Source organism: Sphaeramia orbicularis, chromosome 18 (assembly GCF_902148855.1).
Source record: "Sphaeramia orbicularis chromosome 18, fSphaOr1.1, whole genome shotgun sequence".
NCBI lineage: Eukaryota > Metazoa > Chordata > Actinopteri > Kurtiformes > Apogonidae > Sphaeramia > Sphaeramia orbicularis.
This window is the reverse complement of record NC_043974.1, coordinates 37,916,652-37,988,740: the sequence shown is the minus strand read 5'-3', so window position 1 is coordinate 37,988,740 and position 72,089 is coordinate 37,916,652. Positions and strand designations below refer to the sequence as shown.

Here is a 72,089-nt window from a genome sequence, read left to right as displayed (position 1 = left end):
TTCATTTATTTTTTAAAGCATTTAAACACTTTTACTTAATTAGTCAAGTCTTAAAAAACACTTTGAACATACTTAGCGTTTTGACTAATCAACTAATTGATTATTCATGTACATCCCTATGACATATCATACTTGTACTTTGCATTTTTGCCAACAAATGTCTATGTAAACACGCCATGATCCATGCAGAATGAAACAGCCTCAGCATCAAAAGGTTCACAGCTACCTCACTGTTAAAACATTTATAGTGTAATATTCAGTTGTTTTTATTTGCTTAGATGGTTAACATTAACTAGCTTAGTTATCAAATAAAACTATAGCTTTTATTTAAGGAGATTTTATGTTCAACATCCACTGTGTTCTCTAGTCTACAGACGCAGATGAACCTGCAGCTTTGCTTCATTAACAACAGTGAAAGTGAGGAAGAGGAGGAGAAGGAGGCAGCAGTGAGTAAGAAGGAGAGCTCCAACACACAGGTAAATACTGTTACACTAGTCTTTAAACACTGTCATATCTGAAGGTTAGATCCACTACTAAGTCTGATTCAGTTCACAACACCTGCTTTCTCTGAGTCACCGTTTTATTCCACGATGCCCCACGTGGACACTTACTACTGAAACTGAAGCTGAACGAAGCTGGCTGTGTTGTGTTTGTGGTTTTATGATGAATGCTATATAAAACCAAAGGCTCTCAGTAATCAGCTAATGTTGATTCATTTGAATGTGTGCAGGTGACTGCTCACGCTCAGAAGAATCCTCAGCCTTCTGCAAAATCAGAGAAACCCAAAGCACCCCGAGGCTTCAGGAACACTCTGAGGAGCCTCCGAGACCGGCTGAGGACAGACCACAAACCACTGGTGAGATACACATCCCAGATGATCATAATAATAGTAATAATAAAAATAATAATAATAATAACACTGGTCTACAATTTTTTAGAAATGATTTGCTTCAGACATTAAATGTGCTAAATGTTACGTATTTTAATAAGATTAATTGGAAAATAAATGACAAAAGTGCCGGTTTGTTGATGTTTTCAAGGTATATGATAAGTGTGTTATTACACATATATTGGTTTATGTACATTTATATAATAGTTTTATAAATCTTCCACTGAATAGAACCTGTAAAGTGAATGTACTCTAATGTGCAGACAGTGTTTTGAAGTAGATCTTGTAGCTCTGAGACAAATATTCCTTTTGAGTCAAACCCATTCTCTCGTTAATTCTTGAATTTCACATTTTGACCCAAGGCTGTATCTTGGAAAGTTCAGCCAACCAGCATTTTTGACTTGATTTTTCTTTATCAGTAACTCTCATGTGGTAAAATTTCTTTACTTTTATTCTGGAAGCATTTTCCTTGTAGACCAGTGTATTAATAATATGATAATGACGATGATAATGATAATAATATTTGTAGTAACAAATTAAAAAAAGGCGTTTAAAATATGTGACCCAGAAAGATTCAAGTGCAACATGAGCTGAAGAAGAGGCTGAAGCAAGCAAAGAAGGATATTGAGTTTGCCTCTTCTCTCCTCTGCTTTCCTCCACATTAAACACAGGTGTATGGACAAAAGTATTGGGACATGCTGAATTCAGGTGTTTCTTTTCTAACAGGGGTCTGGGATACAAAACAATAATGACAAATGTCATAATATAGTTTTATATTGTAATAAATATCATTTCATTGGTTAGTTTTGTTTAAATTATTATCTTTGCTTCCAAAATGCCAAATTACTTAATTTCTCTAAACATTTATTGAGTTGTTTGTTTTTTTTTTATCTATGACTATATTTTTTTGTGTTCTACCTCTAAATTTCTAAAATATTTTTTGTGCTCCGACTGTAAATCCTAATTTTTTACCACAACTTCACATACACTTACTATTTTATTTCCCTTTAAACTTTAAGGAAATATGGATGTTTATAAAGTATATGGACAAAAGTATTGGGACACATCATGACTACAGCTGTAAGATGTCCTGTTCAAGATGTTTTGAGATGATAATAATAATGTCATTCTCAACAAATGACAGTGAGATTTCAATACTGTGTAATATCTCTATGAAGTGTGCAAAACCATGCTGATTTTCTGTCTCCTATTTTTTCCTGTTTCCTGCTCTCAGACTGCGACTCGTGCTGATGCTGTCATCCAAAGAAGACATTTGGAGCGCAGTGATTTACAGAGTTTCACTGTCAAAGATCTCAATAAACTCTGCACATCTCACAGACAAGCCATACAAGGTACCTGAACACCGATACATACAGCAGTAATTCCCACTGCAACATAAGTTCACTACATTTCTAAATGTAGGGTTTGTACAGGTGCTTGAAATCCTTGAAAATGCTTGAATTTCAATGTTGTGTTTACAGGGTCTGAAAAGTGCTTGGATTTTAGTTTAAGTGCTTGAAAGTGCTTGCAATTATAACCCTGTGATGTGATTTAATTTTTTTTTTTTTAATATTAACCTTGCCGGGTTGGATTGCAAGCCAAAGATGCTTACAGAGAGGTGATACGTTTTGAAAAATAAAACTTTATGTCAAAAAAGAAAATTAGTGGGTGTTCTTAGGTTGACTGCAGGTACATTTTTATCTTAATCTTTGTCTCAGTGCGAGTGTGTCTGAAGAACACCAAGTGGCTTTCCTGTTTTTTGGGGTTTTTTTTTTGATAAAGCTTTGTGTTCTCCTTTAATTTCTAAACTTTTTGCTATTATCAACCATAATTTTAGATATCTATAGCCTAATACAATGTACATCATTGTGATTAGAGGTAGACCGATATATCGGGCCAGAATATTGATTTTTTTTCAATATCGGTCATCAGCCGTAATTTGTTTTTTTTGAAAGACGATATTTGATCAGTAATAAAAATGTTATAAGATATTTGATCAGGCACCTGTATGGGCAGCACTTGAAGTTCAATAATTGTTAAAAGAGTACTATGTGTACACGTAGTAGAGGTAGGGAGGGAGATCTTGGAAAAGTGGTTCAAGTAAGTTACATTTTGAGGGGGGGGACAAATGACAGTTGAGTTTGATAGACATATCACCATTCAATCATTTCAGTGGGCCGGTTAAAATGACTGGATGGTCATTTTTCAGTCCTGTCCGTTCCACAGGTGACTACATTTATTTATTTTTGTGTTAGAGCATTTAATTAATTGGTTTCAATCAGGATGTGAAGGGGATTTTAAGCAATATGGTAAAAACATCTCTTACCCCGCCTTTAATAATTTCATTTATGTTGCTGCATAAAAGTCTTCATTATCTGAGTGTTTCAATTGTATTTTACAGTCAATGTGCTTTTTAAAAAAAAAAAAAATCGGCCTTAAATATCTTCCTCAAAAATCAGCTGTAGATATCAGCCTTAGAAAAACCCATGTCGGTCGACCTCTAATTGTGAAAAAAAGTGAAAAAAGTAATCATGAGTGTATGTATTCTTATGTATTTAACCCCAGCAATAAGGTGATGTGCTGGAAAAATTGGAAAATGACCCTTAAAAGTGCTTGAAAAGGGCTTGAACCCAGGTTCTTTTGTTGGAAGCTCCAAGAATAAGTCCGGATTCATCCTGGTCTCATTTTTATAAATTTAATTTGATTTGATCTGATCACAAACAAAGCATTACTTGGTACTAAGGATCCACACCAAGGAGGAAATGGATCCAGACATTCTAATGCACATCACTTTTATAATCCTTGTAAACTGATCTTCAAACTATGGGCTGACCCCTTGTGTAAATGACCAAACTTGACTCTACTGAAGGAAACAAGTGGACTTTTTAAACATTCATCACCCGACGACCATGTCAAGTTTTTTTTCTGTTCATCTTGTGTTTGTGTCAGACCTGAGTTCAGAGCTGGTGGGCCGTCTCCAGGTTCGGGACCAGCTGAGAACGGAGCAGGATGCCATGCTGTTGGAGGTCCAGGATCTGACGTCCCTGTGACCCAGTCTATCCCCATAGGTCCTGCTGTCAGGATTCTTCCAACCACCACACAGACATTTTGGCACCAATGCTGTGAACATAAATGGATATCAGACGATGCCAGAAACATCTCAGAGTGGCCATTCACTGTGAAGAGGGTCCTCCCTCAAAGGACCCCCTATTGCACCGTATTGTTCATGTCGTTTCTGTTTTATGTTTGAAAGTATTTTTGTATGGCACTACGAGTGTAGCAGCAACGAGCGATCAAAGTTATCGTGCAGCAGGTGTTTGATTTTGGGGATCTGTAAAGTGAAAATGAGATGCTCTGCTGATTTTTTTTCTTTTTTTGGGGGGGATAATGTATCTGTTTACTTCAGTGAGTTCAACTTTGCTGAATGATCACAAAATATTCAAAGTTTTGCTCTTAGTCCAAAAAAGACCGAATTCCTAATATTCCTTCCTAATTTCCCTGTTCACACACAACTACACAGTCCCAAATTAAAAATTTTTTTCAACATTTGATCACAATCTATTGATATCCTCCACGATATCACGAATCTGAAAAGGAATAATCAATACATCTGCACTTAAGTTTATTTAGGGATGAGAATGATGGTAGATGTGGTCTTCCTGATGGATCATAGCAAGCAGTGTCAGATGTGGAGTGGATCTACATTTATGCATACTGGTGGGGGTCCTTTACATGTTATTATCAGCCTTTCGATGCACTCTATCATGACCCGGGTGAGTGCAGATCGGTGAAAGTAAGGCATGACACTGTTGAAGTGTTTGGCGCAGGTACAGTGGTAGATGTTGAAACAATAGGCTTAGATACTGAGGTCTTAAATACGATCTCTGAACCACTGAGCACTGCTGCAGAAGGACACTGCCCAGGATACCATAAGGGAATGCAGCTTTGTAGGGGTGGACATCAGCCCTTTTTCCGCTGTAGTAACTTTTCCAGGAACTTTGGAAAAACCTCAGCACATTTCCACCAGAATCGTCAGTGTAAAAAAAACTGTCCCTCAACCCCAAATTTCCTTGACAAAAACTGTCAGCAAAAGAGCACACTGCTAAAATCAAAATCTTACCAAGTCTGTTTTTCTCATTTCTAGACAAAATATCTCATCACACTTACAATAAGACATAATCACCTAAAGAGTAACTTTTCAGTGAGATATAAGAACTTATTTTTAGACACTTATTTCCAGATTTTTTTGTTTAATTCAAGCAAAAAAAATCTGGAATTAAGTAAGATTTTTAAGATCTATTGTCTAAAAATAGTTGGCGATTTTTTTTTTTTTTTTTGCTTGAATTAAGCAAAAAAATCTCCCAATTGAAGAAGTGAAAATTGTCTCGGTTCTTGAAATTAGGTTTTCAAGATCTATTGTCTAAAAATAAATTCTTATATTTCACTTAAAAGTTACTCTTTAGGTGATTATGTCTTATTTTAAGTGGGATGAGATATTTTGAGTAGAAATGAGAAAAATACATTTGGTAAGATTTAGATTTTTTTTTCCAGTGCATATTCTGCAAACGCACCCAAAAAAGCCTGGACCTTGTCAAACGTATATTCCAAAGAGCTTCATTGGAATACATTTACAAGTGTGGTGCAATTGCAAAACTCACAGATTACCAGGAATTAACCCAGGTAGGCAAATACCTGGGAATCAGGTGGAAAAGGGGCTTTTGCTTAGATTTGATTCTCACCTCGTTTCTGAACTGGAGGTTGAAGGTGATGTTGGAAGCCGTGAAGCGTTGAGGGCATCCGGTAGTAATGGATCTGCTTGTAGTCTGTGATGCAGTTAATGCTCTTCCACGTCCACTGGGCTCATTTGAGGAGACGTTGCCCTGTATTTTTTGAGAATTTGGTGTCTTTATGACCCTTCCATTGGTTCAGGCTTGGTCGTGTGTTCTCAGTACGGACCAAACAGTATTCAACCAGGGTTTCTGGTCAGGTTGGACAGTGATGTTTCAGTAGTTGTTACATCCTCCACACATTGGTTGATGTAACCTATGTCCACTTTTCCCCCATATATTCCTCTTAACATCGGTTCTCAACGACAGGGTCAGCTTCAGCAGGCCATACAGATGTGGTTTACTGTGCAGTAAGTGATAAGTAATACTCCTCAGTGACCATTTCCTTTTAAGACAAGGTTCAAGGTTTGAGTTGCATTTTAGTGACATTAAGGGCAAAAATTCAAGTTCTTGGTTATGGACTGAAAATATATTAGTTTAGGGTCAAATTTTCTCAGGAATCTGAATCTGAAATCATTTATGCAAAATCTCTGGTTAAATTGGCTTCATCATTGATAGAACAAGTCAAAATCTAACAAATTAGAGGGCAGTTTCAAAAACGAATATGAAAATTTGGTTGTAAAAAAAAACTTGATCTCATTTTAGGGCCTAAATGGGTAAATGGGCCTAAATAATATAAACTAATTGTAGCCCATGTAGGTGGGCATAAGTGATTAAATTTTGGAGGCTAGATATTGAAAATTTGTATTGTATTTTTTTCACAAACTAAAAATTGATGGGGGTAGGGTTAGTAAAAGTAATGATTTTTCTTATCTAATATCAGAATATACTTAATTGCTGGGTAATGCTTTATTCACAACAGAAAAATAAAGAGAATGGTGTATAATACATACAGATTTATGACAATATCAACTCTACATAAAGAATTATAAGTCAAATTCTTACTTGGAAACCAAAAAATCCAAACAAAATTGTCACAGGACGTCTTCTGAGGAACTGGCTGATATGACGTCATTGACTTTGAACTGAAATCACTGAAACTGATCCTCATTCGAAAGGCCAGACCATAAGCTCTTCTAAGGTTCAAAGTAAGCAAGTTCAATGAAAATTTATTACAAGCAGCAACAGGATTAATATGGGTTTTCAAATTATTTGTCACTGAAAAAGGGTAATTTTTGACCACTTTTCAGCAAACATCGTTTAAAAAGTCACACAAGGACAAGTGATGCACATTTTTTGATGTTATATTCTGAAACTACACAATTTTTCCAATAAATTCAACACAAGACACTGCATGACAGGTATACATTTATTCCACAATATTTTTTTTCACAATAATGATACTCCAAGTTTCAACCTTGTCTTAAGAAAACCTTGCTTCCACAGATGTTGTCCTCATGGTACTATGTAGCTGCTTACCACTAGTAGAGCGTACTGCTGACATGGTCCACGTTGATTTAGGACTCAGACGTGACCCCTGTAATCTCCACTTGGTGGCACTAATGTGGTCAATCAGCAAAGGGCGGGATAAATGTACATATATATTACAAATGGAGGGATGCTTTAATATGTTTTTAAACAAACTCAGTGCGTTTTACAACCTATTAAAATATCCACTTTTAAAGGGACTCTTTATGAAGCTGCTAATTCTGCCATTTGAACAATCTTAATGGTTTTGTACTTTGTTGTAAGGTTAATGTCTCTAATGCTAGAATACACATCAGTGTCGTTGTCATGCATGCCTGGTTGGTGAAATTTTTAACATTTTTTTAAATTAAGTGTATTTTTGTGTTGTAATTAAGTCTTGTTTAATCAATGTGTCTTTTTCTACAGTGTTGGCACAATATATGCCACTATACTTTTGACCTGAACAGACTCAAAGCTCAGTAAAAAGTTATGTAAAACATGCCAAACTTGAACAGTGAAAGTATCAGTGGTATTCTTTATAATACTATTACTTACTGATGGCACTGAGTGAAACCCCACAGTACGCCGTTGCATATGCTAGTTTAATTCTCGGACTGCAATTCTTTGAAAATAGCCTAATTTGTTGAGTGTTCAAAGTAAACATTTAAATACATGAAAAAGATGGGAAGAAGTTTCAATTTAATTATCAGTCATTTATTACCTATCCTTAATATTGTACAGTATTCTCAGCTTGAAATATCTGGGATCTTTGATGGAACAAAAGCAGTTGCAAATGTCACATTGGAAGATGGACAGAGTAGTTTCAGATTTTTTTTTTTTTTTTTTTGTGGCATTAGTGTATACAAACACAAATTACATATATTTTCACTGTCAAAACACTGTCCCTGAAGGGTTCTTCACAAAATTCCTTTAACTTGAAGACACTGAAAGTTTCCTCAGTTTGGTCATTTTTTAGGATTCTCCTCTGCATTTCAAATTGATGAAGCCATTATACGAGCTTTTTTTTGTTTTGTTTTTTTTTTTGAAATTTCTAATGAGATGAACAGACCAGAGTAGCAAATAGAATGCTGTTCTTCTAGTTTATACAGGAAAACAAATTAGTATAATATTATGTTTTACTCTGCTAACTGGTGACCCACTAAAAAAACAGTTTGCCTAGCTATAAGATTGAAAAAGCCAGTAATAGACATATAGAGCTAAATGTCATTAGCATAGCAGAGGAAGTGGAGATGACGGCAATGGATAATGTTGACAGAAGGAGCAGGAGAGGGCCGAGCACTTAAACCTGCGGGACGCCTTAGATAGTCTTTTTATTTATTTCTATTTTCTACAGTGGTTTAATTTGAACTTATTACATGTAAAGAGGATCCTGCAGTTAACTGGGATAGACTGTGTTGTTAAGTGCCTTACTGTTGAACACTAAGGAAGGATCAGTACTAAAACCTGGGACTAAACTGGCCAAATTAAAGACTATAATCCTTAATAAGATCAGACATCATTTGTTTTCTTAACGGTAAAGAAAAATAGGTCCCCTGTGTATTAACGCAACATAAAGTTGTTTAGCACATTTTTTACCAACTTATTTCTGACAAGATAGATGGATGTACTTTATTTAACCCAAACTGGGAAATTACAGTGTAGCAGCAGTATGACACTCATTCAGTAACAAAATAAAATGTTCTGTGATGCGTTTTTCTTATTCTTAATCCAGATGAGAGAGGGGCAGGTCAGTTCCTAATCACATACTGCAGCTCCTAGAAACAGAATGTCCACTAAGTACTACATGACACGTCATTCAAAAACAGAAAGCAACAAGTCCAAGTGAAAATCTGCAAATTACAGGTGAAGAAATGAACAGTTGGATGTTTATTTTGTAGGTCACCTGTTCTGTTTATGTTAAGTTCTGCTATGCTAGTGGCCTGCAGCCCAAATACGAATACTAAATGGTTTAAAGTGGCTGGTAGCAGCTGATTGTTTCACTGAGTTGGTTCATATATTTGTTGTAAAATGATTAAAGCATCATCTGATGTGTCAACACACTGATAATCCTGTATTCAGTTTTACACAGACATACAGTTGTGGAAAAAGTTATTAGACCACCCTTGTTTTCTTCAATTTTTTGTTCATTTTAATGCCTGGTACAACTAAAGGTACATTTGTTTGGACAAATATAACGATAACAACAAAAATAGCTCATAGTAGTTTAATTTCAGAGCTGATATCTATCCATTTAACATGGTTTTCTTGATAATAACCAAAATCACTTCAGTTCTTATATCAGTATCTATGGCATTGTACTGACAAAAACAGTGCTTTTAGGCATTCCATGTTTTCTTTTCTGTCGGTTTTAGTCACATGATACACACAGGAGTTAGTACTGGATTGCATAGCCATTGTTTTTGATGACTTTTGATGGTCTAATAATTTTTTTCTGCAACTGTAGAAAGATCAGCAAAAGAATGTTTACTTTTGCACTGACACATTACTATGATAAAACCTGAATTGATGTACTCTTGTTCATTAATACTAAAGCATATTGATTATATATTAATTGTATTGGCCCAAGTTATAAATGAGAAATTAAAGCAAGTAATCCTCTTCACTATTTTTACTGTAATCCTACATTCACTGGATCAATAAGCAATATTGATTTAAAAAAAAAAAAAGTATCAATAAAATCCCTAGTGAGAAGTTGTGAACATGAATTAAACCTATTTTTCAGGAGCTAAAGATGGATTAGACTGAATAATCATGTTTCCCTCAGTTCTGTTAAGTACTGAATAGGTACTCATGGAAAAAGAATATCTGGATACAGACACCTAGGTTTAATTGAATTGAAATGAATTGGAAAAAGGATTCATTTGGGTTGAGGTGGCTTTAATCCTCTATCCTCTCCTCTCCTCATGTCTTAGTTTTTCCCTCTATAGATGTGAGTGGCTCAGACCTGAGACAACAGCCATTGAGCAAAATGACACAGGATTGTGTCGAAGTCATCACTTTAAATAAATGTCAATTAAATGTGGCGCAGCTGCATCATATGTCTACTATGTAGTTAGAGCGTACCCTTGTGTTTTATGGTCTCTGTCACATGAAAAGAACAGTGGTTGTGAGAATATATTTACTTTTAACTTAATTGACACTGGCATAATTTGACGAAAATGTAGGGTATTAGATATACATTTTCATTTTTTGTTTTACACCTTTGATTGCATAATTGATAATCTCAAATAACTGATACAGCATTTGAATAATAATTATTCTCATTTGTAGGGTCCTGTCATGTTTTAGCTTATAAATGATATAAATTTTACTTTTTTGGGGATTTTTTTTTGGAAAAAGTTTCACCCCACATTTGAATAAGAAGATACAGCTTGGGAGGAGCCCAGTTTATTATCTTAGCTTTCTAATAAGTAACTTTGAGGTCCATATTTAGATCTTTAGATAGAGTTTTCCTTTGTTAATTTTATTTTTGGACAAATTCCAGGCTTTGGTGTCTTCCACATCTATGTTTGATTGACAGGTCTCAATGGCAGCTCATTCAACTATCAATAAGAACTTTGGTAGATTTGGTTGATTTTATATTAAAAATTTGTATAGTTTTGAATTGTAATTATAATTTGCGGCACTATGGCTTCACTGTAGTAGTGGTTCCAAGGTTCTGCTAAAAAAAGACTAGAAAATTACTATGTGATGAAATACTTGATGAAGTTGACTCTTTGACCAGTAAGCTAGCACTTAGCATTAGCTCATTAGCTTCTTATTTCTACCCCTTTGACCAAATATGTCCAAATACAGCTCCAGAAAGTCAACATGGTAATGGTCAAATCACAAACTACTGTCCTTAAAATGGAAATTCAGAAACTAGTGACTGATTTCATGCCAATAACACTGTCACTGTTTAACACGAACAAGGAATTTCAGCTATTTGATATGTAAACACTGTAATAGTGTTAGCTAGCATAATTAGCAAGCTAGCTGACATACTATATAATGTAATATCAATGTATGCTAGCATTAGCTAATGTTGCTAAATTGCACGACAGACTTGGTTTTATAATTCATTGCCAGTACATTCATGAAAGAACCTTCTGTTCTTGTTAGCTTTGTCCTGTTACCAGTATTTCAATGTAAAACAATGTCCTAGATGTGAGCTAAGTGCTGGTAATGGTATCTTGAGTTCTATATATTTTTTGTTATATAAACTCCTACAGCACCAGCAATAATATTTTTTCTCAAATGCCAAATCTCTCCAGTTTTTAAAATAACTTCTAATAACTTCATAAAATTTCCCCTCAGCCTTAACAGATAAACTGTGGTTAGTTCATTAGCTAATGTTAGCTGGTCTAACCCAAACCGCTGATGTTTGGAAAATGTAATTAATCTCATATTTAACCCTTTCATGCACGAATTATGAGAACCTTCATCAAAAATTTTTTTACCTGAGTGTTTTTATTCCTCTTTAGGCATGAAAAAAACAATGTGATTGAAAAATTTCTTCTGAAAAATAAATAAATAAATAAAAATAAAACAAAAATTAAAAAAAAAAAAAAAAAAAAAAAAACATAAAAAATAATAATGACAAAAAAAATTCTTATGAACCTATTTTTCATGAAGTTGCAAAAATGTCCACTCAGCTGGACACCACACGTTTAATTTTTGAGACATGTATTTACTGATTGTGTGAAAACTATGGGGAGGGCTTGTGATTCTGAGGGTTTATGCTCAGGAGAGATCTACATAATATTACCAGTTCATGTCAGAAAAGATATGTAGTGTCTTAAAACTTTAATATAGATATGTGTTAAAAAAAACAAAAAAAAAACAACAACAACAACGAAAAGAACAACAAAATCCATGAATATACAAGAGAACAGCTGTAGAATAGCTGTCCACTGTAGTGACCAGTATACATGAAAGGGTTAATAAGAATTAAAAATGAAGGTAAGGTTATATGCAATACAAATGTTATACATGCCTCTTTATATCCACAGTGTATCCACAATGATGACATAACTGTCATCTTTTGTCACACTAAATAAAAAAACAGTCCTTAAATTAAATCAAATATCTCAGTGAAACTGGAACATTGACATGATGGTTCAATTTTCTGTGTTACTGAATTTAAAAAAAGAAAAGAGAAAGAGAGGTTTAAATGCATTAAAAGATTTCTAGATACATATGCATCATCACTATTTATAATATTGCAGTCATTTAAAGGGTCAAAATCATGTGGCATCACTATTTGTCTATAACTGCAGATCTAGATTTTTTGTTTTAAATCACTATTAATCCATTCACATGTCTATCATGTATACATTTATTTAATGCACGGAAGTATTATTTATTTATTTATTTTTAGCTTTTTTTTCCCGAACAATTTTATGTGATTTAGTGGAAAAATGAGTCTGTTACTTACATTTATATTACAAAGATGACTAAATTTTCACATTTACCATAACTCAAAAGCAATGTGAATGCACTTTAGATTACTACATTAATAAGAAGTTTGTTAAGGAAATTAACTGAATTTAAGATACAACGCACCATGTGTCATTTTTTTAAGACTACAGCATTTACATGAATGAAAAGTCACTGAAATTCAATGTAAAGCATTATGAACATATATGTACACAACATGTTAAAGTATAGTATGGTTAGAGATATTCTTGGCATGTTGAGAATCTGTATACATGCTTTTCTCAGATTGGTCCTTATGGTGATCAGCCTCACTTACAAAACATCCAACTCAGCTAAACAAGTGAGGACACACACACACACGCACATGCACACACACACACACACACACACACACACACACACACACACACACACACACACACACACACACAGAGAGAAAGGTAAAGCCGGGAAGAGGAATAGGATGACACACAGAGACACAGAGGGAGGGACTGGATTACCATAGAAACTGGTAGGATTGTTGAGAGAAGCACCAGAAAATGGTGAAAACTGAAGTGGGCAAACTTGTCAAGGTCACTGATCGATCAATCTGCCAAAAAACTGGACTATAACTCACGACAATCGTCATCTGGTGGATTTTAAAATAACCATAAACCATCTTTATTTTTCTTAAAACTGCTGATATATAATTTAACCGCAGTTTAAGCTTTTCGTATTTTCTTGTGATTATTCCGATGGGGGACAGACTGAACATGAGCCATATGGAGAAGAAGTCACCTGTGACACAGGTAAGCTCTTTGGCTAGCAGCAGATTGCAGTGATGCAGGTATTTATGAGTTACATGCAGTTCCATTTACATGTACACTATTCCCCTAATGCATTTCTGGAGACTAAGTAGTGGTTATATTTAGCCTAGAGCATTTCTCAGAACAGTTAAATGGTCAGTTTAGAAACATCTGGGCAAGATTTTAGCAGAAACAGTGATATTTAAAAATAAGAAAGACTGTTAAAGACCATTTCTCATAAGCACTGGATATGAAAACATTTGATATTCCTTCAACCAAACCAGAAAAGAAACATGTAAAATATGCACTAGTGTTTCAAAATTATGACATTTATGTTGGTCATAGAAACTCAAATAAGTAAGATGTTAATTTGAGAAATAATATTTGGTCAAACCTGACTGGAGTATCATTCTGTATATCATTTTGGCAAATAACACATTGACCACACTTCAAAAATCTAAATAAAATAAAAGTCAAGTCAGTGTCAAAACATGTCAAAATCTAACTTGCACTAATTGCACTCAGAGCAATTCTAGTGTTTAAAATTTGATTATTTGTTTTATATATATATATATATATATATATATATATATATATATATATATATATATATATATATATATATTTTTTTTTTTTTTTTTTTTAAAGAATCCATTATTTAAATCTGTGAAAACCTCCTTGATATAACTCATTGTATGGTGGACTGTAGTTTGGAAGCCTGTGTTCAAATTACATATAACCTGATTTATGACATTGTGTTCTTTTTTTATTTTGGGTCACTGTGACCTGCTCAAATAATGACAGGAATTTGTCCAGATTCAAGGCAACCTGGGATGACCAATTTGGGCTAAAATTTGTACTGTGTCTGTTTGGCCTCATTGAGCACCAAGTCATGCATGAATCTTTGTAACATACTGAGGTAACAGGGCAAATGTTTCATACCTGTGATGGTGGTTAAAGCACGGTAGTAATTACACATTTAAAGACTTAAAACTATTTTAAAAATGCTAGGTATGCATGATTGGCAAGTCCACATATGTTTGGTTTTTTTTTTTTTTTTACAGCAGTAGCCCATATAAGTGATGAAATTACTGTTTATATACCTCATCAAAAAGTTCATTCACTGAACACTAATGCTCATATTACATTTCCACTAGTCCCCTTTTCATACTTTACACTCGTGTTTAGCTAATGCATGTCACCATATTGACAAGGTTACAGGACACGGGCCCTTTTTACCGTCTTATTTGTGTTTTGCTGTTAATGTGTCATGTTACTAGTTGACACATTACCCTTATTTACTGAAACTCTGTGGTGAAGTGGTGGTATAAGCTACCAATGGCTCACTGAACACTTGCACAAACACACTCTGCTGCACCTGTCTGTGTGCTAATCCTAATATGGAGGGCTACAGCTGACAGCAATGCTTTCAACTGAGAGCCGCTGCTGCCACGGCCTCACCTGAGTGATTATTGTTAGGTTGATAAGTGTTGACTCTGACGGCGCTGTAGCTCTATAGAACAAATACGATTTCCGGATTAGATGGTGTTCAATGCCAATAGAAGTTAATGTATAGAGTCATTTAAAAATAAAAGATGATATATGCATAACTCTGCATATAATATTGACTTAAAAATATGGGGCCTTCATGGAGACACATTGGGTAACTGTGGTTACTTATTGCTGAGTTAATGGGGTGAAAACAGACTGAATCAGCAGCATACCCTTGTACACAGGAAGGCAAACAAGCTCCAAGACTCAGCAGCATGCAACAGGAGGTCAAACAGATTGTGCAATGGCCACAGTCAACAGTCAGACGAGGGGTCCGGCACTACCATGTCAGCCCCCTCCTCAAATATGCACCAAGAGAAGGAATGAAAGTCTTAAAAGGAGTTACATGAAGACTGAGAGTTTACAGCAACAGGAGCCCATTTATGTCTGATGGATGACCTTGTATTTGAATCTTATCTCATCTCATCTTATCTTATCTTATCTTATCTTATCTTATCTTATCTTATCTTATCTTATCTTATCTTATCTTATCTTATCTATTGTTACGGTTCAGACACATTTATTTCTTAGGTAATTAACCCATAAAGACACAGTGCTACTTCTGTGACAGTTCCCAAATCATTTTTTTTCTCCATATTTAACCTTTCATAATATCATCCTCTGCATTTTGCCTTCTTTTCTGTGAATATCAGCTATTTTCCCATATTTAATTCACTGATCATGTAGATCACAGGTGTCAAACATGCGGCCCGAGGGCCAAATCCGGCCCGCCTAAGGGTCCAGTCCAGCCCTTTAGATGAGTGTGTGAAATGCAAAAATTACACTAAGATTTAACAATCATTTTAGTTCAGGTTCCACAGTCAGACCAATATGATCTAAAGGGGGTCGGATCAGTAAAATACTACGGTAATAGCCTATAAATACTCACAACTTCAAATTTTTCTCTTTGTAAATGTAAATATTTTCATGTATTTACACTAAAACTACGTATAATTTCGCAAAAACTGTGAATGACCTGAACAAATATGAACAACCTGAAATGTCTTAAGAGAAGTAAGTGCAATTTTAACAAGATTATGTCTGTAAATAATAAACTGAAGCATAATATTGTTAAAATTGCACATATTTATTCAGTTTGTTTATCTTATTCACATTGTGTTAAAGGATAGTTTGAAGATGTAAACATTTTCATAATGTAATCTTACTTTTTTCACACTAACACATAGAGGAAAGTTTAAAGTTGAGATTATTTATATATTATTATGTTATTATTTTACTGGTTTGGCCCACTTCAGGTCAAATTTAGCTGAATGTGGCCCCTGAACTATAATGAGTTTGACACCCTTGATGTAGATGTTCGTTAAAGCTCAGACTAAAGTTAAGGGTTATCATATCAGATACAGAAAAGATGCAAGAAAAAGTGACTTTTTCAGCAAAGAGTAACTGAATGTAAAAGCAAGTGGCTCCATCCGCTGTCATTGATCCAACTCCATGGGTTTTACTAGTGAATTAAGGTTGTAGAAGATGATGGTGTTTCCAGGTTCACTATGGAGATTCTGAACGTCCAAATTTGTCATATCTGATCACCATAAAAAGATGACAAACTGCATTTTACCCGAATTATTTACATGTATTGATATTAATAGGATTAGTGGTTCAGAAGTTATTAAACATTTTAGATCGGTACATAATTTTGGTTGGTAGTGGCTGTTTGGGTTTCAACACTTCAGAACCACATTCCCCAAACCAATGTGTGACAGAGGTTTTATCCACATTTTATTTACAGTTTATTATTCACAGTACATTCTACTGAGTTTCAATACTGAAGCCATTCACTCAGTTGTGGCCCGACTAGCATGGATGACAAATATTCAAGCCCCTTTGATATTTTGTGTGCAGAAACTGTTCATATTCATTGCTTTTTATTGATGAACAGATAACCTTCTAACCAGTTTTTCTCCTTCTCTCTAGGTCAACCCATGGAACTATCGGAAATGTACCTAAAGAACTCTGGCCAACATAACATTTAATGCTAAAGAGTACAAGGATGACAGAAGTGAGGCCTGGTGGTATCTCAAACATACATGCCACAGCCTTGTTCTGCTTCTTGCTCACCTGAAAAGAACTGAATACCTCACAATGGCGCCCAGCGGAGAAGCTCCTCCCAATATAAGTGTCTCCGTACTCCATGACTTCTTTAATGTCTCTTTACCCTCTTCATTTCCTTCCACCAACCCTCCACCTTCGTCGTGTAGCATTGACGAGTCCTATAAGTACATCTTTCTCCCCATCTGTTACTCCTTCACGTTCATCTTTAGTATCTCTCTCAATTCAGTGGTGCTCTATCGCTCCTTCCGTCGGACCAAGCGTTGGAATGCATCTCTGATCTACATGGTTAACCTGGCTTCCACAGACTTCATGTACGGCTTGTCGCTGCCGTTTCTTGTAGCTAGCTACATAATGCGTGATCGTTGGGTCTTTGGAGACTTCATGTGTCGCCTGGTCCGTTTTCTCTTCTACTTCAATCTATACTGCTCTATCTTCTTCCTCACCTGCATTTCTGTCCACAGGTACCTTGGTATCTGCCACCCAATGAAAATCATTACTCTGGAAACCAAGAAAGCAGTCAAGTGTACCTGTGTCCTTGTTTGGACTGTTGTGTTCGCTTTGACTTGCCCAATCTTCCGGTTTGCACAAACTGGTCATGTGACCAGATTGGCGGGGCTTGGTGGCAATGCAAGTAGTGTTAATGCTACAGTGACATATGGTAATGTCAGCCATCATGGCTCTGCAAGAGTCATTGAAGAATTCCAGAACTGTTGGGACGATGCCATAGATAAGGAGTTTTCTGATTACGTTCCCTATGGTATCATACTCCATTTGCTGGGTTTTTTTATACCATTTTCCATAATCGCTTGGTGCTACTCTCATGTGGTACTGACCATATTTAGAACCCTGCATTCTCAGCCTCCATCGTGCAGAGGTCAAAGAGAGAGAAGACACGAGGGTGTGGACGAAGGGAAGGTAAACACTATTGGAATAATAGGAAGAGAAAGAAGAGGAAGCAATGGACAAATGAGAGGATCTCGGCGAAATGAAGGGATGTCCATTTTTCTGGGTGCCCACTCCCCATATGCCAATCGCAGACGCAAATCTATTAAGACCATAGTCACCATCACCCTACTCTTCGCTCTGTGTTTTTTCCCATTCCATGTTACAAGAACCATCTTCCTCCTACTGAAAGTAACCAAGGGAGTCCCCTGCCATACAATGACCATGGTCTCCATGTGTTATAAAATAACTCGGCCTTTGGCATCATTCAATGCATGGCTCAACGCCCTCCTTTACTTCTTAACTAAAGACAAGGGGGGACCTCACTGTTGCCAAGCAGTGAATACAACCAGCCATGGAGGACTTTTGATGCCACTGAGGATGATGGGAAAAGCAGAGGATGCAGAGGATGGAAGGATGGAGGATGAAATTGAGAATAAGAATATAGCTTTTCACAATGGTCCATCATATATAAACAGAGCAAAAGTCACGTATATAGTTGAATGAATGTTTTCTTCATAATAGATGTGAAAGTACATTTTACATGCATGTAAATTTTTTCTTTTGCTGGAAAATACAATGTAATGGTTCAGTGTGTGCATTTAGGGGGATGTAGGAACATCTTGCAAAAATTTAATGTAATATTGTTTTTGGATTAGTATATAATTTTAATAATCATATTAATAGTAATCATTGTGTTTTTATTACTTGGGAATGGGCCAGATCTCAAACTAATTGAGCATGTGTAGGATGATTACATTTTCATCACCTGCCTAATATTGCTTAGGTCTTCCTTTTGCCACCAAGACAATATGACTTGAACTCCACAAGACATCCTAAGATGTGCAGCGATATCTGGCACCAATATATTGGAAGCAGAACCTTTATGTCCCTTATATTCCTGAATGAATCAGATTTTGTCCAGTATATTCCACAGATGTTCAAGTGGACTGAGATCTGGTGGGCCTTCCTCAGAACACTTTTTGAAGGGGACTAACCACTGCAGACCAGTAACATCCAACAGGACCTGCAGTTTTGGAGACACTCTGAAATAGTTGTGTATCATCACAATTTGGCATGGTCAAAGGAGTTCATACCCTAACACTAGCCATATTACTCCTTGTAACCCATTAAATTTAACTTTCTACTGTTTACTTATTGCCTAATACAACCCCAATTCTAAAAAAGTTTAGATGTAGTACAAAATGTAAATAAAACAGAATGCAATGATTTGCAAATGTAAAAAAACCAAAAAAACAAAACACATTTTAATGACAATATAACATAGATAACATTAAAAAGAAAAGTTTTAAACAACAGGAAATGTACCATTTTATTTAAAACAAACTGATGGCACCTACATGTCTCCAAAAATTTGAGAGAGGCACAATAAAATGCTGGAAAAAGAAATGAAACTAAAGTGAAATTTTCCTGCTAATTAGAATAACAGGCAACAGATCATGATTGGGTACAAAAAGAACATCTTAAGGACAATCTCTCAGAAGTAAAGTTAGACCAAAAAAAAGGTGAAACTTTGCATATCTCATTAATGGGAACACTTATTAAAGAAGATTCACAAAAGAATCTAAGTAATAATTTGGGAGCATAACATTGTATCGGTGTGCTGATGCTAGCCATGGAAGTGATCAGAACACCTTTATTCACTGATTTGGAGAGCTGTCCCAATACTTTTGGCTATATCAGGAAGGGCAAAGGTAGGGTTCACCCTGGACTTGTCACCAGCTCATCACAGCACCATTCGTTCATTTTGAATGATCAGTTTAAATTTTCTCATTTAACATGCCTAATTGCTCATCAGGTACACAACCTAAGCCGCTAATGGAATACAGTCCTGGAAAAAATTATTAGACCACTCTTGTTTTCTTCAATTTCTTGTTCATTTTAATGCCTGGTACAACTAAAGGTACATTTGTTTAGACAAATATAATGATGATAACAACAAAAATAGCTCATAAGAGTTTAATTTCAGAGCTGATATCTTGTCATTTCCATGGTTTTCTTGATAATAACCAAAATCACTTCAGTTCTTACAGCAATATCTATGGCATTGTACTGACAAAAACAGTGCTTTTAGGCATTCCATGTTTTCTTTTCTGTCTGTTTTAGTCACGTGATAAACACAGGAGTTAGTACTTGATTGCATAACCATTGTTTTTTATGACTTTTGATTGTCTAATAATTTTTTTCTGTATTAATTCAGATTTCCCACTTGATCAATGGAAGTGTCAGCCTTCTCTCAGTGTAATGAAAAAAACAATACTGGAAACATTAATTCTGTTCTCAAAACAAACACATTTGAAAGAGATCATTTATAGTCTATAAAGGAAAAAAAAAAACATTTAGAATTGTGTAGAATGACTACATAGTCACACTCACAAAGATGTTCCCAGAGAGGCTGACCTGCACATTAAAATTTTACATTTAAAAGTACCACTGATAATTTTAGCACTTGCAAAGCATTTTAAGATTAGTAAGTGTCAATATATGTATATTTTACCATAGCTGAAACACTCAAATAACAGATTTCCTGTAGATAATCTTGTCAGTAGTACTACAATAAAACGCAGAATTTAGTTACTAACACAGGCCAAAACAAACATAAAAAATCATACGTAATTCAGTATCTGTGTTAAATTAACCAGGTGTAAGTCAAGGCTGACATGTTATTTTCTTCCAGGAAAGTCACATGATAGAGACACGATAAATAAGGGGCTGTCAAAATTTTCATTCTAACTTGCTAATACTAGGCTAAATGTGCTAAATATCTTACAATGCAACGCAGTACTAAGGACAACAACGTAGCAAATGTAACTTTCCTGTGAGATGAGACAGGTATTATTATAGAATGTAAATGAGAAGTGGACTGAGAATCACCTGTATGAATCCAGGAGTTTGGTTTTTATTGAGAGTATAAAATGGAAATATTCAGCAAGTGTTTCCATAAGTAAATCATTTGATAGTCTTGATACAGTTGTGTTGTCTTTCATGATTTTTTTTATGTTTTGTTTTAATGAATAAACAAATATTGCAGACAACAAAACCGTCTATTAGCCATAAAACGTTTTTAAGGGAACAATAATTTAAAGATGGACCTCCCAGAACACTTATTAGAGGGTCCAAGTAGAGAGACTAGAACAACTCCTGCAAAAATAAAAAAAACTTTGTTGAATCATTTATTTGTTCGGTATGTCATGAATGGGATTCTAGGCACAGTGAGAGCATGAAAGTTGTGACTGATAAATCTCAATGGCAGAGACTTTTTTTCCATCAATTCTAACTACAATACAATGAATCTACAAACTGCAACAGGATCAGTGGCTTACAAAAGGTTAATTTTGCCATCCAAAAACATATTGGAGAGGACATAAGCCCATATTGCTCAAACGTGCTGCTGCTGCATTTGGTTATAAACTTGGAAACCATCAGCTTCAACCATTTTTTCAGATTAAGAAGCTACAATTTGTTTGTTGGGGTGTATGATGAACATAATGAAGCAAAAGTTCACATGGTTTTCATCTATCTGTGTTTAGTCAAACAGTGCTAGAGAGTAGCAGTGGTTTTTGGTTACATGTTAAAAAATAGGGGGTTCATGTTTTCCAAGGCTGCACTCTTTAATCCACCTTAACCACATCTGCCACTTGGACATTAGTTAATATTTTGACAGACAAGGTAATGCACTGAAAAACACTTTCATTATTATGTTGATAAAAAATGAGTTGGATAACGTTATTGTCTGCATTATATGTTTGCTGTCACAAATTAGTTATGTATAAATGTATTGCTTATCAAATGGTCAAACAGTACATGAGGCTTGCACCAGTCTTACCCTTTGCAACATCCAAAACTCATGAGACATATTGTTTTTTCCCCTCTTCAGTCATGTTAAAAACATAATAAAAATATTACATTTGCAAGAATTTGAAATCTGATATGTTTTTTTTTTGTTTTTAATACAAAATATTGAAATGCTTAATGACCTCTCATATACCACCAGAGGAGAGGTCAAAGGTCAGGTCAGACAAACACCAATGGTAAAAAATATCCTTGGACCATGAAAACACGTTATAATCTGTAAATGAGGGATTACACACCCAAAAATATGCACAAGGTTCAGCAGAAGGATGTGATGTTAATATAGATTAACGATGAATGATATTTAATCATGATTAATCAAAATTAATTCACAGCAACCCTGTGATTACTCTGATAAAAATGTTAATTGTTTGACAGCACTAGTTAGAAGACAGTTGTGTATTTAGGTTTCTAGTGACTTGTGAGTCACAAATTATGACCAATTTAAGATGAGCTTCACTGAGTCCACTGTCAGCCTTTATAGAAAGTGCAGATGTTGAACTGAGAAGTCATTTGTGTTGAAAGGCCAAGTAAAACCAGACTTGATCCACAATTAAAACATAGTTTTTGGCAGTAGTATCATCATGTTTGGTGTACATTCGGTGCAGGAAGAGACGGTAAAACAGGGCATCTAAGGGAAGTACTTGCAAGCAGAAAGTGCATCACTTTCCAGAAGTGCAGACAGTGCTTACATGAAAAGAAAACACTGCTCTCCTACTGGTGAGAACCTGCATTACATCGACTTATCAAAAAAGTAAATGCCACATCATGTGTGATTTGGTTGCTGTGCAATGAGGAAAAGTTGTGGAAATGATGCAAAAGAGGCAGAAATATCATTAGTAAACTTCTTAATCTTTAGTTTTTTGCACTCACTAAGAGTGTTTTCACAAAAGAATAAACTTGAACTAACTATGCACCAAATGTATAAACATGTTTGAAATTAGGAAACACAATTCTTGTGAAACACAAAACACTATTTTTGACATTAGACACCTCATTCAAAAATGAAAACTCATGCAACCATTGAGAATACACTTATATTAAAAATACAAAATATACCTCACCTTGGCAGCTCTCATATATGTGAAAACTTCTATATTTGTTGAACAGGTGTTGCTCTAAATCTTAGACCTCAGGTAAGATCAGCTCTTTCTGAGAACTTTGGAAACATGGATGAAGTGAGAAGAAGAAAAGACAAGAACAAAGGTGAACAGAAAATAAAACGTGAATTTTTTGAAAAAAATCAGGATGATAATCATTCTACTGTCGAGCAAAGGATGACACTGATGAGGATGTGGATGAGCTCCCTAACAGAAGGTGGATGTTGGAAGTATCCTTTCCTCCTTTACGACCTCATTTTATTTTATTTTATTTTATTTTTTTAACCATTCCAATGTAATTTCATACTAATGCACTATATTTTTCCAAAAATATTATAGTTAAAATACTGTATTAATTTCTGCTTCTTACTGCTGTTATTCAAGTTTTCTTTGTGTTTTGTCATTGCTGCAAAACCTTACTTTTTTTTTTTCTTTTAACAGTTCTGAAGTTGTTCATTGAAAAGGGAGTAGATTTACTCTACTGGTAAAATGTTTCACAGATACAAGGAGACAAATAAAGTTATAAAGACAACATAGCATTATAGAATCTTTCTACTGTTGAGCAAGGGATGACACTGATCAGGATGTGGATGAGCTCCTTAACAGAAGGTGGATGTTTGACGTATCCTTTCCTCCTTTACAACCCCCCCCCCCCCCCCCCCTTTTTTTTTCTTTTTTACCATTCCAATGTAATTTCACTTTAAAGCACTATATTTTTTCCACAATGTTAAAGTTAAAATACTATATTCCTTTCTGCTAATTACTGCTGTTATTCAAGTTTTCTTTGTGTTTTGTCATTGCTGCAAAACCTTACTTTTTTTTTTTTTTTAATAGTTCTGAAGTCATTCATTGAAAACAGAGTGGATTTACTATACTGGTACAATGTTTCACAGATACAAGGAGACATATAAAGTATTAAAGACAACACTGTATTATAGAAAGAATGTCTAATACATTATGTGGGTAACTGCAGGTTTGTTCCTATGAGGGAGTTAGTTCTTCACTTGTCAAAAGCACGCACGCACGCACGCACGCACATACACACACACCCCTGCAGGGGGAGACACTGCCCTCCTCCCCCCCCCCCCTCCCCCTCCTCTCTGGCCGGTTAGAAATTCAAAACACAACCGCCTTGTGCGATTTCCCGACGTGCACCGCGGCCTAGGAAAGTCTGTGACGGTTATTTTAATTTAACATATAAAATAAATAAAAATCACAGAAGCAATATTATACAAAACTAACAACGGGTCTCGATTGTGCTGGTCCACAGGCACATTTTGCTACCCGTGAAATATTGTTGCGTGTCCGTTTGGATTTCTATTTATTTTTTGTGTGTGTGTGTGTCAGCTGCGTGGGGAGCAGAGGAGCAGAGCGGTTGGCGCCACTTTCAAATCCACCTCTGACACAGAATGAGAGTCCGGCTTCAAACACATTTACACACACCACTTAATTTATTTTTTCATAATTACTATGACACAGGAAATATTTGAAGCATTTTTAACCTTTGGACTACTTTTTACGTCGGAAGGTAAGACATTCCGTCATTCAAACTTCTGTTAAGGTGATGACAGTCACTCTTAAGTTGTTTTATTTACTGTATTTATATTGCGCAGCTCACTTTTTTTTTTTAGTTTTTTAACTTTATTTGAGGGAATTGTTCTGAATCTGGGTGTATTTGGTGTTACTTTATTGTACAGCCGTTGTTCACCCTCCCGCTTAGAAGGCGACAGACGGATCACTGCGCAGACAAAGGCTGTTTGATAGGACCCGGTTTTCACTACTCTTCACTTCAGCTACTGCTTTAGCGGTTTCTACACTGACACAGGTCGGTCGGGGGGTTAAAAAAAAACGTCCTTTCGCTACATAGCCTAACGTTAAAGTCGCAGCGATAGTTTCATGTTTCTGTACAAAAGACTTAACTGATTAAGTTAAGCAAGCGGACACTCCCCCAATCACTGCCCCCTCCCCGCTTAGAAGACCCTAGCCCACTGCGATGCATACCGATTAAAAAAAACAAAAACAAAACACACACATCTGATGTGTTAAAACCAGTCAGCGACTATTACCAGCACGGCATCACGGTTCCTAATGAGTCTAACTTGTAAAACCTAAAAAAAAGTTGCTAACAAATTTGAAGTAAAAGCACTAACGTATATGTTTCTGTCAAGTAAAGCCCCTGACTCAGCAGTTTTGCAGAGCTCGCGCTTGTCTGTCAACTGTCTTACGTAGCTGGCTCGCGCTGTTATGAAGAAGAAGAATCCTCGAGCCTAGTTTCAAGTAGTTATTAAATCACACGAGAATATACCGTTAATGGCACGCGCCCGCTTCTAACTCGGTACCGACACCAGATACTAAACAGGTCCAAAAAAAAAAAAAAAAAAAAAAAAGAATTAACCACCCCAGTATCGATAAGCTTAACAGTTTTCATAGCGGTACTGGGAAAACAAATAGAACATAAATTTCTTATATTTAGCAGCAGGCTAACAGTCATGCTAACTTTTCTCGTTGTCCCACTAAGACTCATATGTGATAGATTTTCAGTCCAGATGACAGATGTGGGTTCGGGTCTCTGAGGGGCAGGTCTTCTCTGTCTGTTACACCCTGAAGCTCCGAGCAGCTCAAACACACAGCTACATATTGGAGACAGCGGCCGATGTTCACCGACAACTGCACGGAAAAAGCGGACACTTTACTAGTGGACACGGAGCAGCAAGTCTTTTACGTATTTGTGCGGAAAAACGAGTGATCCGTTAAAAAACAATAAAAATAGGGAAAATCTGTCAAGTACAGGCGGAGAAATGCACATCTTTACTGTTAAGTACATAATGCCAGTTGATCTGCCCTGTGATTATGTATAAAAGTTTGCTAGCATACATTTCATGTTAGTATGCTATCACTCAGTATATACGTATTAGATGTGCATTATTACCCCCCCCCCCCCCCCCCCAAGGGCAGGGAAGGGGTATTGATTTTGATAAAGTTTGTTTATTTGTTAACACCTCAGCAGCAAAACTAGTGGTTGAATTCATACCAAATTGGGTTTATAGATTGCCAGTGACCCAGAATAGATGTGAATACATGTTGGGGAAAGTAGGTCTAAGTTCAAATTTTTTATGAATTAAAAAAAAAAAAAAAATCCCCCATTTACTTATATTGGCCAAAATTTACCCATGCTGTCTATAGCCCCTTCTACACAACACTTCTGTTATGGGAATATTTTGCCTTTATTCCAGAACGATATCTGTGTAAATGAAATGGTGGATCATTTGGTCCCACTTCTGTCATGAACTTGTAACGCCTCCGGAGGTAGAAACAGAACTGCGATAAAGGTAGAATCATGATTCCGGAACGCTATGTAAAAGGAACACCTCTTGTTCCGCAACCAAGGTGTTACGTGTAAATAATGTATTGTATGTGCGACTATCGCGTGTGGGGGTTTAAAAATGATCACGAGCTGTGTACAGTAAACAAGCATATCAAAGATGTCGAACTGGGGAGACGACGAGATCCGTGAGCTGTTGTCACTTGGGGCGGAAGACTCTGTCCATGCTAGCATTTGTGGAGCGGTGAAAGATGGGCTGACTCTGGAGAGGTTAGCAACACCGCTATGCTCAGGGTATTTTCGACGCCCAAGTTATACATCACACTATACGCTGCACTGCGTCACTGCCCCTTTGATTCCGGAATGCAGGTCCGCTGTGTAAAAGTCCAGCCTGTTTCACCTTTGTTATTCCTTTGGTTTTAGCTGTGGAAATCAGTCACTCAAAAGGTGGGATCACCATCTTGCCTTTTTTTCTGGGATCTCTGTGTAAAAGTGGCTTATGTTTATGCTGACATCAGCACGCACATAGACATGATGACATCAGCTGGATCAATGCCAAAATAAGCTACAATACCTGCGAGGGGTGGAGTTTGTTGTGCCTGGCACCATTTGTTAAGTTTATCAAGGCATAAATGTAATTAAGGCGATTTCTAAAACTAAAAAAAAAAGGGTCAAAAATGGTGCAACAACTGCTCAAATAAATCTAAATCATCTGTGCTTGGTCACCACAAACATTTTTTTTAGGTAATAAAGCATACAGTGTTCAAACGGTTAAAAGTGAAAAAGAAAGAGCAAATTATGAAACAAAAAGCAAATAAGGTGACTAACTATAATTTAGCACAAACACTGTCAGTATCAATGCTGTAAGTGTATACATTTCTAACTGGTAAATGTCTAACCATGTACATTTGAGTAATTCATATAGGCCATATCTTCATCGATATGTTCAATAGGAACAATATTTTTCAGTAAACTAATATATTTGGTTGAGCAGATGAATGCATTACAACTGTTCCATCTCCACCTCCTTTTCCTCAGTGATCCAGTTTAGAGTAAAATGAAGTGTCAAATATAACCATCAGTTATAACAGTGTGTACATATTCATACAGTGTCCTGAACAGGATTAAATACCCATGATGGTGTATATAGTATTTAAACTCTGAATTTTCAATTATGAAGTTGGTTTTCTCAAGTTTTTCCCATGTCTTGTGAGATTAAGATTATCTCACTTTATTAACTCGTTTAGTAATGCAGTAATACAGTAAATACAGTTGATCTATTACAAATACCCACCACACTTCATAGGTGCCAAATTTGGTGTCTTCAGACATTTTACTTGAATGGAATTAGTCTATAAAATCTTATTAGCTAGAAAAGATGAAGTTAGTGCATGTGTGTTGATTGTTAATTAACTAAGCGATGTAGGCCTTTTATTATTGTTATATATACTTATAGTTCTAAATCAGCTAACAATTAAAAAAAAAATCAAATTCTTTGAAAACAAAATATCCTATGAAAATACATGCTCTCAATCTGCAACATTACAGTGCTGAGAGTGAAATTTAGCCATTAAATTTTCCAGATTCCATTATCAGCAGTGTGTTCTCCAAACACTGTTCACACAGCAAAACTTGCCATCCTAAATATGACATTTCCGTCTAAAATAACAGTGTTTTTGTATCTTAAATGTGTTGCTATGATGCAAACAGTTAACCCACAGCTGCTTAAAGTCATACAGAAATAACTTAGAAAAGGAAAAGACGCACAGGAAATGTTTTAGCTCTTATTCTCAGCCTATACTTTAAGAGGGAAAATGCGTGCTGGATTCTGCTGACTGTTAAAAGCTGTCAAAAATATATTAAAAAATTAAATTAAATTAAATTAAATTAAAAAATGCCCTTTGGAGGTTTTCATAATCCGAGGTGGCACTGTCAAATATCTGGTGTGGTTAAAGAATTCATCAGTCAACAAATCCTCACGAAATGATTAGTTTTAGCTTCAGTGCAGTGTTCACTGTGTGAATAGCTGTGTAATTATAATTGCACATTTTTCAAATCATACTCTATCTTGTTTTGTTACCTGTTATATCAGAGGAACCTCTTTTCTTTGTCGTACAACAAAATTAGCAGCTTTTCAGCAATATTAGTCTTTAATGGTTTTCCTTTTAAACAGACCAGAACTTTCTCCTCAGCATAGCTGAAAAGACTGACTCTTGCAACGATGATTTGATTAATCCAATAGTCATCAAGTATTACATTAATTGCTATTTGGTACGTGATTAATCAATTTGAGCATTTTTAAAAAATATATATATATAATTTTCTGATTAAAGCTTTTAAACATGAATATGTCCTGTTTTTATTTTCTGTCTTTTTTGCTTTGTGACAGTAAACTATCTTTGGCTTCAGGATGAAAGAAGACAATTTGAGGACATCATGTTAAGCTTAGTAAATCACTAATCAACATTTTACGTAATTTTCCCCCATTATAGACAAAGCAATTAATGGATTAATTAACAACAATGAATATAATCGGTAGTTGCAGCCCTAAAAGAGATTGTGTGATTGGTAAAATACTTTTGATTAGCAACAAACAAGTTCAATAATCAGATCTTGTAACTGAAATTACTTTTTACACACAGGTTGTTTCTAATAAACTGAGATATTGTAAACTGCTTGAGGTGACCTGGCTTGTGCTTAGTGGTAAACAGCTGGAGAATGCTTTGTAAAATTAAAAAAAAAAAAAATTCAGTCAGAACTTCAACAATACAAGCAGAACACTGGTCATTAATGTAGGCTTTTCCTGCCCATTTTAGTGCTTTGTCATAGCACTCCTGACATTTTAGGATATTCTTAACTTTTTGGGGTGTTATTTATCATCTAGTAGTATGCTATAATAATGGTAAGAAATAGAGGTAAATCAATAGTTGATTTTAACCACATAAATGCTGAAATCAACATCTCAAGTGAAGTAATTAATTCTTAGACACAAACAAGTTGATAAAAAAATTCATAAATATGGATCATTGAACAGGTGCTCTGTGTATGAGGATGAGTAAAATACAGAGACTGAATTAATGAGACTGAGTTAATCATAACTGAGAAATCAATCAAAGTTTTTGAAATACTAGGTATAATTTTTTCATTTTATAATTTTTATCTTTTGATTATTTTCCCTCAAGCAAAGTAATTCTACTTTAGAGGCCTGATACTAGCTATTGACAGGTACTGGAGTTCTGTGATACCAATGACATGTAAAATGTCCTGTGTTGTAGCAAGTAATATGATGTTGTGTATTTATAACTGAAACAAATGTGAAGTTTTCTGGGGTTGTTAACATCCCCTGCATTATATGCCTTAGCATGGTTGTCTCTAGGTTTCTGTGGGGGGCTTAGGAGCTGTGGTTGTAGTCAGAAGACCTGTGTAAAGAATATAAAATAGAAGCCACTATATTTTCTTATGCAAATTCAACTTCTGTGTTTGAGCTGGAAATAATACACATTTCAAACTTAGTAGTCTGAGTATTTTTTTTTTTTTTTGATGATCAAGCAGGGAGACTCAAATCAACATCACAGTCACAATATTGCCAACAGTAATTGCAATATGACTTTTTTACCAAATCATGCTAATATTTGAGTATTATCATAACTACACAGGTTTTACATTTTCACATTACATTAGCTAGAAAAAAAAGCTAATTGAAACAGATATGCTCAGGGCAAGTACAATGTCCTGAAGAAATCCTTCATAATTTTGTGAGCCATAAAAAATAATAATAAAAAAATACCAGAGATAATGCCCTGATAGTCATTCTAAATACTTATGGAAATACTGTAATAGTTCTGTGAAAACGAAGGGATAGTTTCAATGCATAGTTAGCAGTCAAAAAATATTTTAAACTAAATGTTCTTGATGGGGGAGCCCCAAATTTCTTTCCTCACTGCAACCTACTGCACACTCAGGGAAAACCCTGCATTCGTATTTTGTGCGTTCCATGACTTTTTTCCTGTGTGTGTGTACGCGCATGCACACAGAGTAGCAGTGGGGTGGGCTGAGTCTGAGTCCTGGTAAAGCTGTGTAGTTTGAGAGCAGCACTTTCAGCAGTCTGAGGTCCAGCCTCCTTCCCGTTCACCACCATCTCATGAGCAAATTTCATGACAAAAGGCAGGAAACAACACTAAAGTCAGTCATCAGTGTGCACTCAACAGTATATTTGTGCATTAATGCCAGTCCACCTGGTTTCTGTTTAGCCCTTTCTTCCTGTGTGTCCGGGCGGAACTGTTAGCATGTCACGCTCACTTTCCTCACCTCTTAACTGTGGTTTATGGTTTTTGTCTTGTCACTTGTAGCCCTGACTTCTCAAAGTCTGCGTATGAAAGAACTTCCTCTCTCAGCCACACTTTCTTCATTTTATTTGCCTCCCTCACTCCCTCCTCCCTGCACTCGTTTTCTTTCAGTCAGACAGCCGAGCAGCTTGGCAGGCTTACAAGCCCGGCGCTCGGCACAGGCGCAGCAGCCCCCTCGCCTTTTACAAATTAATTTTTTACACCTAAACGGTAGCTCGCAGAGACCTGTCCTTCTACACCTGTCTCATTTACACCTGCAGGAACACCCTGATTTTTTTTCAGATTTTTTGGTGTCCCCGAAAATGACGATTTGTATTGTAGAAAGTGATGGCTGGGGAAAAAGGCTGCAGCCCTGTAGGTTTTTATACCTACTGAGCCTCCTCAGTGTGTCAGTGTGCGTAGCTGGGGCTCCAGCGAGGCAGCAGAAGGAGGAGGACACACACACTCATATAGGCTAGGAGGTGAAGATGTGGAGGGCCAGCAAGGAAAGGATGAGGGGGGACATTCAATTTTTTGGAAGGGGCCAATTTTTGGGACTGGGACCAGACCCCCCACCCCCTTCCCACCCCCAACACCAGATCCCCCCTTCTTACTAGGAACAGAAGCAGGAGCAACCAGAAACCCCTCATAGGCCTTTTTTCTGCTCTCTCCCTGTCACTGTAGTAGACTGGGTGTACTCCCATTGATTTGTGTGGAGGTGTGGGTTTTAGTGGTATTTTTAGTGCTGGCATTTTTTATTTGATATCGCAGTGATCCTGTCGCCTTAATCCGTGTGTGTTTGTGTTTTGTCTTTCTTTTACAGTGTTAGTTATCTCTGTGGTTGGTTAGTTTTCTGCCTTTTGGTGAGAGCATCCACTCTGAATGACAGGAGAGAAGGGGAGGCTCTGGTTAGTTAGTTAGTTAGTTAGCAGTCAGGGCAAGTTAGTCATTTATTCACATGGTTTATGATGTGAGCAGCAGCCGGTAAGTGACTGTTTCTTTTTCTTTCTGTGAAACTAAAATGGCCTCTGTTACTGTGTGAAGTGAGCAGCAGGCCACAGAGAACTCTGCCTTGCCTCTCTCTCTCTCTGTCTCTCTCTCTCTCTTCCTTCCAGTTGGCTACTTCTTTCTTTCTCTTTTCTCGCTCTCCCCTCTCCTCCTGCTCTCTTCTGTTTTTTTTTGTTTGTTTGTTTGTTTTTTAATCTAATGAGGCTGGAATGACCTCTTGTTTCAAATCCTGTCATGTTCTGCACAGCTCTTTGTGACTGATTGTGTGCTTATAAGGCTTTATCCGAACACTTTACACCTCATCAGGTTCTTTATAACATTTCCTCTTTAAAGTAATGGTTAATGTTTGATTTGTTTCTAAAAAATGGCACGTATGATTTGGTACTATTTTTGTAAGACACTTGGTAATGTATATGGACATGTTTACCCCCTCCACTCTTCTGTCCTCCTCAAGTTAAAATGTTAAAGTACACTTGGACGGGTGTGGTGCTCACAGGTCACGAGTCCCTCCCTTCTCTAAAGTCAACTGTGCTTTAGCTCATTAAACACTAACTTACATTTCATAGAGCATTTAGGGCAGAATGGAAGCAGCCACAAATGTTTTCATGCTTGAAAATGTTCATATTGATCATTAATTAATTATCACAGTGAATGCCAAATCATTATCTATTTGCCATTTTAAGGAAGATTTTTGGTCCTGAGTGAAAGTCAAAGAAACCAGATGGTTATCTGTGGTTTAAACTGTTCTTTATGGTCAGAACGTGGCTAATACTTGCCAAGCGGTAAATATTTTAGAGGTCCAGTTGTAGAACATTCAAATAAATAATGACATAATATTTTTTGAACATGAAAACATGGTTATGTCACTGTAAGGGAAACAACGAAAACATAATTAAATGCAACAAACCCTGAAATTTTTTTTTTTTTTTTTTTTTTATCTCAATAATGATAATTACTGACAAATGAGAAATCTATGTTATGTGTGTAATTATTGCTACTTTCTTATTGCCCTGGCCTGTCCAACTTGCACTATATACAATTTGTTATTTGATAGTGAATTCCTTTGCAGAAACTGAAAATAACTATTTTATTGTCTTACATTTCTCCAGTTCCACCCTCTTCAGTGGAAGGATTGTTGCTTTTATTTCTTTTTATATCCATTTTTATATCCCACTTAATTCACCCTGAGCTCTCTGAAACTTTGAACAAAGCTGTACAAAATTAAAATAAACATTTGTGGCTGTAAACTAAATGGTAGCTAAACCAAGTTAAAGCTTTTGTGTTTAGTGCTGAAACTAGGAATTAAATTAATGGGCCATTACACACAGGAAATAATTATTGTAATTTTTTTTTGTACTTAAATGATTATAGAGGTGGAGCTCCTTCTGGAATTTTCAATACTGGTAGCTTGTTTCATTATCAGTCAATAAATGCAACCAATTTTGTATTTTAACAAAAAGAAAATCACATTACACATTATGGTACAAGTCTTTATATTTATTTTTCAGCTTATGTACAATTTTAGATACTTTTACCATTCTAAGCTGTTTTACAACCTTAAAAATAAATCTGTTTACCATAACAGTAAGCTGTCTGTTAATAAAATGTTTTCAACAGAAGGTAAATAACATTACATACTACAATACAAATTTTTATTCTGTAATGTAAGAACATTTTTCAGCTTATTGTTCATAAACTCAAAGGACTATCTAACATAAGAAATAAAAAAAAAAAACTATTTGTTACTGCTTAAAGTTGTACATTATTTTTTTTTAATTAAAGCCATGCTGAATGCACTGACACTGATGAGATTTACTCTTTAGGTGTTGAAATTTGGGTTCAAATGACATTTTCAATACTCAATAGTACCTATCTGACTCAGACACTACCATAATTGTTCATAACCCAGCCTTAGGACATTCCTTGTTTGATCTGTAAAAGAAAATTGACCATAAAACTGCAACCCACCGTAGAGATGTGACTCTTAATTTTTCAAATAACTCTAAAAGCTGTTTACTTTAATACAAAAAAAGAAAATCTTCATAAATGACATGCGAGATGTAGGAAATTGTTTAAAAACTTGTTGAAATAATTACCAAATTCTTGCTTGTTTGTTTGAGCTGAAAACCTCTTTGTTGCAGTTGCTGCTGTAGTTTGGAGCAATTTTCCTGTTGTCATTTATCAGTAAGCACTGCTGGATACCTCAGCTGTGGGGGCTTTGGTTCTGTTCTTTAGTTCTGTGATATTAAAAATGTAGATCTGCTTTTGTAATATTTTTAAAAATGTACTAACACTACAAAAATGACATATATCTACATGTATATAGGAATGCAGCCTGTCACCCTGACAATTAAATTTTTTTTAAAGGACCTGCCAGCTCTTCAACTCAGTCAGTTGCCCACAAAATATTAATAACTTTGTGTGACTACAACTCCCCTGATGCATTTCAGTAACAAACATCCAATCCCAGTATGAAGTCACCAGTTTCAGATGACACCAAAGATCGTTCATGCTCAGGATACTGCAGCACCCATGTTACCATGATATGAAAGAGCTTTCTTCCTGTTTTTAAGAAGGTGCAGTCAGAAGGGTTGAGGACATTATGGTCTGATAAAATAAGGCTTAGAAGGTCAAAATAATAATGCACTTATATTTTGTGTTTTATTGGTAATTAATATTATCACAATTATCATTTGTTCAAATGCCTCCTTTAGACTAGTTGTGGGTCACCAGATCCTATCAGAATGTGTTGCTGAGGCAGAGACAGGCCTCAAAGATGTGATATCTGTGAATGTTCAGAAGTGATGTGGCTTGTAAAAACTACATCAGGTGTTTACTCTGAAGACTAAACAATTGATGCTGACACCATTGGTACAGCTGTCATTAACTACCTGTTCACGGGTCACTATGTTGCTGATCCAATATTACAGAGTCATTTTCTGAGCAGGCTAGTGTCTAGTCTGGAAAGAAGTTTTTACTAACAATACAGTTGTAGAATAAATATATTTAACACAGACTTGAAATTATTGCATATCATGCTGAACCTAACCTTACATGAACCTCAGAGGTGTAATTGGGGTTGGCGATTGTACCAAACATTTGAGTAATTTGGGTCAAAGGCCATTTTAGGCAGCACCTATAATGAATGAAAAATTTACATTGGGTTAATGTTCTTTTTAAGCTTTCTGGAACTATGTTTCTGCTCTAACTTTTCCAACTTTTTGTACAGATATGCTAATTAGGAATGTACAAAATAATAAGACTTACAAATCTCTCAACCACACCACCTAGAACCCCTAGGACACCCAGAAATTTTGGGAAAACCACAAATTATACTATTTCAATACCAATTTTCCATTTTAAGAAATAAGTGGTGCCTGGCACAACAAACCCTACCCCTTGCAAGTATTGTAGCTTGTTTTGGCATCGATCCAGCTGATGTCATCATGTGTATGCATGTGCTGATGTCAGCATATCAATTGTCTCTATATATGTGCCATGTCTGAAGTAAATCGAAACAAAATTGATGTTTTTATAGACATGAAATTTTGGCCATAATAAGTAAATGGGGAAAAAAAGATTTAAAAAATTCATAAAAAATGTTAATTTTGACCTACTTTTCCCAAAATGTAATGACATCTATTCTGGGTCACTGGCAATCTATAAACCCAGTTTGGTATGAATTCAACTAAAAGTTTTGCTGCTGGAGTGTTAGCAATCAAAGAAATAAAGAAACAAACCGAACCAAAAACAATACCCCTTGACTTCCCTGTGGGGGCCAGGATAATAATTACATTAGGCCTACATGGAATGGGGGAAATCTTTTATTTTTCAGCTTAGCAACATTTTTACACACATAGAGCAGTAATCCTGACAGTATAAATGTGTTTTCCACAATTTGCATCAGTTTTCAGTTTAAACTACTTTTCCAGTTTGGTTTTACCGTTTCTTCACTCAAAGCACTTGTACAGCATACAAAATATAACTCGATTTACCTTGACTTTAAATTATCTTTTAAAATGTCAGCATGTGAAAATGTAATAAAGCCATGGATATTAAAATCTGAAATTTGGTACTGGACAGTAACAGATTTTTACAATACTAAATGGTGCCCATCCCTTGCTGTAACAATTAGTGACTTCTAGACCACTTACTTGTTTGGGTGGAAACAAAGAGATGAAAGTGGATGTATGCATCTAATCTCAAAGTAAGATTTGAAAATAAACGTCTCTGAAAACAGACATCATGTAAGACCGCAACGTTAGAACTGCTCCAAACTCTCATTATTATCACATTATCCTCTTGTAAAAAAGACCAAACTCCGGTCTGAGGGGTTTGCTGATTCTATCTTTTTTGGGAACCACCTATAGGGCTTTTGGTCAAAAGAGGAATCTGCAGAACATTTTAGATCACAATTTTATTAATACAGAAAATGGGATGGACACACTGAGGGTTTAATTGCACTTGTTTTGCTATACTTTAAGCAAGTTTTCTGTTGCATTTTGAACTAAAACAGTTGTTTCTGTTTTTGATTATCTTCCATATAACAGACTGAGCTCCATGTCAGAGACAGCAGTCACACCAGCAGCTGGAGGAACAAGGTGAAGGGAATACCATTTGGGCATGTGAGGGGTCACTAAACTGAACCAACAGAGCATGAAATATCTCACAATTTTTGGCATAAAGTCCAGATTATTACCTAAAGGGCATATCATCTACACATGACCTGAGCCCCCCCACACCCACTCCCCTATCCCTCCTGTGTTTGATGTGGAACCTGTGCAGGTATGATGCTAATGAACCCACACAAATACACTGTCAATGTCATCTGCTTCTTCTTGACTTATTCGCATTGGCTCTGATGTGAACAGATGAATTCACTGTCAGCTGAGATGAACTAATTAACTGCCTAACTCACTGTCCAGGGTTTCTGCAGGTCATTAAAAAGCATTAAAAGTTTTAAAAAATTTTGTGAAAATTAAGGCCTTAAATAGCATTAAAAAGCATTAATTTTGATGTCCAGACGTATTTGAAAATTAAATACACTTGATAGAAAAAAAGCATTTTTATGCATGATTTATTTTGATTATATAAACATTTAATAATTTTGATCAGAAGTATAGTGTGATGACTGACAGGCGGAACCCTTTAATTGTCTATTGTTTATGGCCGATACATGAAGTCACAGCACCAGATGCTTGGAATGCAACGTGCTGTGAGCGTGCTCATGCCGTGGCGAAAGACTGGAGGGAATATTAGCAAATGTCGGAAAAATGGGAAAATGCAAGTTTCTGCAGAAGTGATTGGAGGAGGAACTATTCAGAACCTGGTTAAAACCTGTCAATGGTAAACTGTCATAAAACTATATATAAAACTGTATCTGCAGTTGGACGTGGGCATTAAATTTGTTTAAAGTGGCATTAAAAAGTATTAAATCAGATTTGCTGATACCTGCAGAAACCCTGCTGTCTACCTGTGACATAAACATGTTTTGTTCTTGACTATTTGAACATGGACTTATTATATTATATAATAATATGTCATTGTATAGTGTTATTTCCAACTGTTATGTACAAGCCACCTGTTTGTCTTTAAGAAGTTTTGAAATAGAACTGTTCACAATATTTCTAGACAGAACATGTTTTACTTGCACACAAAGAAACCCTCAAAAGCAAAAGTTTTACATCACAATAATGACAATTAATGTGATATTAAATTATACTGTGATAATCATTAAATGTGGCCATTTTATGTTACCATGACATGATATGATAGTATATGACAGTTATCATTATTGTTGAAATGCCCATGTCTAAAACTTAATCTCAAATTTGGTTAGTGTAAAACGCAATTTCAAAATCATCCCTAACCAGATGAAACTTTGAGCTACTGGATAATCAGAGGAAAGTAGCATAAAGTGTGTCTCTGTGTGATGTGTTTGGATGTCCAGTGTGTGTTCGATGCAGCCTGAGGAGGTACATGTAATGGAGACCAGTGTGTCCGAGGCGCGCTCTAGCAGCACATCATGTTTTGCAGATTTGTGCTGAATCACTCCAAATCATTATGTGCTGCCACCGTGAGCCCCGGGACTCCCAGCAACACACACCAGGCTGTGGGCCCTGTTCCAGGAAACAGGGTTAGTGCAAACTCTTGAGATTGTTAACCCTGAAATGAAGTAAACTCAGAGTTTTCAGTTCCACAAAGCAATTTCAGGTTAACTCAGTCAGTTACTGTGGCAACCTATTCTGTGAACCTAACTGTTTTCTGCAAAAAACTTAAGTTGTTGTGAGTCCCCTCCTTCCTGCTGTTTGAAGGAGGTTTGAAGTCCAAAGCATGGATACATCAGTCATCCACACATTCATTAGAGTTTAATAAAGATCACCTTATTTAGAGATCAGAAAAGTGTCCAGTGTTCGCTCTTGTGTTTAGAAGCAGATGTGTTCTCAGACAGCAGTGTAGCCACAGGCAGATGCTGACTTCCTAGACGTCACTCTGGAGTGATACTGACGGTACTGAAACAAAAATACTGTTGAGATCAGAGGGTAGGCAATTACCAAATTATAGACATTGTCTCAAAAAATTTAAGTTAAATAAATATTCAAGTATTATTTAGTGCTGCAGAGATTAATTTGAGTTGCCATATCTACCATTACATTCACACATTAGACTTGAAAAACTTAAACTCTGAATAAAATTAGTTCATTTTTCATTCTTTTTGGTCTTTTTTTTTGTTTAGATGAGCAATAAGTACATATACATAAATGCACCAATATCTAACTATTACTAAGAATTTGACAGGTGTAAACAGTGTATTCCATTTGGATATTCAGGCCCTCCTCCAAATGGAGCATTTTTTGATTCAGACATGTGGGATATACTGATATTATTGTCTGTAAAACAATTTTGAGGATTCTTTGGACCTTTATATTGTGCATTCAGAATATCAAAGGGTGCTTCTATGAAACTGGGTTCATTTTGGTATCTGGCACTTTTCCAGCTTTTAGACCCAATAATAAAAGAGAAATTTAGACATATCCCCCCCCCAGGATGTACCCAATGATAACCTCAGATAAATGCAAAAAAATATACTCTCGCTCTGAGCCATCCTAAAATTAATTAATTTTTACTAAAATATTGGGGCCAAAAATAAGACCAAAATTGGGACATGAAAAGCTATCTAGGTGTCAGTGCATTTGATCTGGAAAACATGGCTGGAAATGGTCTTATATAGCACTATACATAAAGATGTGTTAAATTTGTCGATCCTAGTGGTTTTTGTAATCCAGACATGCAGGTTTTTCATGAGTCAGCAGTCTCATTCCAGGTTTTGCATGTAACCTATCGTGTCCACTTGCGTGACATGCAGAACCTGCCCATTTAAATGTGTATAAATCGCAAGTGATTTTGCAACAGCAGTTATTTTTAGCTTACCGGCCGACAGGCTGTAAGCTATTGTCATCATGCGGTGTCCGGCGGCGCCTGTCATCTGTTGTCGTCTGTTGTCATTTGTCGTCTGTTCCAAAAATTTCAATCGTCTTCTTCTCCGAAACTACAATTCCGATTCACTTCATACTTGGTATACAGCTTCTTTATGATGATGTCAACGAAAATTAGTGAAATTATTTGGATCCGGATCTGATTCTGGATTTGGTGCGACTTTCAAAAATTTCCCCATTATAAAAGATGGGAAGTGGGTCAATGCAATAACTCAGTAAATATAAATGATATCCAGTGTAAATTTCTACAGTACAGCCCTGATGGGGAGATGACCAAAAAATAATGGTCACATGCTGATCAGGATCTTCTTCTGGATCCGGGAACTTACGGAAAATTTAACATGGGCTCTTATGGGGAAAAAATTTCTATCGTCTTCTTCTCCGAAACTCGAGTTCTGATTGACTTCAAACTTGGTATACAGCTTCTGTATGATGGTGTCAGCACAAGGTATTGAAATTATTTTGATCCGGATCTGATTCTGGATTTGGTGCGACTTTCAAAAATGTTCCCAATATAAGAGATAGGAAGTGGACTGATCCAATAAATCAGTGAGTATCAATGATATCAAGTTGGAATTTGAATTTTTTACAGATCTGATTGGAATATGACCAGAACATGGGCTATTTCTGTAATGTAATAAATACACAGAACTGGGTGATAATAAATGGCATCTGGTTACATTTCCCAAAGCTTTTAATTTGGCCGGTAAGCTACAGGGCCATTGGTCCTATTTTTGTGAAACACTCTGCCTTGCATAATTAGTTCAATTCCCAAAATGTACCTGTGAGAGAATAAAAAGATATTAAAAAAAATAGTCGCGTGAAATTTCCATGTCCTTCTTATGTGTTACATGTGGATTTTTGTATTTAAAAAAAAAATTAAAAAAAATATAAAAATGTGTTTTATCTGAAAAATAGTTTCTCTTTTATCTCAGTAAATATTTATTTTTAAAATACACCCAAAGTGCTTCCAAACTTGCTTCATAACATTAGTCTACTTCTGGTTTGAATTATTAGCCCCCATGTCCTGTTTTTAGGGACCAGTTTCATCGAAGCACCCAAATCTAAAACAATAATTGTTTTACTGCAAGAAGTTTACAGTCAGTTTGAGTAAAGACAGAGATCCTTCCTGGTGCAGATGGATACTCCAAAGAAATACATTAACAGGTTTCTGGGTATGAGCATATGTTGAAAAGCTGTCATTTTCAAGATGGTCTTTGAAGGAACAAAAAAGGGAGGCCGAGTTCAGACGATCTCCAGCAGAAACTTTAAAAAACAAAACACTATTTATAAGCAGTTTTTACAGCTGCATATAAACAGGAATATTTGAGGAATATTCATTGTCATTGGCCATGTAAACAACTTGTTTGGGATATTGTCTTTTTCCGAATTAGAGAAAAAAACAGAATATTTGTGTGTATGTGAACATTCAGACAGGTGTCAGCCTGTCAGGACAGTTCACATGTAGGGAAACAGTCAAATAGTACACTGAATCTGTTTCAGTAAACTAGTAAAAAAAATGCTATGTTTATGAAGTATTATGGACATATATCAATGAATCATCAACCTCCTGATGTGCAGAGTTGCTCTAACAGAAAATTAACTTGGTTGTTGGTTGTGGATCAGTGGATTTTTACTTGTTTTTCTCCAAAAAAACAAATCAAAATTCATGGATTCCAGATGAACATTATTCAGTGTGTAATGGCAGCCCTGCAGGACATTGGTCAGTTTCAATCAAGTCATGGTTCCAGGATGTTCTCTGGAGTCTCGGAGGATTACAGTTTACATGAGGCTTTGTCTGTTCTGAAGTTGCATAGTTTTCAAAATCTGATTTAAACATATTAAGTAAATCATAACACACTTACTTCAGTGACCTCTGTGCATTCATACAGTCACGGAAAAAAAGTATTAGACCACTCTTGTTTTCTTCAATTTCTTATTCATTTTAATGCCTGGTACAACTAAAGGTACATTTGTTTGGACAAATATAATGATAACAACAAAAATAGCTCGTAAGCATTTAATTTCAGAGCTGATATCTATCCATTTTCCATGGTTTTCTTGATAATAACCAAAATCACTTCAGTTCTTACATTCATATCTATGGCACTGTACTGTCAAAAACAGTGCTTTTATTTATTTATTTTAGGCATTCCATGTTTTCTTTTCTGTCTGTTTTAGTCACATGATACACACAGGAGTTAGTACTTGATTGCATAACTATGGTTTTCGATGACTTTTGATTGTCTAATAATTTTTTTCGCAACTGTACATGCATAGATCCACATATCAATGTAACCAAGAGGGCTGTTAAATATATTCATTAAATATATCCACAGCAAAGTTTAGAATCATTCATCTCTTACTGACTTAGATTGAGTCTTTTAAAGTGTCTTTTACATGTGAGGAAGACAAATCAGTGCTTTTAGTCATGATAAATAATAATCCAAAATGACTGACTACCAAACCACAGGGACATGATGACTGGCAGGTATTAAGATAGATTTACAGTATATGGACAAAAGTATTGGGACACATTGAATTCAGGTGTTTCTTTTCCAACGGGTCTGGGATGCAAAACAATAAGGAAAAATGTTGCAATATAGTTTTATATTTGGATGAGTATTACATTGGGTAGTTTTATTTAAATTGTTATCTTTGCTTTCAAAATGCCTCAGAGATGATTTTCACTAAGTTTCTCTCATCACTGATTTTTTTTTTTTTAATTCATGACTATGATTTTAAATGGTCTACCTTTAAATTTCTAAAATATTTTTCATGCTCTGACTGTAAATAAGAATTTTCTACCACATCTAACCATCTACTTTCTTCACATCTCCCATGAAACTTTAAGGAAATATTGATTTTTACATCTCAAATCAACATGAACAGGACATCTTACGTGCTGTAGCCATGTGTCCCAATACTTTTGTCCATATGGAGTATATTGTCATTATCCCCATAAACATTAATCTGTTCCACTGTATCTGTGCTGCTGTAACTGCCTCAGGTTTGGAGAAGGTGTCACAGAGCTTTAAATATATGTGTCTGTAAATATGATAAGAATAAGGTGCTGACACTCAAATACAAAAAGCTGAATATTTCTGTCATTTGGTGTTTGTTGCATTTTTTTTTTCTTTTAGCAGGTAGATGTGTGGAGTCTGTCCTCACATGGATCTTCTGAAAACACTGAAGTCTGCTCACGTCAGTCATCAATACACCTAACCCCAAACCTTCACATCTTTACATTATCCTTATTAGATACAGAAATATATTGTGTTTATTCATCCAATTTGTATTTATTAAATGGCTTTTGAAAATAAAAAAAGCTGAACTTAAAATAACCTCATAACTATGTAATTTAGGGTCTTATGTGTGTAATGATATTAAAAAAAACCCATATTATTGTAAACAATTTCCAGTCTCTTGTCCCACTCAGTGGAAGTAGTTACCGTTTAGCTTTATTTAGTAAATAACATTAGCCTATATCATTATGCTGAACTAACAGCTCGATTATAAATAAGGTTATCTAACTTTCAGATTTTGTTACCATAGTGACAGTGAGGCCAACATTGTAACTGTTTTTGAAGCAGGTTTTTTAATAGAAATGATTGTATACTTTCATTCAGAGTTATGTTGATGTTTGATGAGTTCCTCCTCTTTGATATGACATATGCATTTTTTCCATTTCAAGCCAAATGTCCAGAGGTTTTGATAAATTCAAAAAATTCCCAGCAGAAGTGTGTCTGGCTGTAGCAGCACATCATTACTGGTATTTCTCCTCTTGGTGTTGCCGGTATGATATGTGCTGCTCCTGTCAGATATATAATCCTCTTCATCAGCTTCATCTTCCTTCAAATAATAAATTTGTAACATATTTGGCTTTGTAGCAGAACATTTTATCAATAAAAACTAGAAAATTGAAAGCTAAAATGTTGGTTATTTGTTTTTATATGTGTTTTAATTACTGTTCTATACAGATGCTTGTTGCACTATATCCAGTTTTTTATTTGACATAACATAAAGTAGAAATAATTACATCTTCAAAAATTTTGGTTTGATTTTTTTTTTTGTTGTTGTTGTTGGGGGGGGGTACAAACTGGCATCTGACATAATGGCATCAAGACCCACAATCATGATAATAGTATTTTGGTAGCAGTTTATTATAGATTCCTGTGTAGTTTTTTCCACTTCTAGATGGTGTCTTTTTATGTGTACAGGACATTTTACATCCTTTTCTGAGATATTTAAAATTAGAATGTTTCAACAAGTTTGCAAAATGTATCATTAAGCCATAATGATAAATAAATAAATAAATAAATAAATAAAATATATACACACCAAGTGAATATGGATGATTTGCATATGCTCTTGAATAACATTAAATAAGCAAATGAATACCAAGGTCTGTCTTTTTATCTGAACACACTTTTGTGTTGAACATAATCTAGAAATGTGTACTCAGTTAACATAGTTTAATTTAACACTGATGACTTTACCAAAACATTTTAGATTAATTTTATTATGCTCTAACCCTTTCTGAAAAGACAAGTGTTATTACATCCAACATGTTTTACATCCATGATTTGATGTGTGCATATGTATTTAATGGTTAATTTACACCTTTCCTAAAATATTGTGTTAAAATTATTAAGTTGTAGTGTTAAATGTTAACAAGTAGAGTTGTGGTCAAATAACTGTAGTCTAAAATATGATCTGCTGTCCTTCCTGATTACCACTGACCCTGGACTTTTCTGTTGGTCAGTAATGATATACTATCGAATGAACACAGCAGTATGTCATTATGCATTTAATAACTATTCATCTTTCAAATTGAGCATATTAGAGGATAATGGTCCGTGTGAATATTGTTTATGCTGCTTGATGCGAGTTCTGTAAGTTTGTGAACTCTTTCAGGGGAATGGAAAACCATTCTTCAAGAAGTTACTTCCTTATATGGTGATTTGGTTCAACACATTGGTGTGAAACCTTATGTAGGTGATGGGCTGGGTTCAGATGCACTGACTGTCGTGTTTTACAGTTAAATGTAATAAATGCAAAAAACGTGGGCATCCCTTGGAAGGTAGCATAATTTGGTAATTTGTTTTTAATTGAAAAGATGTGCACACAGCTTATGTAGACTATTCAATATATTACCATCAAGATTAATGCATAGCTACTTTTATTAAATAAATTGAGCAGCAAACTAAAATAAACACACTATTGTGGAATGTGCAAAAGTTGGTGTCAGAGCTTTTAAATACTCTTGACTCTTCAAACCTTGTGTGAACACTCCGCAAACATGAGTTCCTGTAAGTGGCTGCGTAACACTCTGCCTACACTGTTGATGCCCACATGTAGGTAAGGGTAGAGAGTAAAGCAGTTTCAGCTTGCAGTTTCCACAGTGCAACATATAGTTAAGAGATGGCAATTGAGTGAAACTGGAGGTCAAGATGAAATCTGGAACAAGAAATCTCTTAAAGAATTGCTTGTAAACTGGTCAGAATGGGACATGAAAACTCCCATTTGAAAAAAAAAATCTCAAAAAGATTTAACAAATTCAGTAGTAGTGATGCACCATCCCACTGTGCAGCAATACTTGAACAAACGAGTGGACATGGAAGTGTCTAGAAGAGAAAACCTAATAAAATCCAAACATCTACACAAGTCTGATGTGTTTTGAGAGCAATTTCTATGGACGGATGAAGTCAAAACAGAACTTTTTAGCCACAATCAGCAAAGGTATGTTTGGAGAAAAATAAACAGAACTTCAGGGTGGATCGACCATGAGTTGGGTTCTGTTGCAGAAAGGCCCACAGGAAACACTGAAATGGATTCCACTTCATTCCTGAACATTCTGGAAGCAGACATCCCACCAAAAATTTTAACTTATAAGGAAGGGGAATATATGTAATGTACCCAAATTTTGCACATAAAATTGTCACTATCGAGTACTTTTTTAATCATTATTTTGGTCCAATTCATGAAATAAAAAGTAACTACACATTAATGCTGCTCGTTATAGAAACTGTTGATGTCGTTTCAATTAAAATCAGTACATTTTTCCATACAGCTGTATTTGGCAACCTTTAGAGCTGTGGGCGAGTTGTTAAACCCCAGCTTCATGCCAAGCTATAATAACCATATTCTTGATTCCTCGCAAGTTATTACTATTACAGCTGATGTTCAACCACTATGCCTTATTTGGCCGATAATGTGCTTTATGATGACTCCATCTGACTGTTCAGTTAGTGTACTCACAGATCAGTGGTTTCTAAAGTGGAGTATTATTGCCACACTGAGCAGAAATTTGATATGAGTAAAAAAAAAAAAAAATTTAACTGTTTTAAAAGAAGAATAAAATGACAATATTTTATACATGAACAAAATAAGTTGCAAGGAAAATATAGGACATAGAAATCTGTTTGAGAATTTCAGAAATAGTGTATTATGACATAATGTAAAGTTTGTTCAACAGCAAAACTATCAAATACAAATTGCTGCTGCTGGACTGGAAAGTCTTGTGAAAATACATGTACTCTTGCAAATATTATGACTTAATTGTCAAACTATTACAGCTTAATCTTTGTAAAAATTACAAGTACATTCCTCAATTACTATTACTTTATTTTGGAAATATCTAATTGTTTTCCCCAGTGTGGTCCTAATACTCAAATACAGTCACAGAAAAAATTATTAGACCATCATAAGTCATTAAAAACAATGGTTATACAATCCAATACTAACTCCTGTGTGTATCATGTGACTAAAACAGACAGAAAAGAAAACATGGAATGTTTAAAAGCACTGTTTTTGTCAGTACAATGCCATAGATATTGATGTAAGAACTGAAGTGTTTTTGGTTATTATCAAGAAAACCATGGAAAATGGATAGATATCAGCTCTGAAATTAAACTCTTATGAGCTATTTTTGTTGTTATATTTGTCCAATCAAATGTACCTTTAGTTGCATCAGGCATTAAAATGAACAAGAAATTGAAGAAAACAAGAGTGGTCTAATATTTTTTTCTGTGACTGTATGCTTTGTTAGCCTGATTTTCTCATTACTTAACACTTAAAAACATCTATAATAATACAACCACAAAAACATGTTCACCTTAGAATACATTTTGAACTTATTAGCCTAAATATTACAAATAGAGCTGCTTGTACATGTGGAAAGAAGGAATTTAGACAATTCACAATGAAAATAGACTGTAAACAGTCACTCAGACGTAACCTCAAACATCCTTTCACTACTTCAAAATGATCTTCTAAACTATGATCTTTGCTCACAGCCGCTGAAATCATCTGCTTGGAATGAACATACACTACTAAAAAAAAGCTGAAGTGACTGTTGAAAAATCTCATAGTTCCACTCTTCCATCTCCTATGCCGCACTGGCTTTGTTTTCCTGGTTTCTCAGTTAAAAAAAAAAAGGCACAAAACACACAAACATTGATTCTTGGAGCAGTTTCTTCATTAGCTTTGGAACTTTATGGTCTTTACTACCAAGCACATGTCAGTGTCCACCAGTGCCACCGTGGGTCTTATTTTGTGTGGTTTTGTCTCTAGTGTATGAAATCCTGTGGTTGTGGAAGTCAACGGGAAAGCAGAGGAAGGTCACCAGGGTTCATGATGAGACTGGAGTCCAGGTTCAGGTTATCTGTGGACCACAAACCAAACCAATGTACTTTTAAAGTCACACAGTAGGGCTGAATACATTCATCTTACACAAATTCACACTGAATAGGTTTGAATTAGACTTTTAAAACAGCGATTTAACTTCAACATGTTATTTCAACAAATTATACTTCTTTGTAACATATTTTTGTTTTGTGTTTATGGTTAATTTTCTTTACATTACAACAAGTGTTTCAATGCATTATTTACTCAGGTATACTGGTTAGAAAAACACTGTGTCATTATAATTGTTGTGAATGATTAGATTAGATAGAACTTTATTGATCCTTTGTTCAGAGTCCTCAGGAAATTGAGGTTCAAATAGCAGGAAAACACTGAATATACAAGAAATACCAAAAATAAAGCTATACAATAACTATAAAAAAACAGTAGTGAAAAATTGCAATTGCACATTGGAAAGTACAAGTAGAAATAAGTATGAAAGTAGCTTATGTTATAATATTATAGTATGCACTATATATATATAGTTGAATAATCACAGAGGAATGTGAAGATGTACTTACTCAAATAACCTATGGCATTTTCAACATTTTGTATCTTTGCATCATTTTTGTCTCACTGAATAACAACTCCGGTCATGCTCATGTTTTCTATATTAAAGTTTGCTGGAAGAAATTCTGATTACAGATCTGTAATGAACCCAAGTCCGGTATTTCACTCCCAGTAAGAAAATCACTGTTGACCAGTAGAGTCAAGACTATGGCTATACAGTGGTTGGCCTTCTGTGCTGGAGACACATTCTGATACCAGGGATAACGTTGCATTATTTATACTGGCTCTGGGGTTGTCAATCAGAGCAGCTGTACCTTGGTCAAAGTTGAGTTTTTTGGAGTTGGATCCCTCACCGAGTCCCTCGATGTCCACCAGGTCACTGTTGACATCGGAGTCATTCAGGGCACTGAGTGTCACATCTGTGCACACATATGACATTTATGAACACAGACAGTCAGTTCATCTCAATCACAACCAAGACAAATGAACACAGCTTAAAAATGCATACAGACAGACCTGACGAGGGCGCAGGTATTCTAACAGCAATGACAATTTACAGGTGGAAAACAACATGGCAACTAAGACAAGGTGACAATAAAATACTTCATAACTCCTGCTCAGAGGATCTAGACAGTCACAAATTAAGAATAACAAATCAACAGTCTACAAAAAGTTCTCTCTTCTACCATGTGTGCTCTACTCTCTCCTCTATCACAACTAAGAAAAGTGCAAAAAAAAAAAAGATTAAGATGTGCATTTTTCAATTAAATAATAATGACATTTACAGTAAACTGGCTAACACAAACTTCAGTAAACCTTGTTGTACTCGTGCAAAAGTAAATATGTCCAGGCCTTTCAAGTCAGAAAACAATATTTGCACTAGTGCAAAGTGGAACTAAATCTTAATAAAAGAGTGCCTTTTTTTTAAACACCTGAAGGGTATGAAACCTTATTTCTGAGGCTGCTGTGAAAGGCCCCTACAGTAGTTCCCTCCCTACAGGACAGTATGACAGCTGTTCACACTCACCTGCAGCCTTCTGCTTCTTCAAAGGGGCCTGGCCAGAACCTGGACCTTGGAGCCCGGATGCGATGACTACCTGAGCCGTGGACACAGAGATCCCAGTCGGAGTAGCTTGCGATGCCATGGCAACGGCCGTAGTCGCCTTCTTGACGACCTTTTTAGGTCCATCAGAGGAGGCAGGTAGGGAACCCTCCTCATACAGCTTCCTCTTCACAGTGCTCTTTGTCTGACCTCTGGAGGAAACAAGGTTCAGCAATAGCATGGGCTTAACCAAAACCAGAGCATTTGTCTGTGTGTTTGTGTTTTCTGTGTGTGTGTGTGTGTGTGTGTGTGTGTGTGTGTGTGTGTGTGTGTGTGGGCTAAAATTTACTTAGAGGGTCAAATGAGTGGCCATTTTTGTAATAAAAATAAAATAAAAAAAAAAAGTTGTAAGAAATGCATAGAACTGTGTTGAAATAATGCTAATCCATTTGTGCACAGACTACTGATATTATTTGACAGTGGAAGCTCTATTTTCAGAAATATTGGATTTTGAATAGCACGTGTATGTGAAAACTTTTGCTGGTGGACGGACGTGACATTACCCATGATGCTCTGGTCAGTACCAGTACTTTATTAGTAATAAACTTATAGACTTACTATTGCTAATTCTCCTCTTATTCATAAATGTTAGTATTGTGGATCTAAAACAATAACAGCTGACACAAAAACACAAAATGTGGCAGTGGACGGATGTGACATGGTTGTTACAGATCCCATCATACTGATGCTCGGCAGCCATGTCACCGTTTACACTAATGATCCCTGTGCAAAAACTAGGATCAGAATTATTTATTGTACAGTTTATCATCATACTAAAGAGGAAATAACAATATAGAATTGTTACTTCTTTATAAAAATGCTTATTATTAGAAAACTTTTGATTTAAAAAGTGACATTCTTAATGTCTGTGTTTGCGTAACATAAGCAGGATGGATCAGCACCATACTCCATATTGAACCTGTAAAAATAAAACATGTGGTGTGTGTGTATGTGTTACCCTGCAGAACTGGACTCTGCCACTGGATGAAGCTGCATAGTAAGCTCTCCAAGTTTGGTGAATGCAGCTCCAGCTGCTGAGAAGATCTCCCCAACCTGAGTGACACCAAAATGACAAGTATGACTCACAAAAACCTACTGCTGGAACTCCTTATTCCATGTCGTTATGAAACTACAAACACATTCTTCACAAAATTAAACTGTTTTTCAAAGAATGGAGGAAAATATACGGATCCGATAAGTTTAATTTAGACCCAATAATTGATAAGTTTTCAACGAGATCTGGGTCATTATTATCATGCGTTTCATTCATTCATTGTTTACGTTGTATGTAACATGACGTCCTTATTTATTAAATCAGAAGAGCTGTAAAATCTGTAACATCTTTAATACATTTGTAAACACTAGGGTGACTTTAAACAGAGCTTTCATCAACAGCAGTGATTCTACTTTTATACAAATGACGAACGCTATCTAAATAAACAAGGCTAAAGCTAATTGTGCTAACACAAACACTACTTGGGGATTCGAGTCGAAAATGACGCACCTTAGTTGAAGCTGAGGTCATTTCGCAGTTCTCTTTAACAACATAGACGGTATAGTTTTTTTTACTGGTAGGTCTCAGTGATGTCTTCAAATAGATGTAGCTGCTAAGATGCTAAAAGAGTAGCACAGAAGCGTTAGGAGCTCCCTCTGGGTTAATAAGAGAACATGTAAAAGCCGCCGTTCACTCAGCTTTTGTGTTGGTGCTGTGTGTCCAATCCAACATCCGAACCAGAGTCTGCATAGTGGAATAAAAGGCTCCAAACACTGAAGTAGTTACATTATGTCTGGACATAGAAGGCACCTCGATCACAAGCTGAAAGCGGGTGCTACCTTCACTGTCCCCTCGTAATCCACAACTTTAGTACTACTAGTTATGTTGCGGGCGGTGTTTGTGAGGTTTAAGATGGATTGTTACCGCACAGTGGCTTGTGTGTTTTGTGTAAATGTATGTTTGTTGCAATATACGTCATATTATACTGTTGAAAACGGAAGCTACTTTATATTAATTTTTGTCCGCACTACTACTACTACTACTACTACTACTACTACTACTACTACTACTACTAATAATAATAATAATAATAATAATAATAATTGAAAGAAGGGAAAAAACAGTCACTCGTTATGGGAATGGGATGTTATGAGATTTTAGGCTTGAGCTGATGAGCCCCTTTACGAACAGCCGAATACGCTGGGCTCGACTCGGCTCCAGTCGGATACACTCGGCTTGGCTCGGTAACTACCGCTCAAAAGAGTTCCTGCGGTAGAACGAGCATATTCATTTGGAAAATTGAGGAGGAAAAAAAAAGATCGTATTCAGCAAATAAGTTCGACAGGGTAAAAGCTTATTATCCAGAGCGAATTCAGATGGACAGATCTTTTGCAATGCACTCGTAGGAGCTGAATGGCGTATTTGTCATTCAGAAACCACTTCTTTTAGCTTCTCTTCTTTTGCTCTATTTTCCAAATGATCAAAACACAAACGAAGCGAACTTTGTAGAAATTAATTAAAGAAGATTGCAGCCGTTCAGTGACTACAATGTATGAAGGTAAATGCAGAAGTCTGCATTTGTGTTCGACCAATCAGCGTTCTTCAGCACATAGCCACACCCACATGAGAGAATCCTACCCCCGATCAGTGAGTTTTATCAGAGAAAGTTTGTCGAAAGATTTTCTACTGGGTCATTTAGGTGGAAACGTACTGAGGATTTTCAGACTTCAAAGGAAGAAACATCTCCCATTAAACTTATGTTAAATATTAAAGTTTATATCTCAAATCAGCATGAACCGGACATCTTACAGTTGTAGCCATGATGTGTCCCAATATTTGTGTTTATATAGCTCATAAACATCAATATTTCCTCTACTTGCTTAAAGTTTAATGGGAGATTTTTCTTTTTAAGTGAGATGTGCAGAAAGTATATGGTTAGTTGTGGAAGAAAATTATTATTTAAAATCTAAATTCATAGTCATGGATTTAAAAAAAAAAATCTAACCCAACAAAACCAATATTGCGAGAAATGAAATAAAAAAAAAACATCTCTTAAGCATTTTGGCAGAGAAGATAACAATTTAAACAAAACTAACCAATGCAATATTATTTATCCCAATATAAAACTACATATTGACATTTGTCAGTATTGTTTTGTATCCCAGACCCCTGTTAGAAAAGAAACACCTGAATTCAACGTGTCCCAATACTTTTTTTTCCCTAAATAGTTAGTTTTCAAATGTTTGGCAAATAATCTCAAAGAAGTGACTTTTATTTTGTTACCACAAGTTTCCGTCATATATTTGTCCCGTTACTTTCGTGCTCGAGCTTAGATTGAATTTTGAAAAACCTTAAACCTAAAGTGTGAGCTAAAATCGGTTTAATTTTAGTCTAATATGCGACTCAATGTCATTCATGTTTTTTTTTTATTTGTATTTTTTTTTTTTAGCATATTAAGCTACTAAAAAAGTTTTTTTTTTTTTTTTTGCGGACGTACACTTCCGGTGTTGGTCCAAGTCAGCTGACCCACATAGACGCAGAGGTCTGCGCGTGTAACAGAACTGGACCGTCTCAAAGTTCTGTCGGTACCGGGGTTCGCTCAGAAAAATGCCGGTCATCATTTGTGGACCTAAAGTAGCCGCATGTGGGCTTGTGTTGAGCCTGTGGGGGGTCATAATGTTGGTGAGCAGGACTTCTTTTTTCCTTCTTTACACTATTTTCCTCTTTACACCTTGCGCGTGCCCTCATAAACCGATAAGTTCAAACTACTCTACTTAAAATTCCAACTTAAACCTGAGTCTGCTGAAGAAATTGTTAGTTCTGATTTAATAATTCTGACTTTATTGACGAAAACAGTGAAGAAAAGCCCATGTCTCAGCATGATATAAATAGTTTAGTACTTTCAGTCGAATATGGCTCTCATTTTCACATGATTAGCTTTCACCTCTTATCATTGTTTGACAGAAATAAACATTATACACTGAGTGATAAATCAGAAAAAAAGACACACCTAGCCTTTTATGAGAAACTATTTTAGTTCAAGATGACAGAAAAGTGGCTCTGTTTAAGTGAAACTACTTCAGTTTTGACAGTTTATTTGAGGAAGTACAAATCATCTTAAGTGTCATAAGTGATTAGATTATGGCACTGAAATAAAACAGCCTGAACAATCAATAGACTTTGGTATTTAATAGTTATTTAGTATTTTTACTGATTAATACTGAATTATCTTTACATAAGTGGAAATGTTCAGGTTTGCTAAAAGATATAATTAAACACTACACCTATGATTTAAAGTGACTTGAATTTTTAAAGAGACTTTTTCATTTATATTGAATTAGAGAATATTAATAACTTTGGGTCAAGAGGAAAATAAAAGAGAAATAACTTTGAATTAGCACTAGACAATTAGTTTAAATTGTGGGGTCATATAAAAGTTCCTGGTACAAGTTTCAAGTTTATTTGTCATGTGCGTTCAGGGTACAAGTACCATGGCAATGAAACACAGTGTGCCTTGGTTCTCTCTCTGCCCAATATTGAAAAATAAAAAAAAACAAACAAATAACAATAACAATCACAGCAAAAAAAAAAAAAAAAAAAACTTAACAAAAAATAGCATTAGCCCTCTTATTGTGATCTAAAAACACTAAATAAATAAATAAATAAATAAATACAATTATAAAAACTGAAAGTTAGGCTGCAGGTTCCCAGCTACCTCCTCCTGGCTGAGCTGCTGTTCAACAGCCATGTACCCTGAGGACAAAAACTCTTTGAAGCGAGTAGTCTGGGTTTTGATGCTTTGTAAGCACTTTCCTGACGGTAGCTAATAAAAGAGACAGTGTGCGGGTGGCTTGTGTCCTGTATGATGCCCATTGCCTTTTTCCTGCTGCAGTTTGTGTAGATGTCCTGTAGTGATGGTAATAATGGTGCTCTAATGATTTTAGATGCCGATTTTACTGTTCTGATCAGGAGTGTGTGGTCATGTGATGCAATATTCCCAAACCATACCAGTATGCTGCCAGACAGGAGGCTTTCTATTGTGCTGCGATAAAAGTTGATGAGTGTGTTTGTTGACATACCATATTTTTTCAGACATCTCAGAAAGAACAGTCTCTGGTGTGCTTTTTTTGATGACGCTGCTGATGTGAAGAGACCAGGAGAGTGAATCAGAAATGTGGATGCCTAAGAACTTGAACTTATTGACAATTTCAACAGCAGTGTTGTTTATGTAAACAGGAGAATGTTCTTTTTTGTTGGTTCTGAAGTCAATTATGAGTTCCTTGGGTTTTTCCACATTGAAAGACAAGTTATTTTGGTGACACCACCTGATCAGGTTTCCCACTTCATCCCTGTAAGCTGTCTCATTGTTGTCAGTTATGAGTCCAATCACTGTTGAATTTCACAGTACTGTTTCCAGGACGTATAGCCACACAGTCATGTGTGTACAAACTGTACAGCAGAGGACTCAGACAGCAGCCCTGAGGGGCACCGGTGCTCAGAACTACAGTAGATGAACAGATAGTTCCAACTCGTACTGTCTACAGCAGGCCTGTCAGGAAATCTTGTATCCACATACAGATGGAATTGCAGAGGCCAAGATCTGTCAACTTATTTACAAGGATAGATGGTATAATTGTGTTGAAAGCACTGCTATATTCAATATCTGCAATAATCTACATGGAATGAAAATCCTTACTTTTTACTATTTGTACTCAAGGCTGAGAGTAGATACTGGTAAAGATATGTTAATTTGTCAAAAATCAAATTAACCCTTAACCTCCTGAGACCCAGCTATGAGTTTTTTTGTCCACTTTTGGGGACAAGAGTTTCAACAACTTAATTTAAAAATAAAAATAAGTGGTGCCGGGCACAACAAACCCTGCCCCTCGCACGCATTGTACCTTATTTATTCATCATGTCTATGAGGGTGCTGAAGTCAGTATATCAATTGCCTCTATATTTGTGCCAAGTTTGAAGTAAATTGAAACAAAATTTATGTTTTTATAGACATTTGAAATTTCGCCCATTGTAAGTAAATGGGGGAAAAAAAAGAATTTTAAAAAATCATAAAAAAATTTGAACTTTGACCTACTTTTCCCAAAATGTAATCAGTTCTTTTCTGGGTCACTGGCAATCTATAAACCCAATTTGATATGAATTCAACCAATAGTTTTGCTGCTAGAGTGTTAACAAACAAACAAACAAACCGAACCAAAAACAATACCTCTTGCTTCCCCTTCGGGGGGCAGGGGTTGTAAAAAACATTAATTAAAAAAAATATCTGAAAACAATCGTTATATCATGCTGTTTTCACTCAGGAGAGGTTTTTTTTTCATGTAAAAAAAACATAAATTTGTACTTTCCTGAGTCCCAGGAGGTTAAGAGGTTATTAATGTGATGGGGGACTTTCTTTCCAGTATTGTCTGTAAAATGTACTCCTGTTTTTTTCACCAAATCATTCAGACCTATCAGACATCACAGATCACAATACATATTTTTGAGTTTCACAGGGCAAACAGAAACTGAACTAAGCCATTCTAGTGCAGTGTGTCTAGTTTTGACAGTGTATGTGTGTTTTGTGTGTGTCTTAGGGTCTGTTGGGGATCTTCTTCAGCATTCACTCTGCTGGCCTGATTGAAGATGTTCCTCTGACAGAGTCTGATGCAATACCAGGAGAGTAAGTGTGTGTGCCTCAGGACACTACAACAGTTCTGCCTGAAAACACTTACAATGAAGTTCTTAAGTAGTAGTGGTGGGTGATATGACAGTGTATTGTCACTGTTGGGTGGAAACCTCAGTTATTTTTCAGGAAACTTGAAAAATGGTATATATTCTAAATAAAGGAATGGAGTTATAAGATGTAGTCACAAGCCGTTTTCAACACTTTTTATTAGTTCAATATTTCTAAAACCATCAGGTCAATGTGAAGACTGACCAATAGAACTGTTTTATGACAAAAAGAAAACCATAATTCACAATTCATAATTGTGTGATAACCCTTTAACCCCTGAGACATTATTTCAGGTAAGCATTCTCCTGTGAATTTGTGTCTTTCAGTGTCATAAAAGCTGCTGTGAGTATGTGCTTGTCTTCCTTTTCTTCAGTGGTTTTGCTTTACTGTGTGTTTTAGGGTCAAAACAGGTGGAATAACAGAAAAAGACAAAGAGAGGAATGAAAGTTTGACAGGTTTTTACTAAATAAAGCATTCAGAATGTACATCAGTAAGAGATTTAGGATGTTGAACATGAACTGTGAACTGGAACACACTGAACAAGTATCTGAATTTTGACCCAGTAGTTTTTGTTTTGGGGCTCTTCTCAAACATAAAAACTAGTTAAAAACACAGTAGAAATAAAGGAAAATCACCACAACACTGCAAACAACAGTAAAACAAAAAACCACAAGGAAAACTGTTTAAAAAAGCCCAAATCATCTATTTTTATAGTGAGTAGGTTTCACTCACTATAGTTTGCAGGGGGTGCACTGAGCATGCACAGATGTCTATAGAAAGAACAAGGTCTGTTCTATCAGCATGTTTTGAAAATGTTCCTGTTGAGCAAATGGCTGAATTTTTATCAATATTTAAAATAAACCACACATTCAGAACGCTCACCACAGACACGTCAGGAGTTAAAGGGTTGAACTATATATTTTTTTCTTTTAATTGGTTATCTAAACAATTTTGTTGGACTTTTTTACACTATTGTACTTCTGTACTAGTTGTCACATGTACATATGGAATCAGTCACAAGAAAAAGGTATGGATGGAGTTAATGTTGACTTCAGTGAACACTTTATAAAGAAACTGTTTATTTATTTGTCAAGACACAGATGATGCATGTGCACATGCACTTGTGGGTAACTTGTATTTGTTGAACTTTGTCGCGTTATGTGTCCTCAGTCCAAATGTAGCTCAGAAGATCTACAGCCTTTATGACAAGGTGAGCTACAACTGCTTCATCGCAGCTGGCATCTACCTGCTGGTGGCCGGGTTCTCCTTCTGTCAGATTAGACTCAACAAACAGAAGGTGAGCACATGGATACGAGCCTCTTTTCCACCGCAGGAACTTTAACTTTACCAAGGCTTTGGAAAAAACTTTGTGCATTTCCACCAAAATTACCCAAGTAAAATACTCTAGCTTGACCCCATACTTCCTTTAAAAGAAAATTCCCGATGAGGGGGGTCAGACTTTTCAGATACACAGGAATTCTTGGGGGCAGGGCTTTGTGAAGAATGCTGATTGGTTGAACACATTTCTAGAGTTCTGCACCAGACTGATGCTGCTTTCCAGGCGACACGTAATTTGTGTTTTCCCAACCTTCTACTGGTGAAAATGCACTGGAATGTCAGTCAAACCTGTGACTACCCACCTGTGAACTCGTACTAGATCAACGTACTCCCAGTTCCAAGTTCTGACGTCATGTAGCAATGGTGGCCCCCATGGATGCGGTGTTTATGCAAATTGTTTATTAAAACTAGGTATTGCTCTGACATTATCTGCAAATGTTCTACATAATCAGCAGCTGCTCTAGCATTAGCTAGTTTTCAGTCCATTGAGGACAAGAATAAATTAATACCAAATACGTATTCAGATATACAAATAACATAACATAAAAGGTAGAACAGCTTCTCTTGCCTTATGCGCCGTTTTTACTCCTCTGTTTCCCTCAAATAAGCAAACAACGAGCACCTTTGGCGATAGAAATGATTATAAATGAGCGTAACGTATGGTCCACCATGCTGGTCTGTTTACATCTAGCTACCACAATTCCTTGTGCTCAGGCAGTTTGGCGTGACTTGCCTGGAGTGTTACAAAGTCGTGAGTCGTGGTTTGAAGTCATGACTTACGGGTTCAAAATCTGGCCTGGAACGCAGCATGACTGGAGGAAACACACCAGATGACTGTACTGTACTGTGCAGATCAAGGTTATTATCGTTAATGAAAACTAACTAAATGACGAAAACTAGAATTGAAAAAACATTTTCGTTAACTGAAATAAATAAAAACTGTAATTAAAAGAAAAAAATGATAACTTACTGAAACTGTATTGTGTGCTTACAAAACTAACTAAAATGGACGAAAATTATGGATAAAATTCCCTTCATATTTGTTTTTTTGAATGTCGGATTGATATGAAATTGATTTATTTCCCTCAAGCAATTTTAGCTAGCAGCACCATACGACACTTGACGGTCCGTCACTTGGTTTAGAGTCGTCTTGTGGTCCCCACTCCACCTGGAAACATGGAGACTAAAGTAGCAGAGTCCTGTCTGGGATTTATGTGAATACGACAGCGAAGATAAAAGATATGAGAAAAAAAAACAACTAAAACTAAGCATTTAAAAAAAAACCAAAAACTAATAAAACTAGCAAACCTGCTCTAAAAACGAATTAAAACTAACTGAATTAGAGGGAAAAAAAGTCAAAATTAAATAAAACTAAACTATAATGAAAAATCCAAAACTATTATAACCTCGGTGCAGATGCTTTTCTGACTTTTTTGAAGGATAATCCCAGAGGTGGCAAGTAACTAATGCTGCCTTTATGTGCTATCGGGAAGACGATCCTTTCCATTTATGAGTTTGAAATTTCAAGTGCTTTTGCTGACACACAATTTATCGTGACCTGCTACTTGGGTAAAAGAGTTTTGGACGTGTTAATTCATTTATTTTTGCAAATTTTGGATGCTATAAATGTGCAAAATCATCAGTTAACAACAGCACGTTAATAAAAGTAGTGTTTATCCTTCACGATGAATCCAAAAGTTCAAGGGTTTCTTTTCATCAGCAACTCGTGTATCAAATTTTTCCCAGTTCTCCAGTGGAAAACAATGTGAGTTCAATTTCGAGTTTGAAAATATTTGCCATAATTCTCATAGTACGTGAAGGCAGGATAAGTACAACAAGAAAAGCACTCGGAGAGCGCAGACCTCCGCCAAGGCAGATCAGTGGGCCCCTGTGCCCCCCCCCCCCCCCCCAGTTACCACCAAAATGTAATAATTTCTTCCTTCTGCCAGTAAATTTCATGAAAATCCGTCCATAAATTTTTGAGTTATCTTGCTAACAAACAAACAAGCACACACACACAGCACACACGCACGCAAACACACAAAGCAAAGCGATCAAAATACCTCCTGGCAGAGGTAAATATATAAGTAGAGTTTTTGGGTATCTATACTTTACTTTTTGGGAGAATTTTTCCACTTACTTATGCCTTATATTTTAATATTTTAACACAAATATCTCTACTTTCTACTCCTTACTTTTTCAAAATAGGTTTCTGTTTTTTGGTTTTTTTTTATTTGGTGATCATTTTGGCTGTGTTACAGCAATTTGACAAGGTGTGAAATTGGCATGAACTTTTCTTTTTGGTTATATTTTTGAAATCCACTGTCTTTTTATTCTCACGTGTTTCACTCCCATGATGCATTTTGCGCCCTCTGGTTACATTTGTGGCAAAAATGTACTCGCACAAAAAAACTGCCATAAAATCAGCCTTTAACCACAACCTATGTCCCGTTACACTACTATTTATTATATGGGAAATATTACATTTTTTGTAATCAATCATTTAGAATTCAAGTAATTAAACTAGGGTTAAAATCCTGAAAATTAAATAACTTAAAAGACAAAAACAGAAAACGTATAAAGCTGAAAACATAGGTACAGATTAGAACAGTTTGAAGTTAGACCGTTTTATGTCTTCACATTATAATAATATGACATGAGGTTCAGTTAATTTTGCACATAAACAGATTATAGAATGTTCTTCAAACACTGATGACTTTTAGCATTTGAGGATTTTCAGAGCCTGGATTTTGTCACTTACTGTTACTGTCACTTTTACTGCAGTAAATAAGTTTAATAGTACCTCTAGATCTGTATCTGTACTCGTACTACTGATGTTGGTTGTTCTTATATTTGTCAGTAAAATGCCACCGTAGAACACTGTCTGAATAGTCTGTGGTAAATTTACAGTGTGTGTATATGTTGTTGTGCAGGAGTTCCTGGTACGTTAGCGCCCCCCGCTGGCCGGAGGAGATCCCAGCACCACTTGGAATCAGAACCGACACTGTGAGATTAGGACAATGCTCTGCATCTTCATGTATTTTCAATGATATGGATCTACCTCTGATCAGAAGAGCTTAAATTAGTGGATTTTGCACTTAAATGGCTGAACTTAAATAATTATATTTTTTTCTGAGTCTGAATTATTTTTTGTAGTATTTGTGTATTCGCTCTGTCAGGTGTACTGTATTACAACAAATGTGTTTTATATAATTCTATAAATATTTCCTGTATGTCCGTTGATATATATTTTTTAATTTACTTGTTCTAGCTTTTGGATCATGTTCATCTTTCCGTTGTATCCACCAGTGACAAGTGTTCTCCTGTTTTTATGACTGTTGAAACACTATTAGTCTGTAACACAAGAACCAAACAGATCGTCAGCTGCTGTTTAATGAATGATACACACAAACAAAACATGGAATCATTGAACGTACAGTGACTCCTGGTATTATGAGCATGAGCAAGTACAAATTCTAATAGAAATCCCAGAGTCCCATATCGTCAAACCGCTGGTATTGGAGCCACAGCAAGGATAAAAAATGTGATATTAAGAGAAAAAAATTAAACAATATGATTATAATAAAGTTGTAATATTGTGAAAATGCAATTGTATGATTAAAGTGTTGTAAGAGCTGTAAAGAATAGTCATATATCTATGAAATACATACCATAATACTTTAAGAAACGTCAAAAAAAAAAAGCCTTGATATTGTGCCACATAATTTCTGAATTTCTCTTCTATACAGATGAAATTAAAACTTCAATAACTTTTTTCACATAATATACGGAAGCGGATTAGGGCCACTGGGGAAAAAAAAAAAATTAAGGTCCAATATAAATTTTTTTATTATTATTCTGAGAAAAAAAAAATCAGAACTCTGAATTTAATCCCAGAATTTAGACTTTTTTCTCATACTAATACTACAAAAATATATATATTGGACCTTAATTTTTTTATTTTTTTCAGTGGCCCTGATCCTCTTCCGTAATATTAAGACTTTATTCTTCAAATACGTTTTTTTTTTTTTTTACCTTGTTGTCCTGATGCATCTTCCTACTGCTGCTGTTAAACCAATACAATTGTCACTATTTTATTTCATAGACACACACTGCAACAATGTTCATATTTCAGAATCTGAAATAGCTTTACATGTGAATGATGGCGTTCATGAATGAATCATCCAGTGGACACAAACCAAGACACTGGAGTGTGAAAGTTAATATTTAGTAAATATACCACAGTTCAATACTGCAGCACCGCCATAGTTGTGTCTACATTTCATAATAGTTTTGTAACTTGTGCTTCTTGTTTCAGATTCTGCCATGTGTTTTTTCTGTACATGTATGGAAATGTTTTGCATTCCTTTAACCAGCGATACCTATAAAAATTATTTATGATTGGTGCACAAACATTTCAATAAAGTACAAACCAGTGAATCTGTTTGACAAATGTTTTTATTTGTAGTTGGAATGGGGCTTGTTAACCCCACAAACGTAATTGACTGCAAACATAATAAAAATTTGCATCTTTTAATGTAATAATCCCACAAATGTAATAACTTTCCCACAAACATAATACCTCATTTTCCCAGTTTGTGCTCCTACCCTCTCCATTGTTATCATAATCATATCCAGATATTTTATTTACATGGTTCAATCTTAGGCTTCTATTACAAATAATCAGAATAAATAATATCCAGTTCATACTGAAGCTTTTATAATAAAACCTTTATAATATTCTGTTTAGTTCCTCCACTTGTATTTGTAATTAAACACCTATTAATCCTGAATTAGTACCATGTGGTGTAACAGCGACATTTGATCATTCTAAAAAGGCAAATATCCAAAGGACAAGAGTAAATGAGAAGAAAAACAAAGATGACTGGATTTTCATGCATGCATTACTTAAATGTAAACGAGGTACTTATTTATAACATTTTTGGGAAGTTATTACAGTTTTGGAAACTGAAGATTTTTACCGTCCCACAAACATAATAAATCCCCACAAAATTAATAATAACTACGTTTGTGGGATTATTATGTTAAAAGCTGCAAATTTTTATTATGTTTGTGGTTTATTACATTTGTTGGGTTAACAGGGCTGTTGACATTTTAACCAAATGAGGTTGGGGTCTGCTTTCTGATCTCAAATCTTTACATTTCAGTACATCATTCACAACTAACATTTTTTTTTTTTTTTAATTAACCCATAAAGACCCAGTGCTGCTTTTGTGGCTGTTCCCAAATGAATTTTTCTCTATTTTTAACCTTTAGTTAGTGATTTATCACCATTTACTCAAATATTATGCTCTGTATTTTGCATTAATGAGTGAAAGTCACGTGTTTTCCTATATTTAATGTACTGATTGTGTAGATGTTCATTAAAGCTCAGATTAAAGTTGACGGTTATTATATCCAAAACAGAGGAAACTAAGAAAATTATTATTTTTTTCTGCGAAATATATCATTAACTGAACTTAAACCCGGTGTCTTCATCTAGTGTCATCGATCCAAATCCATGGGTGCACCCTCTGGTGGACAGCTTGACAAACTACACTAATTATGGATTAGAGCTTTTTTTCCAAGTTTTTTTCTTTTTTTTTTTTTTTTATATGTAAGAAAAGGTGAACACACACATACTTTATGTCTGGAAGAAAATAAAACTGTAACTATAGTTTATGTTTCAGCGTCCATCTCTTCTCTTTCATTTTTTTTTTTTTTTAATGAAGACTGCCTTTCCCACATTTCACGCTACAAATAACAACCAGTAGATGGCAGCACCGCGCATACGTAACGTCTCGTCTTCACTATGCGCAGGCGCAATGACACTTCAACAACCAAACTAAGTTGATGGGGGGAAAAAATCAAATCCATGGTAATTATAATTGAGATTTTAATTTTAATGAAGTATTGTGTATGTTACAGATACAACTTAACTTTACAATCAAAACTATTCGCTCGAAAAATGAATTATTGTAATGTGGGCTACTCCCTCTCGTGCCCCCTCAGTGGTCTGGTCTGTTCATTGCGCATGCACAGCTCACGCGCACAGTTCACGTTTGACTATCGGCCAGACAGCAAACTGTTTTTTTTTTTGTTTTTTTTTTCGAACTGGCAACGAAAAAGAAGGAGTCTGAGGCAGAAAAAAAGAAGAAACTTCGCGACGACGCCCGTGCATTGTTTACAGGTAGGTCATATGACTTAATTCTGGGGAAATGTGTTATCAAGACCAAACCACAGCTAGCAGCTAGCTAAGCAGGTGACAGCATATTAGCAAACAAACAGAATCATGTTGGTACAAGAAACAAACCGGAAACGACCTGTCTGAGCTGGGGGGTGGGGAGGTGGGGGTAGTGGTCTGTGATTGTCAGGGGTGGGGGGTTCATAAAGTTAGCTGTTCCCTTTGCTTCAAACCGAACATGTACTGTATACCCTGCAGTGACAAAGCCATCAGTGTTTGACCAGGCATAGATTAACCACAGTTTACTTAGTTTATCTAGTTTACCTAGTTTACTCAGCAGAGTGGCAGTTATTTGAGAACATATTTTGTGAACTTTTGACAACACAGTGTTAAGTGTACATGTTAATAGACCTGATATGATGAACTAAGAGATGGAATGGTCACTATTGCTCTGCAGATGCTGGGGCAAGGGCGACATCTGCAGGTGGAACTGAAATTTAAAAAAAAAAAGTTAAAGTTCTCAGGTCGACTTGTTAGCATTAGGTTTGTATTAAACATTCATTGGTCAAATACTCATATATCTTCTTTGCTTGATAATAATAATAATAAGAATAATGATAATGATAATAATAATAATAATAATGGATTAGATTTCTACAGTATAGTGCTTTTCAAGGCACCCTAAGCGCTTTACATTATTGATCCATTATTCATTTGCTCACACATTCACACTCAGGTGGTGGTAAACTATGTTTGTAGCCACAGCTGCCCTGGAAACGCCAAACAGTCCCTCCGACCACCACCAAACATTCATATGCATTCATACACCAGAGTGAGTGACACTGGAGGCAATGTGGGTGAAGTGTCTTGCCCAAGGACATAACGGCACACGACTAGGACAGAGTGGGATTCCAACCACCAACCCTTCAGTTATTGGACAACCCACTCTACCTCCTGAGCCATGGCTGCTTAGGCTAACTCCTCTACATTTTTATTTTAAAATAGATTTAGAGTGACGTTATGATGGAATAATGTATGTATCCCAAAGCGATAATTGTGCTAATTATAATAGGATTTACATTAGATTAAGTCAAATCTAAACAGATTAGACTCAACTGCATTCCTTCCACTACAACAAAATGCAGTTTTCCATTTAAATATAGTGCTTTCAGAAGAAGTCCATATTTAAAGATCAAGAAGTGCGGTGGTGTGAAAGGCTGAAAGACTGCTACGTGACTCCAGTTTTAAATATTTAAACTGTATTATATTTGTAAAATTCTTAATGTTTGAGAATGTTTGAGTCTCTTCCTATGATAATCCCCTTTATTTTTATTTCTAAAAAAATGTGCAGGGTCAATGCTGAGATATGTGCAAGGAGGAGCACAGGGTCAAGAGGAAGAACCAGATGACGAACAACCACCCACCACCAGTTCATTCGTCAGTCAACCCCAGCTGACCCATCATTGTCCCCAGCTGACCAGCAGGTCTGTAGACTCCAGCTCTGATCAACTACCATCCCCCAATATTCAGGTACACGACATACACACAATATTTCTAAACTACTTTTATTGAAGGGTGCAAATCTATTTTTGCTTTTATTATTTCTACACTATTACTGAATCATGGTTTGTTTCAACAACAGTAGAACTACTTATTTTTCTGGAGTAGATCTGGCACTTCCAGATACTTGTGTTCGTGGTTGTTTGTGTTTTGGCTGTTGTACATACTATGAAGTGATGCTATGTGGTCCTTTTGACGATTGAACATCCTTTTCTGAAGTTTTATGATTATTGTTATATTATTATTCTTATTGGTATCGTGGTTATGTTCACAGTTCTGTCATAAACTGGATGAATTGTCTGCAGATATTTTTTCTGTCACAGCCAAAGGTTTTCTGTAGGTAAAGTCCATCCACTGGTCTTCTATCTTCTCAATGACTTTCCAACACAAGAGAATTTAGAATCAACATATCTTTTCCCCTGTATGATCTGCAGATGTTCCTACCACCATGAGTCACAAGGCTTTATACAGAAACTACAGATATTTGGATTTTAAGTCTCCCCATCACAGTGAAGCCACTACAACAGCAGATATAGGCCATTTAAAAAAAAAAACAAAAACATTTAGCTGTAGATAAAGGTCAAGGTTACTTTATTTGTACCTGTAGGTAGATTTGTTTTGCAGTTTAGGTGATTGCTTTGGTATTACAACAAGACATATGTTGAACATGTAAGATAGGTACTTGATCACACTTACAGACAGGACAAAAAGTGCTCAGTGTTCCACCATTCATCAGTATAGCAGCATGGATAAGTAAAAAAAGTAAAATAAATAAGATTAAATAATTAAAAACAAGATGCAATAGAACACAATAAAAACCAGAAAAGATAAGAACAATCCGGGATAAAAACCAGGATAAGAACATAAAATTTAAAAATTTAAAAATCTGAAGTCACAATAATAATAAATAGAGCAAAGAAATGGGATAAATAACTAAAATAAGTTAGCAAAGTGCAACGTCACTGTTTCTTATTGAGCTCAGTGATGGCGACAGGAACAAAGCTGGTTTTATAACACTGTGTCCTACACCTTGGGAGTAAGAACCTCTGTCCAGAGGAAAGGAGTTGAAATTCACCTCATAAAAGATGGGAGTCATTGTTAAGAATTGATGAAGCCATCCTCTGTACCTGTTTAGTGTACAGGGAGGAGGGACAAGACCGGGACCCACCAAGGCTGACCAACATTTAAGACTAATGTAATTAAAGAAACTCTCAAAAGGCCACAATGATTGTTTTTTTTAAATTTTTTTTTATCAGTGACCAAAAATAAATACACTGCTCACAAAACACAATATCCTGAAGATCCAGGTGTTAGCCTTAGCCACCTTAGGTTTCGTACTCGCGATGAGATCCTCCTGAACACACATGGACTAAATGGGACTAACTGTAGCTCTTCTGTTTTAACTCATTATTTGCATGAAAACTACCCGTATCTGCAGGTTTAAACATGGGCTACCTCTGCTTTGGAAATCTTCAAACTATTCATGGTTCGCTTGTAGCTTCTGTGCCGTTGGCTACTGTTGTTGGCGAGTTATTGCGCCTGTGCACAGTGAAGTCTTCCGTTCACGTTAGCTTGACGAGACGTATGCACGGTGCTGCCATCTAGTGATTGTTATTCGTAACGTCAAATGTGGGAAAGGCAGTTTGTCGTATTAAATAAATACTGAGTGAGAAGAGATAGATCCTGAAACACAAACTATAGTTGCAGTTTTATTTTATGCCAGACATAAAATTCATCCGTTTCTGTTCTCATCTTTTGTTTTTCCATATTCAGAGAAAACTTTCAGAAAAGCTTTAGTCCATGATTAGTGTAGTATGTCAAGTTGTCCACTAGAGGGTGTACTTCTCAATTTACTGTGTTAAGTAAAGACAGACATAATAATTTCACACTAACATTTTTGGTTATTCCTACAAAATAAAAGTCAAATAACGTAGTAAACTCTAATCTTCATCTAAATATGACTGCTATTATTATTTTATTATTATTATACAGGATATGTGCTGTCGTCTGTTTGTCTTACAACAGAAGCAAGCAGACAAGCAGGCCCATTCAGGTTTTCTTTAATTAAATCTTCAATATATATAAGAACATTTTAATAAAAAAGAAAAGGAAGGAACAATATAAATATAATAAAATGAAATGACATTGTAAATGACAACCAGGCCAATTTTTCTCATTTGCCTTGATCAAACTAAATGGTACCAGGTCATTTTATGAACAATGGTTTGTGCAGCATTTATTGTATATTTCAGTGATTTACTAGACAGACACTAGGTGGCAGTATAAAGCCACTTTGAGCAATTAAAGCAGACTCCATACAGGTATAGAGGATTTCTTCTGCTTTGTGTTGACATCAAATCATGTTTTTTAAGATTATCCAACTTTGTCCCTTATCAAGATGCATAAATAGGTACATAAATAAGTGTAAATGAATATAGAAAGTACAGCAGCTACCAAACTACAAAATTAACTCATGACACTTCAATGCAATATGTTTAATATAATATATAATATGTTTAGTTGTTAAATTGTATTAACCCATAAAGACACAGTGCTACTTTTGTGGTGGTTCGCAAATTAATTTTTCTCTATATTTACCTTTTCTTAGGTGATTTATCTCCATTTATTGTCATATTATTCTCTTTATTTTGTGTTTCTTCAGTAAAAATGTGGTATTTTTCTATATTTAAGTCACTGATCGTTTAGATGTTCATAAAAATTTAGAGTAAATTCAAAGGTTATTTTATCAGAAACAGAGAAATCTGAAGTAAAAGTGACTTTTTCAGTAAACCTATCATTACCTGAACATAAATTAAGTGGCTCCATCCCCTGTCATTGATGGGTTTTACTGGTGAATCAATGTTGTAGAAGATGACGGTGTTTCCATGGTAACTATGGAGCCTCTGAACATGAATGATGACCATGAAAAGATGACAAACTGCATTTTACACCAATTATTTACATGTATTGATAGGATTAGTGGCTCATCGGGTATTAAATATTTTGCATTAGTAGATTTTGGTCTTTATGGGTTAAGTATTTCTGTTGAATAAGCGGATACATTTCCTGTTTTGTTTTGGTTGTTTTCTGATTATTTGCTTCAGGCATTTAATTTGTTGGTGGTTGTATTGTCTGAAAAAAAAAAACTACCAAAAAAACCCCAAAACATAAATTCAAATAAATAATGCATTTATTGTCCCACAATGGAGGAAATTTGCATTTTACGACAGTGATCTATATCTGAAATTACAGCATGTTTAGTTTTTTCCCCTCATGCTGATACCCTGTGGTGTCATCTAATACTAAAATCCCATTATTCTGGACTCCAAAATTCTGCAAAAATAAAAGCTCCAGACAGACAGAAGCAGCAGGGTATGTTTATTTCTGTTGCTATAGCTTAACCAAGTCAGCATTCATAATACACAGAGACATACTGGGAAGCTACAAGAGCCTTCAACACTTACAGTAGTGACCGGAACGAACGACGATGAGGCAGAGGACTGAAACCAAGTCAAACAAACAAAAACAAGTACAAGAAAAAGGTTTATGGCACTCATTTTTACTCAGAATAATATTGCTTTTTAAAACACAACCTCTATCCATCATCATAGTTGTTTTAATCACGTTATATTTTCACTGCATTTTAAATATCAAATATATTCCTTAACTGATGTATTTATTGCTAACATCAAACATACCTAACATTAGGGATATATTACTTACTTTGATAATAGTTCTGTTTAAAAGTACAAATTTTTACAGAAATTAACAGTCCAGTTCAGTAGGGGATACAGGGGGGGTAGGCTTGACTTCAGGCCATGCACAGGGGTTCGATAAGGTGGGGGGAGGGAAGGGGGTGGAGCTTAAGCGGGGGTCTCCCATTGGATGAGAGGAGCCGGAGAAGCTGTCACTCACACAGCCAATCAATCACACATGCTTTCTTCACTGGTATGTTCGACATCAGGTACAATCCTTTTTTCTTTTCTTTTTTTTTTTTTTTGTTTTTTTGTTTTTCAAAGCTATACTAAACTACTCTGATCCATAAACGGGAGTGTTACATGCCAACAGAGACGCTTGACCGGAAAAAAGCCGTCAACCAATCACAGCGTTTGGATCTTTCCGTCCGCTGTTCGTATGAAAATGGACAGAAGTCGACAGATAGCGGTTATATTACACACACGTACAGTGATATTAAAGGGTGTAGAAACGTAAAAGTAACGCAAGTACGACTACACGATGACGTAGGCGGAGTCAGAAGGCATCCAGGGTCAACAGTTCAGTTCAACAGTAGTGATAAGGATAACGGTAATTATTGCAAAACATTTTTATGTCACAATAAATACTGTCAGTTTATATTTTGTCTTACCGGTTGACGGCGTTCATATTCTGAGCTAAAACACTTACATAAAGATTCAATGTTTTGTTTTGTTTTACGTAACATTTCATAATTATAAGCATTTTAAATATTCTGATGATTACCCGAAACATTTGCTATCTCAAAGTCGAAATTTATGGTGAAAATTATTGGCATCTGCGTCATCACCCAGCCCAAGCTAATTATATTAAAAATGCCCAAAAATCCCTCAAATATATTTGTTTTATGTGCATTAGAAGACAACGGTAATGTAGAAATGTACAACTGACTATTATTACTATTATTATTGTTGTTATTATAGCTTTTGGCACACCTCATTTTCATATAAACCTGGTAATCGTGTAGAATTATCTCACTCAATGTAATTTAATAAAAGATAATTTGCTTTCAGTGTGTAATTCAAAACTTTGTCTGCAGTTCAAATTGAGTCTTTTAGGAAATGGCTTATCGTTGCATAAAAAAAAACAGTATATGTATACAGTTTAAGTCTGAATTTGGTGTGTAGGAGCATTACTATTATCTTGTGGTTTTTAAAGGTTAAGGTATGGTGTATGTATATGTTTGTCTGTGTTGTGAATAATTGGCGCTTTTGTCGTGTCAAATGGAAGGTCCTATTGGTGTCAGCAAACTGTTGACATCGGCGTAACGTGGCTCTTTTTGCGGCTGATAATAGTAGAATATCAGGCTTTTCAACTGGAATGAGCGACAATAGATGAAATAAATAAATCGTTTATAGATGTTTGTATGGATGCTTTGTGTTATTGGAAAAACGTATATATATATATATATATATATATATATATATATATATATATATATATATATATATAAAAAGGGTGTTAACAAAGCAAAGGAAACAGAATTAATTGAATTATTAGTTTGTAATAAGGGGATGGAGTCGATAAGTTCTACTTCTTCCCACTCCTTTTTGAGCGTAGAAAAATTTTGTTTAACCATGTTGTATGGTTCTTTGTTATCTGATGATTCTATGAGCTCGAAATAAAACTAAACTAACAAACTAGCCTAAACTCACCTAGATTTTTTGAGGGTTTGAGGTTCATATCCTCCTGAGACCCAAGGAGGTGAAAGTTTTGGCATTTTGTACATTAAACAATTGTCCTGATTGGAAACTGCTTAATGCAAATGTTTTTTCACACACATTTTTTTTCAGTTTTTATTTATTTATTTATTTTTATTGGAATGTCCTTTGCAATGGACTGCACTTTTTTAAAGTAAAACTGAAATTTTTGTCCCCAACAGAGGACAAAAATGTATTTAATTATTTTGAGTTTGATGCTCAGTGATTTATTACTTCATAAACTCACCTAGATTTTTTGAGGGTTTGAGGTTCATATCCTCCTGAGACCCAGGGAAGTGAAAGTTTTGGCTTTTTTACATTAAACAGTTGTCCTGATTGGAAACTGCATAATGCAACCGTTTTTTCACAAACATTTTTTTCCCCAGTTATTTTTATTTATTTATTTATTTTTTATTTATTGGAATGTCCTTTGCAATGGACTGCACTTTTTAAAGTAAAACTGTGAATTTTTTGTCCCCTACAGAGGACAAAAATGCATTTAATTATTTTGAATTTAATGTTCAATGATTTATTACTTCATTCATTGTAGGTATTTATTAGTTTAACTTGTAATTTCTAATTAATTGTGAAATAATACATTTCCACTGAGGATTGTTTGTTTTTTTAGTGGCTGATAAGAAACTATTGTCCACATCCTCATTTAACGCATTCTATGTTAAAATGCTCCTGCTTCAAATGAGCTTTTCAACATTTATTTGACAGTGTTGGGGATTTGAGGAAGCTGTGTTTCCTTTACACATACACTGTTTTTCGAGACACGAGTTATGTAACTGACCGTCTTTTCATCTTACCATCAAACCTCCACCTTTTCTTCTCTATCCCTATGCCCCTTCCCTTTCACATGGCCTCATCTCTCTCTACTTTTCCACCTCCATTTTCATCTATCCATCCTTGGTGTTGCTGTTGGCTGGCAGGCCAGAGGCTGAGCCAGCGCTCTGTCACATTATACTGCCACTGAGTGAATTACTCTGCCTCCATTAGACTAACGAGAAAGGCAGGAGGAGGACGTGGTGGGGCACGGAGGGAGAGAGAGAGAGGGGGATGGGGAGGGCGGGTGAGAGACGAGAGATGGATGAGAAAGAAGAGGAAATAAGAGGGATGATGAGATGGAGGAAAGTTAGATGAGGTGGAAGACATGGGGAAGCAGGAGTGAGGAGGACGGCACTGGAAGGAGTGAAGGATGAAAGGAAGAAAGTGGGGAAGACAGGAGGGTAGGCGGAGGCTGATTACAGATGAAGACCAAGACGACAGACGCAAGATTAAAGAGAGAGCGAAAAACGGAGAGGTGGAAAGCAGGAGGGATGATGGAGGGGAGAGGAGAGGGAGAGACGCAAGACAGAACGACCAGGAGAGAAATAGAAGAGAGGAGTGAAGGAGGGAGGGAGGCGGCAAAAACAAAAAGAAGGACAAAAGTGGGAAAAAAACCTGAAAAATAAAAATAAGTAGTGCACGACGATGAGAGAAATAGAAGAGGAGTGAAGGAGGGAGGCGGCAAAAACAAAAAGGAGGACAAAAGTCGGAAAAAAAACTGAAAAGTGAAAATAAATAGTGCAGGACAGACTGGTATTGAAATATGTAAGAGATGGACACGACACTGAGGTCACGTCATTCATAGGGGTGTTAGAAAATATCAGTTCTGCAATATATCACGATATTTCATTTCACAATACTGTACCGATATTAAAAAGCACTGTATCGAAATTAGGGATGTAACAATGTGAAAATTTCATATCACTGTTATTGTGATCAAAATTATCATGGTTATCATTATTATCATGGTATTGTTGAAATGTGCTCAAAATGTTCAAAAAGAATTTGTCTTATACACAGCCTGAAATAATTTAACCAAGTTGTATTCTGAAAAAAAAATAAAAGAAACAAAAAAAACCCCAAATAAAATAATAGGCACAATGTACTTTCTGTTGCAGAAACGTTCAAATATTAACATGTAAACATCAAACATACAAATGTGCATTAAAGATGGAACCTTATGGCCACTGTTTGACCATTTTCCATATCAAGTTTGTGTTGAAAATGTGGTAATCAAACACGGTTATTATGATAATTAGAATTTAAACGGTAATACTAACTGTCGGGAATTTTACCATGGTTTATCGTTATACCAGTAATCGTTACGTCCCTAATCGATATTAAAAAGTACTGTATCGATATTTGTAGGTATTTATTCAAATGCAGATATGGCGGAGGTTCATTTTTTGTTTTTTGTTTTTCTTTATTGTTTATATCTTATTTATTATTATTTAACATTGTTTTATTAAATAATCGTTATTTGAAGTCTCCTAAAAGCACTTTTTACTGTCTGAATGAGGCAGATGTTAGTTCCTTTGGAAACTAGGAGAATTAGAAAACTGTTGTGATATAGCATTAGATCCTGTTCCGATCAAACAAAAATGTGTTTAGTATTCGTACATATTTCTGGTGGAATTCAGTCCTTCAAGGAAATAATCTTAAAAAAAAGAAACAAACAAAAAATTGCCTTTTTAACAGTATCATGA

At 35.6% G+C, this 72,089-nt stretch overlaps 4 protein-coding genes across 4 annotated transcripts in view; 3 read left to right on the top strand and 1 right to left on the bottom strand.

The window, feature by feature from the left end:
* LOC115438459 (schwannomin-interacting protein 1) overlaps window positions 1-5,109 on the top strand; it is a 15,791-nt gene extending 10,682 nt beyond the window's left edge. The window contains exons 4-7 of the mRNA XM_030162108.1: window positions 368-476; window positions 731-856; window positions 2,124-2,241; window positions 3,839-5,109. Of these exons, the coding sequence (XP_030017968.1) occupies window positions 368-476; window positions 731-856; window positions 2,124-2,241; window positions 3,839-3,939 (454 nt within the window). The 3' untranslated portion in view covers window positions 3,940-5,109. The remainder of the gene's footprint in view (window positions 1-367; window positions 477-730; window positions 857-2,123; window positions 2,242-3,838) is intronic.
* A 7,970-nt stretch (window positions 5,110-13,079) lies between these two features.
* On the top strand, window positions 13,080-19,780 carry LOC115438447 (P2Y purinoceptor 3). Its single transcript, XM_030162089.1, has 2 exons — window positions 13,080-13,310; window positions 16,791-19,780. Exon 2 carries the CDS (start codon window positions 16,959-16,961, stop codon window positions 18,375-18,377), a length of 1,419 nt encoding a protein of 472 aa, XP_030017949.1. The 5' UTR covers window positions 13,080-13,310; window positions 16,791-16,958; the 3' UTR covers window positions 18,378-19,780.
* A 26,628-nt stretch (window positions 19,781-46,408) lies between these two features.
* Window positions 46,409-50,155, bottom strand: LOC115438465 (chromatin complexes subunit BAP18). The gene is made up of 5 exons (XM_030162116.1): window positions 49,797-50,155; window positions 49,251-49,345; window positions 48,218-48,444; window positions 47,505-47,609; window positions 46,409-46,660 (listed from the first exon to the last, which is right to left on the bottom strand). The coding sequence occupies exons 1-5, from the start codon at window positions 49,815-49,817 to the stop codon at window positions 46,596-46,598; spliced, it is 513 nt and encodes a 170-aa protein (XP_030017976.1). The 5' UTR covers window positions 49,818-50,155; the 3' UTR covers window positions 46,409-46,595.
* Window positions 50,156-51,811: 1,656 nt separating this feature from the next.
* On the top strand, window positions 51,812-60,795 carry LOC115438470 (ribonuclease kappa-B-like). Its single transcript, XM_030162119.1, has 4 exons — window positions 51,812-51,968; window positions 54,878-54,963; window positions 56,188-56,314; window positions 59,289-60,795. Exons 1-4 carry the CDS (start codon window positions 51,894-51,896, stop codon window positions 59,304-59,306), a joined length of 306 nt encoding a protein of 101 aa, XP_030017979.1. The 5' UTR covers window positions 51,812-51,893; the 3' UTR covers window positions 59,307-60,795.
* Window positions 60,796-72,089: the final 11,294 nt, after the last annotated feature.

What these genes read in the sequence shown, in the direction of transcription:
- LOC115438447 (XM_030162089.1), top strand. Translation starts at nt 16,959, where the DNA reads ATGGCGCCCAGCGGAGAAGCTCCTCCCAATATAAGTGTCTCCGTACTC.
- LOC115438465 (XM_030162116.1), bottom strand. Translation starts at nt 49,817, where the DNA reads ATGACCTCAGCTTCAACTAAG. An exon ending in TGACCTCAGCTTCAACTAAG is followed by an intron (nt 49,346 to 49,796) that starts GTGCGTCATTTT and finishes GGTGTCACTCAG; the next exon opens with GTTGGGGAGATCTTCTCAGC. An exon ending in AAAACTCAACTTTGACCAAG is followed by an intron (nt 46,661 to 47,504) that starts GTACAGCTGCTC and finishes TGTGGTCCACAG; the next exon opens with ATAACCTGAACCTGGACTCC.
- LOC115438470 (XM_030162119.1), top strand. Translation starts at nt 51,894, where the DNA reads ATGCCGGTCATCATTTGTGGACCTAAAGTAGCCGCATGTGGGCTTGTG. An exon ending in TGTGGGGGGTCATAATGTTG is followed by an intron (nt 51,969 to 54,877) that starts GTGAGCAGGACT and finishes TGTGTGTCTTAG; the next exon opens with GGTCTGTTGGGGATCTTCTT. An exon ending in TCTGATGCAATACCAGGAGA is followed by an intron (nt 54,964 to 56,187) that starts GTAAGTGTGTGT and finishes ATGTGTCCTCAG; the next exon opens with TCCAAATGTAGCTCAGAAGA.